This window comes from Leucopleurus acutus (genome assembly GCF_964270905.1).
Source record: "Leucopleurus acutus genome assembly, chromosome: 7".
Taxonomy (NCBI): Eukaryota; Metazoa; Chordata; class Mammalia; order Artiodactyla; family Delphinidae; genus Leucopleurus; species Leucopleurus acutus.
Genome location: NC_139150.1, coordinates 92,158,628 through 92,230,716, shown reverse-complemented (window position 1 = coordinate 92,230,716; position 72,089 = coordinate 92,158,628). Strand labels below are relative to the sequence as shown.

Below are 72,089 nucleotides of genomic sequence, written 5' to 3'. Positions count from 1 at the left end.
ATAGAACTGGGATACATGCTCTTTCAAATTCTTCATTGATTGCTTCTTCATTGTGAACACAGGAAGCAGAAGCAGAGGTGACAGATGAGAGCACTTACTTTCAAGTACACCTCTTTCCACATCTTCAACTAGCCCTAAAAAATTATTTTTTCAGATAAGCTAAGAATATAAAAATGCTATTGTTCATCTTATGTTGTATATCTCTCAAATGTTAATTTTACTGTTCCAATAAACTATGTAACTGATATGTTAGTTGTCATAATTGGCATGAGGTGGATTTTGAATCAAGTTAAGTAACAAACAAGAGCAACCAGAGAAAGCCTAATCAGCATATTTCTGATGAATGTTCCAAACTTATTGAGTCTCACACTTATCAGCATATTTCTTTTGAGAGTTCTTCTTTAAACTTTTTATTTTGAAGTAATTATAGATTCACATGAAGTTTCAAAAAATGTACATGGAGGTCCCTTGTCTCCTTAACAGGTTACCCTGTACAGGATTATTTTTGAGAGTACGACAAATTCGTATATTCAGACTTCATGGGGTTCTGCATGGATAAATGTCCTTAGGTCTCTGAGGCTCTCTCTTAGAAAGACATTAAGCATGCTTTAACACACAACATACTAGACACCACTGCAATTCTGGTGATTCAATTATTAAAGTTCATATGACTTCAAAAACATAATATATGACATATTAAAGTATAATATATGATATATACAAATACAGAAAAAGTCTCTTAAAGGTATAAAATCAATACAGGTTTCAAAAGTCAAGCCATTGAAAACAGTGCCCACAAGCAAAAAAAAAATTAAAAAGTGATACAAAAAACTCTATTGGTATCAGCACAACTAGGATAAGTAGCTTCTTAGATTAACTACCATAGCTTAGAGGAGAATGTGGTTACTTCTTTTAGAAAATATAGAATTAGGAGACTAGGAAGTTAAGAAATCAGGATGTAAATGCAGAATATAATAAAAATGGCCTATATTTTGTTCCAAATTAGATACAGAGAATTCAAGAGAAACAATCCCCATTTGGACAGTAGACATCCAGATTGTTGGCATGTTTTAAGGACATGTGAGGGAGTTTGGGGAATGGGGCTGCTTTCTCACTTGGAAAGAAACTAAGCTTACTCATACCAAGAATCATTAATTCTATGTTAGTTCATAGATCTCAATAATCCAATTACTTGTTCCAACAATTTCCTTTTTTTTACCAACAGGGGAACAATAATAATTTCTCATATGCATCAAACGTTCAGAAGATTTTCCTATGTAAGAACCATTCTAAACAATTCTTTGGTTACATTGAAGAGAAACTTGAGTACAGTCCAGTGGGGCCACTATTTTCCAGCCAGGTCCTATGGCCAAAGCCTTCTATTCTTGGCATCTTAAATGCAATTTGCAGAAGGCTGATATCTTCAACAATACAACCAAGTTGCTTAATTAGACTTTTGGGAAGTACTATGGATGGAATGTTTTTGTACTCATCTCCCCAAATTTATATGTTGAAATCCTAACCCACAAAGTGATGGTATTAGGTGGTCAGGGTATTTGGGAGATAATTAGGTCAAACATGTGGAGCCTCATGAATGAGATTAATATCCTTATAAGAAGAGACATGACAGAGCTTGTTTTATCTCTCTCTGCTCTTTGCCATGTGAGTGTACAACAAGAAGATTGACATCTACAAGCTAGGAGGTGGGTTGTCACCAGATGCCAGATCAGCTAGCACCTTGATCTTGGACTTCTAGCCTTCAGAACTGTGGGAAACAAATTTATGTTTTTTAAACCAACTAGTCTATGGTATTCTGTTTAGGCAGCCCAAACTAACTCAGAAGTCAGTATGAAGAAGTGGGATGGTACTATAACAAATACCTAAAAATGTAGAAGTGCCTTTGAAACAGTCTAATGGGCAGAGGCTGGAAGAGTTTTGAAGTCTGTGCTAGAAAATTTTGATATTGCCATGAAGGGACTTTTAAAGACAATTCTGCTGAGTGCTCAGAAAAAATAAAGAGGAGAGCTGTAGTGAAAACTTTCATATTTTTAGTGAATACATAAATAAATGTGTACAGAATGTTGGTAGAAATTGACAGTAAAAGATATTCTGATGAGGTCTTAGATGTAAATGAAAAACATGTTATTGGATGATTCAGAAAGGAATATCCTTGTTAACAAGTGGCAAGAAGCTTGGCTGAATTATGTTTATGTTCTAGGGTTTTGTGGAAGGTAGAACTTGCTCGTGGTGAAATTGAATATTTAGCTGAGGAGATTTCTAAGCAAAGTATTAAAGGAGTGGTTTGGTTTTCCCTGACTGCTTATAGTAAAATGTGAGAGGAAAGAGATGAGTGAAGACATACTTTAAGCAAAAAGGAACCAAAATTTTAAAATCTGGAAAATTCTCATCCTATCTAATTTACAAAAAATGAGAAAGCTGTTCTAAAGAGAAAATTAAGGTTTTGGCAGATAATTGATAAGGAGATTAGTGTGGGTGTGAACCATGGAGTTAATCAGCCAACTCAGCTGAATCCAGGAATAGAGATGGGATTATACTAGCAGAAACACTACAAACTGGGACTCAAGGAAACAGAGAAAAAACAGGATGGAAGGTTGTGAATATGTGCTACACTTAATAAAAAGGACCAAAAAAGTATTTCAGAGAAAACTGGGGCCATTGTTTAGGTTTCAACAGAGAAGATGGCCTCCAAGCAAAGGCATGAAGGTGGGGCCCCCTGAAGTGCTATTAGCAGTATCATCACTTGGCAGAGCCATGGCATGGACAAGGCCCCAGCAGAGAGCCATGGAATGGGTGGAGCCACTGCAGAGAGCTTTGATGTGGGCAGTGACCAGCCAGCTGTGAGGGTAATATTGCTACCTCAGTGGGTCTGGGAAGCAGAGCATTAAGCCAAAGAAGATTCTTCTAGAGCCTTAACACTCATGGAGTTTGCCTTCCTAGATTTCGGACTTGCTTGGGACACATCAACCCATCCTTCTTTCCTGTTTCTCCCTTTTGGAATGGGAATGCCCAACCTATGCCTGTTTCAATATTATATTTTTAAAGCACATAACTTGTTTGATTTCACAGGTTCGCAGCTGGAGAAAAATTTTGCCTCAGGAAGAATTGTAACTCACCCCTATGTGTCTTTCCAATATATGATTAAAATAAGGAGGTATCTGGAGATTTTTACAATTGGCCCATTAGTTATTTTCATAGTTCCATAGTTTATGGCCATCAGCAATAAAAAAAATAAATACCATTAGCAATAAAGAATAAATAAAGTGGCTCAAAGTAAATCTCTAGATTAGGAATAATAAAGAAGACTTGCTCTAGAAGAAACATTCACCAGACACAGGTAAACAATAATTCAATACCTGTCTTTGAGACTGTATGTCCATTTTAGTGAATCCTTCAGTACTTAAGACACAATTTCACCACCAAAATAATTGTTAGAACTAATAAATGAATTTAGTAAAGTTGCAAGACACAAGATCAATATACAAAAATATGTTGCTTTTCTGTACACTAAAAACAAACTATCAGAAAGAGAAATTAACAGAACAATTCCATTTACAATTGCATCAAAATAAATAAAGTACCTAAGAATAAATTTAACCAAGGAGGTGAAAGATCATATGCTGAAAATTATGACATTGATGAAAGAAATTTAAAAAGACATGAATAAATGGAAAGATAGTCCATTCTCATGGATTGGAAGAATTAATGTTGTTAAAAGGTCTATAATACCCAAAACAATCCACAGATTCAATGCAATTTTTATCAAAATTCCCCAGGACTTTTTTACAGATATAGACAAACAATCCTAAAACTTGTATTGGAACCACAAATGACCCAAGATAACCAAAACAATCTTGAGAAAGAAAAACAAAGTTGGAGGCATCAAACTTCCCAACTTCGAACTGTATTACCAAGCTATAGTAATCAAAACAAAATAGTATTGCCAGAAAAACAGGAACATATATCAGTGGAACAGAATAGAGAGCACAGAAATAAATCCACATATCTATGGTCAAATAACTTATAAGAAAGGAGACAAGAATATACACTAGAAAAAGAAAAGTCCCTTAAAGAAAGGTGTTGATCAGAAGTAAAGGGAGAAATTGACAGTAATACAACAATAGTAGGAGACTTTAACACCCCACTTACATCATTGGAAAGATCATCCAGACAGAAAATCAATAAAGCAACAAAGGTCCTAAAGGACACAATAGACGAGTTGAACTTAATAGATACCTACAGGACACTACAACCAGAAAAGGGAGAATGCACATTTTTTTCAAGTAAGAATAGAACGCTTTCCAGGATAGATCACATACTAAGTCACAAAACAAGCCTCAACAAATTTAAGAGAATAGAAATTATACCAAGCACTTTTTCTGACCACAATGGTATAAAACCAGAAATCGACTACAGAAAAAAAAAAAAAAAGGAAAAGAACAAACACACGAAGACTAAATGACATGCTACTAAAAAACCAATGGATCAATGAGGAAATCAAAGAGGAAATCAGAAAATACCTTGAAGAAAGTGAAAATGGAAGCACAACACTCCAAAATCTGTGGAATGCAGCAAAAGCAGTTCTAAGAGGAGAATTCATAGTAATACAGGCCTCCAACAAGAAACAAGAAAAATCTCAAATAAACAATCTTACTTACCACATAAAAGAATTAGAAAATGAGCAAACAAACCTCAAAGTCAGCAAGAGGAAGGAAATAATAAAGATCAGAAAGGAAATAAATAAAACAGAGATTTTAGAAAATTAGAAATGATCAATGAAACCAAGAGCTGTTTTTTTGAAAAGATAAATAAAATTGATAAAATCTTTGGCCAGGCTTACCAAGAAAAGACAAAGGACACAAATAAACAAAATAAGAAATGAAAGAGCAGAAATAACAACTGATACCACAGAGATACAGAAAATCATAAGAGAATACTATGAACAGTTATATGCCAACAAATTGGACAACCTAGAAGAAACAGACAAATTTCTAGAAACATACAGCCTGCCAACACTGAGTCAAGAAGAAACAGACAATTTAAACAGACCTATCACTATAAGTGAAATTAAATCTGTAATTAAAAAGAAAGACTCCCAGCAAACAAAAGTCCAGGACCAGATGGCTTCACAGGGGAATTCTACTGAATATATAAAGAAAAACTTATACTGATCCATCTCAAACTATTCCAGAAGATTGAGGAAGAAGGAACACTCTTAAATTCATCCTATGAAGCCACCATCACCCTGATACCAAAACCAGAAAAAGGTACTACAAGAAAAGAAAATTACAGGCCAATATCACTGATGAATATAGATGCAAAAATCCTCAACAAAATATTAGCAAATCAAATCCAACAATACGTAAAAAGGATCATATACCATGATCAATTTGTATTCATTCCAGAGTCACAAGGATGGTTCAACATATGTAAATCAATCAGTGTGATATACTACATTAACAGAAGAAAAGACAAACAACACATCATCATCTCAATAGACACAGAAAAAGCATTTGATAAAATTTAACATCCATTCATAATAAAACTCTCAGCAAAGTGGATATGGAGGGAACATATCTCAACATAATAAAGGCCATTTATGACAAACCCACAGTCAATGTAACACTCAACCATGAAAAGCTGAAAGCCTGCCTGCTAACTCAGGAACAAGACAAGGGTGCCCCCTCTCACCACTTCTACTTAACATAGTATTGGAACTTCTAGCCACAGCAATCAGGCAAGAAAAAGAAATAAAGTGGTATCTAAATTGAAAGGGAAAGGTAAACTGTCACTATTTGCAGATGACATGATACTCTATATAGAGAGTATCTGTCCACCTTGAAACTGTCAGAACTAATAAATGACTTCAGCAAGGTTGCAGGATGCAAGATTGATACACAGAAATCTATTGTGTTTCTATACACTAATAATGAAATACAGCAAATCCCCTACATAATAATGAGTTTCATTCTGAAAGCACATTCATAAGTCCTATTTGTTCATAAGTCCAACAATGTTAGTCTATGTACCCCACTAACACAATTGGCTATATAGTACTGTACTGTAATAAGTTTATAATAATTTTCACACAAATAATACATAAAAAACAAACACAAAAGTAAAGATAACTTTTTTCTTTTTAGTGTCAATTCTTTTAATTTATTTTTAACATACTTATTGGCGTGTAATTGCTTCACAATGTTGTGCTAGTTTCCAATGCACAACAAAGTGAATCAGCCATATGCATACATATATCTCCATATCTCCTCCCTCTTGTGTCTCCCTCCCACTTTCCTATCCCACCCCATAACATTTTGAATCTTACAGTACATTACACAAAGCACAAATACTTGTAGAGGATGCATACATGTGACAATGTACACCAGACACATGAACTAACTTACATGATTGGACATGTGAACACACGTTTACATCTTTGAAAGTTGCAACTTGAAGATTCATATCTAGGGAACTTACTGTATCAGAAAGAGAAAGTTAAAAAATCCTGTTTAAAATTGCATCAAAAAAAAAATCCAGGAATACACTTTACCAAGAAGGTGAAAGACCTAGACTTTGAAGAATATAAAACAGTGATGAATGAAATTAAAGATGATTCAAATAAATGGAAAGATATACTATGTTCTTGGACTGGAAGAATTAATGTTATGAAAATGGCCATACTACCCAAAGCAATTTAATGCAATCTCTATCAAAACACCCAGGACAGTTTTCACAGAACTAGGACAAATAAATCTCAAAATTTATATGGAAACACAAAAGATTCTGCATTGCCAAAGCAATCCTCAGAAAAAAGAACAAAGCTGGAGGTATAACCCTCCCAGACTTCAGACTATACTGCAGAGCTACAGTAATCAAAACAGAATGGTACTGGCACAAAGACAGACACATAGATCAATGTTCAACAGTTAGAAATACACACACACCTATGGTCAATTAATCTATGACAAAGGAGGCAAGAATATGCAATGGCGAAAAGAGAGTCTCTTCAAGAAGTAGTGTTGGGAAAACTGGACAACTACATGTAAAAGAATGAAATTAGAACAGTCTCTAACACCATATACAAAAATAAACTCATATTGGAATAAAGACCTGACACTGCAAAACTCCTAGAAGAGAACATAGGCAGAACACTCTTTGACATAAATTGTGACAATATTTTTTTGAATCTCCTAAAACAAAATAAAGAAAAGAAAAAATAAACAAATCAGACCTAATGAAACTTAAAAGCTTTGTACAGCAAAGGAAACCATTGATAAAATTAAAGGACAACCTATGGAATGGGAGGAAATATTTTCAAATAATGCAGCTGACAGGAGGTTAAAATGAAAAATAGATAAACAGGTCATACAACTCAATATCCAAAAAAACAAACAAATCAAAAAATAGGTAGAAGGCCTGAATTGACATCTCCAAAAAAGACATACAGATGGCAATAGACACATGAAAAGATGCTCAAATATCACTAATTATTAGAGAAATGCAAATCAAAACTATAATGAGATTCATCCCACATTTGTCAGAATGGCTATCATCAAAAAATCTACAAATAGGCAAGGACCTCCAAGACAGCAGAGGAGAAAGACGTGGAGATCATCTTCCTCCCCACAAATATATCAAAAATACATCTGCATGTGGAATAACTCCTACAGAACACCTGCTGAACACTGGCAGAAGACCTCAGACTTCCCAAAAGGCTAGAAACTCCCCACGTACCTGGCCGTGTGGCTTACAGAGTATTGGTGCTCCAGCCAGGTGTCGGGCCAGAGCCCCTGAGGTGGGAGAGATGAGTTCAGGACATTCGACACCAGATACTTCCCAGCCCCATGTAATATCAGTTGGTGAGAACTCTCCCAGAGATCTCCATCTCAACACTAAGACCCAGCTCAACTCAATGATGAGCAAGCTCCAAAGCTCAACACCCCATGCCAAAGAACTAGCAAGACAGGAACAGAAACCCACCCATTAGAAGAGAGGCTGCCTAAAATCATAATAACTTCACTGACACCACAAAACACACCACCATATGTGGTCCTGCCCACCAGAAAGAAAAGATGCAGCTTCATACACCAGAACACAGGCACCAGTCACCCCCCCCCCCCAATCAGGAAGCCTACACAAGCCACTGAACTAACCTTACCCACTGGGAGCAGACACCAGAAACAATGTGAACTATGAACCTGCAGCCTGCTAAAAGGAGACCACAAACACAGTAAGAAAAGCAAAATGAGAAGATAGAGAAATAGGCAGCAGATGAAGGAGAAAAGTAAAAAGCCATCAGACTAAACAAATGAAGAAGAAATAGGCAGTCTACCTGAAAAAGAATTCAGAGTAATGACAGTAAAGATGATCCAAAATCTTGGAAATAGAATGGAGAAAATATAAGAAATATTTAACAAGGACCTAGAAGAACTAAAGAGCAAACAAACAATGATGAACAACACAATAAATGACATTAAAAATTCTCTGGAAGGAATCAATAGCAGAATAAATGAGGCAGAGGAACAGAGAAGTGACCTGGAAGATAAAATAGTGGAAACAACAACTGAAGAGCAGAATAAAGAAAAAAGAATGAAAAAAATTGAGGACAGTCTCACAGACCTCTGGGACAACACTAAGTACATGAATATTTGAATTATAGGGGTCCCAGAAGAAGAAGAGAAAAAAGAAAGAGAGAGAGAAAATATTTGAAGAGATTATAGCTGAAAACTTACCTAATGTGGGAAAGGAAATATTCAAATCCAGGAAGAGCAGAGAGTTCCATATAGGATAAATCCAAGGAGAAACATGACAAGACACATATTAATCAAACAATCAAAAATTAAATACAAAGAATAAATATTAAAAGCAGCAAGGGAAAAACAACAAATAACATACAAGGGGATCCCCATAAGGTTAACAGCTGATATTTCACCAGTAACTCTGCAAGCCAGAAAGGAGTGGCAGGATATATTTAAAGTGATGAAAGGGAAAAAATTACAACCAAGATTATTCTACCCAGCAAAGATCTCAATCAGATTTGATGGAGAAATTAAAACCTTTACAGAGAAGAAAAAGCTAAGAGAATTCAGCACCACCAAACCAGTTTTACAACAAATGCTAAAGGAACTTCACTTGGCAGGAAACACAAGAGAAGGAAAAGACCTACAATAACAAACCCAAAACAATTAAGAAAATTCTAATAACAACATATGTATGGATAATTCCCTTAAATGTAAATGGATTAAATGCTCCAACCAAAAGACATAGACTGGCTGAATGGATAAAATACAAGACCTGTATATAGGCTGTCTACAAAAGACCCACTTCAGACCTAGGGACACATACAGACTGAGAGTGAGGGAATGGAAAAAGATATTCCATGCAAATGGAAATCAAAAGAAAGCTGGAGTAGCAAATCTCATATCAGACAAAGTAGACTTTAAAATAAAGACTATTACAAGAGACAAAGAAGGACACTATGTAATGATCAAGGGATCGATCCAAGAAGAAGGTATAACAATTGTAAATATTTATGCACCCAACATAGGAGCACCTCAGTAAATAAGGCAAATGCTAACAGCCATAAAAGGCGAAATTGACCGTAACACAATCGTAGTAGGGGACTTTAACACCCCACTTTCACCAATGGACAGATCATTCAAAATGAAAATAAATAAGGAAACACAAGCTTTAAATAACACATTAAACGAGATGGACTTAATTGATATTTATAGGACATTCCTTTCACAAATGACAGAATACACTTTTTTCTCAAGTGTTCATGGAACATTCTCTAGGATAGATCATATTTTGGGCCACAAATCAAACCTTGGTAGATTTAAGAAAATTGAAATCTTATCAAGTAGCTTTTCTGACCACAACAATATGAGACTAGATATCAATTACAGGGAAAAAAACTGGAAAAAACACAAACTCACGGAGGCTAAACAATACACTTCTAAATAACCAAGAGATCACTGAAGAAATCAAAGGGGAAATCAAAAAATACCTGGAAACAACGGACAATGAAGATACAATTGACCCAAAACTTATGGGATGCAGCAAAAGCAGTTCTAAGAGGGAAGTTTATAGTAGTACAATCCTACCTCAGAAACAAGAAAAATCTCAAATAAACAACCTAACATTACACCTAAAGCAATTGGAGAAAGAATAAAATAAACCCAAAGGAAGAATAAAAGAAATCATAATGATAAGATAAGAAATAAATGAGAAAGAAATGAAGGAAACAATAGCAACGATCAATAAACCTAAAAGCTGGTTCTTTGAGAAGATAAACAAAATTGATAAACCATTAGCCAGGCTCGTCAAGGGAAAGAAGGGAGAAGACTCAAATCAACAAAATTAGAAATGAAAAAGGAGAAGTAGCAACTGACACTGCAGAAATACAAAGGATCATGACAGATTACTACAAGCAACTATATGCCAATAAAATGGACAACCTGGAAGAAATGGACAAATTCTTAGAAAAGCACAACCTGCCAAGACTGAACCAGGAAGAAATAGAAAATATGAACAGACTAATCACAAGCACTGAAATTGAAACTGTGATTAAAAATCTTCCAAAAAACAAAACCCCAGGACAAGATGGTGTCACAGATCTATTCTATCAAACATTTAGAGAAGAGCTGAAACCTATCCTTCTCAAAATATCCCAAAACATTGCAGAGGGAGGAACACTCCCAAAATCATTCTACGAGGTCATCATCACCCTGATACCAACACCAGACAAAGATGTCACACAGAAAAAAGAAAATTACAGGCGAATATCACGGATGAACATAGATGCAAAAATCCTCAATAAAATACTAACAAACAGAATCCAACACCACATTAAAAGAATTATAAACAACAATCAAGTGGGGTTTATCCCAGAAATGCAAGGATTCTTCAATATAGGCAAATCAATCAATGTGATACACAATATTAACAAATGGAAGGATAAAAGTCATCTGGTAATCTAAATAGATGCAGAAAAAGCTTTCAACAAAATTCAACACCCATTTGTGATAAAAGCCCTACAGAAAGTAGGCAGAGAGGGAATTTACCTCAACATAATAAAGGCCATATATGACAAACTCACAGCCAACATCATTTCAATGGTGAAAAATTGAAACCATTTCCACTAAGATGAGGAAGAGGACAAGGTTGCCCACTCTCACCACTATTATTCAATATAGTTTTGGAAGTTTTAGCCACAGCAGTCAGAGAAGAAAAAGAAATAAAAGGAATCCAAACTGGAAAACAAGAAGTAAAACTGTCACTGTTTGCATATGACATGATACTATACATAGAGAATCCTAAAGATGCTACCAGAAAACTACTAGAACTAATCAATGAATTTGGTAAACAGGATAATAAATTAATACACAGAAATCTCTTGCATTCCTATACACTAATGATGAAAAATCTGAAACAGATATTAAGGAAACACTCCCATTTACCATTATAACAAAAAGAATAAAATACCTAGGAATAAACCTACCTAAGGAGACAAAAGACCTGTATGCAGAAAAGTATAAGACACTGATGAAAGTAATTAAAGATGATACAAACAGATGGAGAGATATATCATGTTCTTGGATTGGAAAAATCAACATTGAGAAAATGACTATAATACCCAAAGCAATCTACAGATTCAATGCAATCCCTATCAAAATACCAATGGCATTTGTCACAGAACTAGAACAAAAAATTTCACAATTTGTATGGATACACAAAAGACCCCGAATAGCCAAAGCAATCTTGAGAATGAAAAAAGGAGCTGGAGGAATCAGGCTCCCTGACTTCAGACTATACTACAAAGCTACAGTAATCAAGACAGTATGGTACCAGCAGAAAAACAGAAATATAGATCAATGGAACAGGATGGAAAGCCCAGAGATAAACCCACACACATATGGTCACATTATCTTTGATAAAGGAAGCAAGAATATACAATGAAAAAAGATAGACACTTCAATAAGTGGTGCTGGGAAAACTGGAGAGCTATATGCAAAAGAATGAAATTGGAACACTCCCTAACACCATACACAAAAATAAACTCAAAATGGACTAAAGACCTAAATGTAAGGCCAGACACTATCAATCTCTTAGAGGAAATCATAGGCAGAACACTCTGTGACATAAATCACAGCAAGATCCTTTTTGACCCACCTCCTAGAGAAATGGAAATAAAAACAAAAATAAACAAATGGGACCTAACGAAACTTCAAAGCTTTTGCATAGCAAAGGAAACCATAAACAAGACCAAAAGACAGGCCTCAGAATGGGAGAAAATATCTGCTAGTGAAGCAACTGACAAAGGATTAATCTCCAAAATATACAAGAAGCTCATGCAGCTCAATATCAAAAAAACAAACAACCTAATCCAAAAATGGGCATAAGCCCTAAACAGACATTTCTCCAAAGAAGATATATCGATTTGCCAACAAACACATGAAAGGATGCTCAACATCACTAATCATTAAAGAAATGCAAGTCAAAACAACAATGAGGTATCACCTCACACTGGTCAGAATGTCCATCATCAAAAAAATCTACAAACAATAAATGCTGGAGAGGGTGTGGAGAAAAGGGAACCCTCTTGCACTGTGAGTAGGAATGTAAATTGATAGAGCCACATGGAGAACAGTATGGAGGTTCCTTAAAAAACTAAAATTAGAACTACCATATGACCCAGAAATCCCACTATTGGACATATATCCTGAGAAAAGCATAACTCAAAAAGAGTCAGTACCCAATGTTCATTGCAGCACTATTTACAATAGCCAGGACATGGAAGCAACCTAAGTGTCCATCAACAGGTGAATGGATTAAGAAGATGTGGCAAATATGTACAATGGATTATTACTCAGCTATAAAATGAAATGAAATTGAGTTATTTGTAGTGAGATGAATGGACCTAGAGTCCGTCATACAGAGCGAAGAGAAAAACAAATACCATACACTAACAACGTATATATGGAATCTAAAAAAAATCTTAAAAAAAGAATGGTTCTAAATAACCTAGGGGCAGGACAGAAATAAAGACACAGATGTAGAGAATGGACTTGAGGAGACGGGGAGGGGAAGCGTAAGCTGGGATGAAATGAGAGAGTGGCATTGACATATATACACTACCAAATGTAAAATAGATAGCTAGTGGGAAGCAGCCGCATAGCACAGGGAGATCATCTAGGTGCTTTGTGACCACTTAGAGGGGTGGGATATGGAGGGTGAGAGGGAGACGCAAGAGTGAGAGGATATGCAGATACATGTATACATATAGCTGATTCACTTTGTTATACAGCAGAAACTAACACAACATTGGAAAGCAATTATACTGCAATAAAGATGTTTAAAACAAAAAAAAAAGTCTACAAAGAACAAATGTTGGAGAGGACGTGGAGAAAAGGGAGCCCTGTGCACTTTTTTGGGAATGTAAATCAGTTTAGCTCTATGGAAAACATTATGAAGTTTTCTCAAAAAATTAAAAATAGAACTACCATATTATCCAGCAGTTTCACTCCTGGTATATATCTGGAAAAAAATGAAAACACGAATTCAAAAAGATACTTGCACCCCAATGTTCATAGCAGCAATATTTACAATAGTGAAGACATGGAAGCAACCCAAGTGCCCATCAACAGACGAATAAAGAAGATGTGAAATATATATATAATGGAGTATTCCTCATCCATAAAAAGAATGAAATTCTGCCATTTGCAGCAACATGGGTCGACCTAGAGAATATTATGCTCAGTGAAATAAGTCAGAAAGAGAAAGACAAATACTGTATGATATCACTATATGTGGAATCTAAAAATTAGTATAAATAAATGTATATGCAAAACAGAAACAGAGTCACAGATGTATAAGACAAACTTATGGTTACCAAAAGGGAGAAGGAAACAGGGAGGGACAAATTAGGGATATGGGATTAACGGATACAAACTACTATGTATAAAATATATAAGCAACAAGGATACATTGTACAGTACATGGAATTATACCCATTATCTTGTCCTAACCTATAATGGAATATAATCTGCAAAAATACGGTATCACTGTGCTGTACACTTGAAACTAACATAATATTGTAAATCAACTATACTTCAATTAAAAATAAATAAATTTTAAAAAAATTTAAAGGAAAGATCAAACAAATAAATGGTGTTGGGAAAACTGGACAGCCCCATGCAAAAGAATGTAACTAGACCACTATCTTACACCATACACAAAAATAACTAAAAATGGATTAAAGAATTGAATGTAAATCTGAATCCATAAATCTAAAAGATGTAAACTTAGGTGTTAAGCTCCTTGAGCTCAGTTTTGGCAATGATTTTTTGGATCTGACTCCAAAAGAAAATACAACAAAAGCAAAAATAAGTAAATAGGACTACATAAAACTAAAAACTTCACAGCTAAGGAAATCATTAACAAAATGAAAAGGCAACATACTAAATGGGACAAAATAATTACAAATCATATATTTGATACAGGGTTAATATTCAAAATATATAAAGAACTCATACAACTATTTAGCCAAAGAACAATCTCAAGGAAAAATGCACAGAACTTAAATAGACATTTTCCCAAAGAAATCATACAGATGACCCACAGGTACATGAATAGATGCTCAACATAACTAATCATCAGGGAAATGCAAATCAAAATTATACTGAAATACCATCTCAAACCTGTTAAAATGGCTATTATCTAAAAGACAGAAGTATAATAATAAGTATGGATGAGGTTATGGAGAAAAGAGAACACTTGTGCACTCTTGGTGAGAATGTAAATTAGTGCAGCCACTATGGAAAACAGCATAGAGGTTCCTCAAAAAATAAAAGTTAAACTACCATATAATCAGGCAATTTCACTTCTGGGTATATATCTGAAGAAAACAAAAACACTAACTTGAAAAGATATATGCACCAACATGTTCACAGCAGCATTATTTTAGAAAGTCAAGATATGGAGGTGAATGGATAAAGAATATATAGATGAATGGATGAATGGATAAAGAATATATATACACACAATAGAATATTATCAGTCATAAAAAGAATGAAATCTTGCCATTTGCAACAACATGGATGGACCTTGAGAGCATTAGGCTAAGTGAAATAAATGAGACAGAGAAAGACAAACCCTATGATATCATTTATATGTAGAATTTAAAATAAAAAGAATCTTAAACAACAAAAACTAAGCATATAGATACAGACTACAGATTGGTAGTTGCCAGAGGCAGGGGGTGGAGGGTGGGAGAAATTAATAAAGATATAATTTATAGCATGTTGACTATAGTTGATGATACGTATTGTGTATTTGAAAGTTGCTAAACAAGTGGATCTTAGAAGTCTTCATCACAAGAAAAAAATTTACAACTATGAACAGTGATGGATGTTAACTAGACTTATTGTGGTGATCACTTCACAATATATATAAATATCGAATCACGCTGTACATCTGAAAATGTTATATGTCAATTATATCTCAATCTATAAAAAAGAGACAATTTCACTCATTCTTCAGTCCCTTGATAGCTTTAAGAGGAAGTATCAATTTCCTTATGTCTGCAATGACTCTGTGTGGTAGCACAGTGTCCAGGAGAAAGAAGCTGGGAAAGTTATTAGACCTAGGCGGTAAGTTCCACAGTTTGTTCAGACCTCACAGGACATTGTCCTGTCACTCTAATGAAGGTTAATATTCAGAGATTGCCTAATTTCTAAGATCAAAAGGCAAAAGAGAGGGAAAAGGCATATCCATAATTGTTTACATTAGAAGTTAAAAAGAGAAATTACTCTTAAGTAAAGTGATTATTCATATCTTCATTTTGACTGAATTCAAATAGATCTTTGCGCCAACTTAGCCATCACAGTTATGATTGCCACTGACCCTTACCCCACCCATCTTGTCTGAAACCCTTGAAAAGAAAATAACATAGGTTGAGTTCAATGAGTAATTTCAATGTCTTTCATTCCTAAAGAGAATTGAGGTATAAATATGTACACCAAACTGCATATGAAGTGTACAGTACAGATGATATTTGACATATGCATAAACACAAAAAACTATCACCAAAAATAGAGATCATAAAACTATACATCACCCCCAAAATCTTCCAGGCAATCCTTCCTTGGCAATGCTTCTCTTCTATTCCTCCCTACTAGGCAATCATTGACTAATTTTCTATCATTATAGATTTGTTTGCATTTTCTGGCATTCTATATAAGTAAAATCATGATTACATACTCTTGCTTATCTGGCTTCTTTCACTCACTGTGATTATTTTGAGATTCATCCTGTTGCAGGCTGTATCATCATCAGTCCATTCATATTTACTGGTCAGTAGTACATTGCATTATTACATATTATGGCCATATTACATATTATGGATATACCATAATTTTCACATTCACCAGTTGATGGACATTTGGGTTCATTCCAGTTTTTCCTAGTAAAAATAAAATGGCTATGAATATTCATGTACAAGTCTCTGTATAGATATATGCTTTTTTTTTCGCTTGGGTAAGTACTTAGGAATGGGATGTCTGGAACAAATTGTGGGCATATGTTAATCTTCTTAGGAAACTATCAAGATAACATTCAAAGTGGCCCTACTGTACCATTTTTAAATTTACCAATTTAAAACTATGCCAATTTAAAACTTAATATCAGCAATATATGAGAATTCCAGCTTCTGTGCAACTTTTTCAGCAGTCAATATAGTCATTCTTTTTTTCAAATAGGTAAGTGGTAATATGTCACTGAGCTTTTGGGTTACATTTCCCTAAAAATTAATGTTTACATACATCTTTTCACAGTCTTATTTCCTATCTGTATATCTGCTTTAATGAATTATCTTTTCGAATCTTTTGTCCATATTTTTAAAAATTGGGTTATTTTCTTAATATTATAAGAATACAAGTCCTTTATTAGATATAAATTTTGAAAATATTTTTATTAGGCTGTGGCTTTTCATTCATGTAATAGTGTCTTTTGAAGAGCAGAGGCTTTATAATTTTGACAAAGTCCAGTTTCTAAATTATTTTATGTATTATTCTTTAGGTATTATATCTAAGACATGTTTGCCTTACATTAGGAAAAAATTGTTTTCTGCTAGAAATTTTTTAGTTTTAGTTTTTACATTGAGATCTATGACCGATTTTGAATTCATTTTTAAATATAGTGCAAGGTAGGGACTAAAGTTTAAAAAGATAGTTGTCCACATATGTGCAGGCTTATTTCTGGACTCAATTCTATTTCATGTTCTACTTGTTTATCTTTACACAAATACCACACTGTCTTGATTACTATAGCTTTACAAGCAGCCTCAAAATCAGGTCATGTTAATTCTCTAACTTTACTTTTCATTTCATTTTTCATTTCAAAATAGTTTTGACCAATCTAGGTCTTTTGCATTTCTATACAAATTTTACTACGAACTTGTCAATTTTTATGAAAGGGTCACTTGGGCTTTTGATTGGATGAAAGTATATAACACAGTCATTGGATGGGACTGAATATATGTATTATATACATATAATAATATAAAATTTGGGAGATTTGAAATCTTAATATTGAGTCTTCTGACCAAAAAACATAGTATATCTCAATATTTATATCTTCTTTAATTACTCTTAGCAATTTTTTCTGTAGTTTTCAGTTGAAATATCTTACATATTTACATAATATACTTACATAAGTATCTGATAGTTTTCAGTGCTATTGTAAATTGTAATTTTTAAATTACAATTTTAGATTACAACTACTAGTGTATAGGGAGACATTTGCTATTACCCTTCAACCTTGATTAACTTGCTAATAGTAGAGACTTTATTCACTTATTAGTTAAGAATAACTTGTAGCTTATTAGTTTTTAGTTTCTTTTTTGTAGATTCCATCAGAATCTACAAAAGCCCAAGTGAGGTATAGTCCTATTGAAAAACAATCTACCTGCCCTGCAGCAAACAGAAGGCTTCATCATGGACTTACCAGAGTCTGTTGGAACTTCCCTCCCATCAAGTGGATGGATTAAGGACATTCCCCAAACCAAAAAGTGCTTGTGCCCAAGTAATTGCACTGCAAAAGTGGCACACATACCTGCAACAACGTAGTGTGTACAACTCAAGCCTGCTGTCTGAAGAATTACATGCCCTCCATGGGCCAGTGTCTTATGTAGATCCGGACGTGGCCCCTTAGACATCACCCATCACTCCCCCTCTCAGCCAAGTCAGAGAGGGAACCAGGACCCCATGCCTCCCTCTGGAGACATGGTTCACCAATGGCAGCAGTTGAGGCAATACCCTCACTAGACATGCTTCAACAGTTTTCCTGGATTCTGACATCACTTGGTTTGAAGAAGGTACTAAGCACAGCAATCATGGATGAACTGAGGGTGGTAAGGATTGTGATCACTCACAAGTCTATGCCCCTCTACATAGCCACAGACAGCTGGGCTGTACAGGAGGGTCTGACCATGGATGCCACAATGGCATCAGAAAAGCTTGACTATCTTGAGATGGCCCCTGTGGTGAACTGATACAGACAAACTGGGACGTGTGCACACAACCTGGTACCACCATCATGATATGGTATGTCTCAGCACATTCTCTAACTACACTGCCTGAGAATCACGAATCAGATGCCTTAGCCATGGTGACAGCTGTTCTGGAAGGGTCACAGACTCTCAGATGTGGCAGTGGCTTCATGGGAAGTCAGGACATCGAGGCCTCAGTACCACTTGGGAAGCCAAAAGGTTACACCTGCCTTTAAAATACAGTGACCTACAGGCAGTAGATAGGAACTTCCATCATTGTACCTGCAGTGACAACCCCTGAGACACACCTTTGGTCATATCGGATGAGCTACTAGGCCAGTGACCAGATGGCAAGTGGACAATATTGGCCCCTGCCCTTAACAGAAGGACACAAGAATGCATTGACCTGTGTGGACCCAGCAATTGGGCTGACACAGACTTTTGCCAGTAAAAGGGCAAATCAAGTAACCACTATTAGGGGTTTGACCAAGTTGGAAAGTATTACAGTGGAAAGTACTACCCACTTGCGTTGAAAGCAACCAAGGGACCCATTTCACTGGACATGACATACAAGAACGGGCTAAACCCTGCGAGATTTTATGAACCTTTCATCTGTCGTATAACCCCAGAGCTGCAGGGTTGGTATTAAGAATGAATGGGTTACTGAAAGAGACATTGAAGTTTTCTCCAGATGGGTCTTTAAGGGGATGATCTCCAAGACTATTAGAGGCCATCTGGCTGTTAAACACTGAGCCCACCACAGGCCACATATCTGCTTGTGAGAGACCGACTACACCTGCTCTGCAAGCTACTGTAAAAGTCTTAGGAGGACTGAGACTCATCCAACGGGATGCAGGTCTTAAAAGAGTGCCACAGGGGCTTCCCTGGTGGCACAGTGTTTAAGAGTACGCCTGCCGATGCAGGGGACACGTGTTCTTGCCCCGGTCCGGGAAGATCCCACATGCCGCGGAGCGGCTGGACCCGTGAGCCATGGCCACTGAGCCTGCGCGTCTGGAGCCTGTGCTCCGCAACGGGAGAGGCCACAACAGTGAGAGGCCCGCGTACCGCAAAAAAACAAAAAACAAAAAACAACAAAACAGTGCCACAGGACCTCCCACTTGGGGAGACTATCTAAGGTTGGAGACTTAAATGATATCCTCCTTCCAAGTGTCTTAGCATCCTTATACCTTGGAGGGAAGGGCTAGCCTGCAGCATACTATCAATATTTCCTCAACCTTTCTAAGTGAAGGCCCAGCCATAACCAAGGTGATCCAGATGGGGGACTAAAGTAGGGCTCCCCTTATGGGCTCCTACTTAAGTTCTCGCATGTATCTCCCAGCAAACTTCTGAAATAAAGGGACAAAATGTCTGGCATTTTCCTCCAGGAAAAGTGTCAAAACCTGGGGTGATCCTGGCACATGGAGACTGGACTGTTACCTAACCCTAATCACGTAGAGACATTTCTTTTGCATACACCTTCACCTGTTGGTTGACCTCCTTTCCTGGCAAATGGGGAACTGCCCTGTTAGGCATTATTCTTTATCTAGCAGGGATCCTTTGTACTTGGTGTTGTGTATATTGCTGTTGAGGTATAAGCATGCAGGCTACCTCCTGACATCTGGCCCTAGGGTATTTGCAGAAGAATAGTGGATAAGATTGTGCAGGTCATATAGATGTTAGGTATGAAATATGTGGCTGAGCCACACTGACTCCATTTTGTCAGCTCCATCTTAGGCCTGCAGTCCCACCCCCTTCCTTTTCCATGTGGCTGAGCTTTAGCCTAACTCACAAGGAACGTGCCTAAGTCAGATGAGTTCCCTATAAACTTTTACCCGTGCCTCATCTGATATGAAAACTAGAAGAATGCCTTTTACTGATGCAGATGGTTAATGGTCATGAGACCACCCCCCAGGGGGAGGAAAAACCCCAGGGGGAGGAAAAACCAGTTTGTGTGGACATGTTTCTCACTTGGTAGTCAGATTCTATTAAATTTCTCTGTATCCCTTTCGGTGGTACACAGTGCAGCTGCAAATGCCTCTGGATTTTCCGTCCACCACATCCTTTCTACCTGTAAGTTACCTACAGTAAACTTCATAATTGCACTGTATGGAACTGCCTACTGCGTTTTTTGGTCTCAAAGTTCCTTCTCAGTTCAGAGGATATTATTATATTATTATCTCCACCTCCCAACACAACACCCATTGCATGTGTGCAATAATGTATGGCCACATGTTCTTGCTTCATTAGTAACTCTTGCTTCTCTATAATCTTTCCATAGTTTACTATTAAGCAACTATCTGGGAGTCACCATCTGCTCCTACATCTATCTCATTATGTCATCCACCTATAGCCTACATGTCTAAACTTAACTTTCTAATTATAACATGGCCATTCCTTTTAAATCTTACTAGTACCACAAAATTTATCAGTGCTTTTCGTAAACTGTATACCAGCAGTTGGTTTTTGATATCCCATCTTGCTCTCAATCCTGACTTATTTCTTCTATCATCGTAGATTTCTTAGTTACCATGGCTGGTCATTCTTTGTATCTCCCGACATTATCTGGGTTAATATAAATAACCTCTGGGTTAACTGGTTCATGAAATGCAGACAAACTTTCTTTCAGTCCATTCGTTACTCAGTCTTAACTCCTGTAATTAAGAGGTAAGAAGAGTGTGGCATCACTCTCATGATGAGATATTAAGACATATAAAATCCCGAAATCCTGAGGAGCAAAGAAAAGGGCAATGATTCATTCATACTTCAATAAACACTAAAAACCAAAAATGTGGACTGTGAACTGAATCAGCTTGAGGCTCTTTTTCTGAGTGTTATTCTGGGTGTTATCACTTTTAACCAATCTGCATTTATATTGTTCCTAACATGAAAATCAAAAACATATAAAAAGGATTCTGATCTTATTTTATATACAATTGACAGACTAATAATTCATAAAAGACATTTTTACCAAGTAGCATGTATGATGCTTGCTACAGATGCTTTTAAGTTTAGGGACACCTCAACCAGGTGATCAGGATTAGCCTTTTCAGCGATCATTCATGTTGACAGCATATACTTTTAATATGATGAGAATGACATTTTATCTCTGTGGTCTTCCAACAAAAAACTTGTAACAGCAATGCAAATATAGAGCTATGAGAAAGCCAAAACTGAGGGATATCCTACAAAATACTTGACAAGTACTCCTCAAAACTGTCAAGGTAACAAAAACATGGAAGGTCTAAGAAACTGTCATAAACCGGTGGAAGCTAAAGAGACATGACAATTAAATGTAATGTGGCATCCTGAATGGGATCTTGGAATACAAACACATTAGGGGAAAAACCAGTGAAATCTGAAAAATTAGTGTTTAGTTAATAATGTATCAATGTTACTGGGTTATGACAAATGTACCAGAGTAATATAAAATGTTAATAATGGGAATTGGGTGAGCAGTATATAGGAACTATCCCTGTAACTTTTCTTTATATTTAGAACTATTTGAAGTTAATTTTAAATTTCTTAAAAAATGCTCCAGGTTAATTTTTTTGTCTATAATTTTCTGTAAAACTCAAGCATGTAGAAAGATATGCTTTTTGACTATTATTTCCCTTTTTGGCATTGTGAAATAAGCTAAAGTTGCATCAAGGTGTCAGAGACTGAGGAGGGGCAAACATATTCTCTTAGTGGCTAGATCGCTCCTGCCACCACGAGTGCTGATCCAATCTCTTGTGTGCTAGCCCTGGTGGTATGATACAGCACTCATCGAATGGTGGACTCTTGATCCTGGATCTTTTCTTTGACAATGATGCCACTAAGTTAAGTGATAGCAACACAGTGTCAAAGAAATGTCTATTATCCAATTAATGCTAAAGATATACCATCATTTTCCCTCACAAAGTATTAACATATATGGAATAGAAAATTCAGGGAATAAACTTATTGTCCTCATGCTCAATCTACCAGATAATATTTACAGAAAGCAACATGCCCATGGTAGAAATTCTTAGTGGTTCAGGTTTTAAAATGAGGATTTCATTTACTTTCTTTTCTGTGCTGACCAAACCATGCAGCTTGAAATGACAGCAGATTGATCAAATATTTTCTTGGCCAAGACTATAGTACATATATTGTTTCCCCAAAAGTAAGTCTGCTTTTCAATACCAGTGCAGTGCATATGACATGGAAGTAGTCCCTATTTTCATTCCAATTCCAAAAATATCAATGGTTTGCAATGCTGCAGTGTGAGCAAGCATCTTGAGATTGGAAAAAGACCCTAGACAGGATGCTCAGGCTACATGCATATAAGAGGACTTGCTTTATAATTACAAAATGAACCACAAGAGTGGCATAAAATGTAGGCCCCCAAACCTTTTAAGAATCAACACCCACCCCTCCCCCTAAACACACAAGAATGCTTGAGAAATCTGATGGATGTCCCAGAAAAACAAGGCCAGACTAATATTCAGACATAGCAGGCAGGCTATATTAGATACATATATATGGCATCAAGCTTTTAGAGCAAAGCCAACAGAAGGACATAGACTGTCACTCAAAAAAAGGAAAGGAACAGTCCAGAGCAGGTTTGGCTACTGCCTTCTACTAGAACTCACCAGCAATAATGAATCCTCTGTTACACAGACTCATACAGATGTACCACATAGCTCGGAGACTAGTCAAATATTTATTGGTGTTGTCCACAGAATTCAAGTTATCCCTCCATCTCAAAAACTTCACATTACATAATGAGTTTGTGTACAGGAAAATATATTCTTACATAGTTTCTATAAAACTTGATATTACATATAAAACACAAATTTTGGTACATCAGGTCTGAGAATTTTATTTTCAATTCTGAAACTCATACATTCCCTCAGAAAAAATTTATCTGAAGCAAACTCAGTAATTGTTTAAAAATGTCATTTACCAAAATATAAGATTTTAGTCTATTCTTAACTATTTGATGTTTAAAGAAGTTTACTCTGCAGAAAAGACTTTTGTGTTTTTCCCTGAGATTTCTGATTTTTATTGAAGCCTTCTGATCATTTAGGATATTGACAGAAGTTTTCTTCCCCATGAAAAATCTCTGATACAAACCTATAGGTTAAATTCTTAAAGGTCTTCTGACATTTATTATATTCATTGGTTTCATCCAACTCAACAGACAGTTGGCTAAGCTATATGCATTTAACCAACAGGCCAAAATCTTTAAGAGCTCAACAGAATAAAAACTTAATTCTGGCTTAAAAAAACAACAAAAAAACCCAAAAAAACAATTGGTGAAGATCTGTCAGTGGAGAATTGTTTCACTCAGTTATTGACTCTAGCTTCTTTCACCTTGTGCTCTGCCATATTTAATACACAGCACCCAAGTCTGTCATGGAAATCTCTCAATTCCAGTATAACACAGGATAGGAAGAATGTAAGGTGACTTATTAAGGCCATTTATTACTTAAATGTAATAGCATCATACTCCATGACCAGCCCCACCCAGACGAAGGAAAAATTGGGAAACTAAGACAAGCTATGTGCTCAGTGGAAAAGGAAACAGTTAAGGAAAATAATTTGCCAGTCTATGTGACGAGCTTTTCTACTGTGTTAACTAATAAGGTGTAACTTCCCTTAGCACATCCCAAATTCATTACATGCAAGGGTTTTCTCTCTGGAGTGCATTCTGGTGTGATGTACTCTAAGAGCTGCCTTACGGACAAAGGTTTTTCCACATTCATAACATTTGTAGGGTCTCTCACCTGTGTGAATTCTCAGGTGTACTCCAAGAGTTGAATTTTGGGCAAAAGCTTTCCCACATTCATTACACTCATAGGGTTTCTCTCCTGTGTGAATTCTCTGATGTGCACTAAGGTGTGACTTCTGAGAGAAAGTTTTCCCACATTCATTACATTTGTAGGATTTTACACCTGTGTGAATTCTCTGATGTACTCTGAGGGTTGAATTATGGGCAAAAGGTTTCCCACATATGTTACATTCGTAAGGTTTCTCCCCTGTGTGAATTCTCTGATGTGCACTAACATACGACTTCTGGGAGAAAGTTTTCCCACATTCATTACATTCATAGGGTTTCTCCCCTGTGCGAGTCCTCAGATGTGCTCTGAGGTGTGATGTCTTGGAGAAAGTTTTCCCACATTCACTACATTCATAGGGTTTCTCCCCTTTGTGAATTCTCTGATGTGCCCTGAGGGCTGAATTATCTGCAAAAGTTTTCCCACATTCCTTACATTCATAAGGTTTCTCCCCTGTGTGAGTTCTCTGATGTGCATAGAGGTGTGTCCTCTGGGAGAAAGTTTTCCCACATTCATTACATTCATAGGGTTTTTCTCCTGTGTGAATTCTTTGATGGACAATGAGGGCTGCCTTATAAACAAAAGTTTTCCCACATTCATTACATTCATAAGGTTTTTCCCCTTTGTGAATTCTCTCATGTCCACTGAGGTATGATTTCTGGGAGAAGGTTTTCCCACATTCACTACATCCATAGGGTTTCTCACCTGTGTGAATCCTCTGATGTGTACTAAGACGTGTCTTCTGGGAAAAAGTTTTCCCACATTCATTACATTTGTAGAGTTTCACCCCAGTGTGAATTTTCTGATGTGCTCTGAGGGTGGAATTATGGGCAAAAGTTTTCTCACAGTCATTACACTCATATGGTTTCTCACCTGTGTGAATTCTCTGATGTGCTCTGCGGGCTGAATTATGGGCAAAAGACCTCTCACAGTCATTACATTTGAAGGGTTTCTCCTCTGTGTGAATTCTCTGATGTGCTCTGAGGGTTGAATTATCAGCGAAAGTTTTCCCACATTCATTACATTCATACAGATTGACTCCCATATGAGTTCCAGGATAATGAATAGGATGTGAATATGAACAAAAGGATTTCCCACATTCCTCACATTCATAAGGTTTCTCCCCTGGGTGGGTCCTCTGATGCTGAATGAGGTGTGCTTTCTGGTAAAATGATTTCCTGCATTCAGTAAGTTCAAATGACTTCTCTCCTGTGTCACACTGCTGATGTACACTGAGGGCTGAGTTCTGATAGGAGGATTTCTCGTATTTATCACATTGATAGAATTTCTCTTCTTTGTGAATTCTCTGATGTACTGTAAAGTCTAACTTCTGGTAGATGGTGTTTGTAAATCCATTATAAACACAGAATGTATCTCTAGTTTGTGTCTTCTGATGTACTATACGGCCTGAGCTCTGGCTCAAGTTTTCTTCACACTTACTGCTTTCAAAGGCACCTTGTCCTGTAACAGTTCTCTGAGGCTGAGTGAGGGGTGAATTCCCACTGAAGTTATTCCCACTTTCATTACATTCATAGTGTGCCAAAGCCATGTGAACCTCATTGTATTCACAGGATTTACCACATTCATTAAGATCAAAGCATTTCTTCCTTGTGCCAGTTCTCATGTGGTTAAAAAGAGCTGCTTTATCACAATTTCCCCTAAATTCATTATCCTTACAGGATTCCTCTCCTTTTACTGAACTCTTAGCTGTAACACAGATGGTCTTATCATGTAAAACTTTTCCATATTCATTACATTCAAAAGATTGCTCCAGAGTTTGAAATTTATGATGATCTTTCACATAACTGAGAGCTTTCATATTTTCATTATATTTGTAACACTGCTCTCCAGTATGAGTTTTCTCACGCTGAATATCCAGCTGCAACTTCTCACATACATTTATGTAGTCAGTCTTGTTTCGTGAATAATTCCTATCACTAAGAATTAATTCAGAAACAACCGGCAAATTCATTCTACATGAGTCACGTTTAGAGGGCATTTTTCCTGAAAAATCTGGAGTTATACTGAAATAAAATGGTTTCTCTAAAGCTTTCTGCTCTTCTTTACTCAATATTTTGTTATCAGTGAATACTACTTGCCACAGAGGTTTCTCTTGTCTTTCCTGGTTCTCCTCAATATGGACATCAACTCTGTAACATCCTAAAATGAGAAAAATTGAAAACATCTTATGAACCCTACATTTCTTATGGAGAGAAGCTTAAGGTCATATGTTTTGTTATTTATTGTATCTATTGTTTCTAGTCATATTTCCAAAGATTAATAATTCACACACAGAGAAAGACAGACACATACACTCAATCTCTCCTCATCCATGTTATTAAAAAAAAGAAAAAAGATATTATTTCCAGTGCTGGCCGAGATGGAGAAGCCTCATTTTTCCAAGGTCCACCCTCTTACAATTAAAATTTCCTGGACAAAAAAAAAAACATACAAACAAATGAAGATGCTACAAAATGGAACAGAGGTGAACTTTAGAAATGACATGGCAAAGAATTCCAAGGCTTTTCTTTCTGCTTCCCATATATCTTATACGGGGTACTGTTGAGCTGGAGGAGCCTAAAAAACAAAGTCAACAATAGGGGGAGATAATAAGAGCTTCAAGAAAAATCTGTTCCTTCTTAATCAAACATTTGAGAAAAAGGTGGTCCCACAGAACAGAAAACTTTTTGACAATATTCACCCTACTCAAGCCAAAAAGAAAAAGGAACACTCTTCCCTATGGTTCTGCTACAGATATAAAGAATTCGCACACTCTTCCAAAATTTTCCTCTATGAGCCAAACCAATAGCTCACAAGAAAGATCATGAATTCTGAGAAAGTTCAATTCATGGGACACTCTATGAGATGGTAACAGCAACCACCACCAAAATTCTGCCTGGAACCATATTCCTACTGACTCTATGGACTCTGCAAAGTCAAGAGTAACAAATCTGTTGTTTTAGGGCACTGGTAGCAACTCATAGCAGGTACAGGAAGGAGAGAAGGAAAATAAAGAACAGAAACAAGAAACGAAGCAGGAATATATGGTAGGCCCAATATTACAGCTAGAAAAGATGAAGTAGGACTTGTAAAAATTACACCCTCAAACTCAAGAATACAGCATAGTTAAAAACAGGTGAATTCACATTATTCTCAAATGTGTATGAAGCATTCATGAAGATAGACCATATTCTGGACTGTAAGACAAATATTCACAAATATAAAAGAAGTCACATAAAGTATAATCTCAAGCCATAGAGAAATCATCATACTAGAAATCAGTAACACAAAATTATCTGGAGAAATACAAAATATTTGTAAATTAATAAGCTTCTAATTAACCCATAGGTCAAAGAGGAAGTCTCACAGAAAATTAAAGTATTTTACATATATGAAAACAAAACTGTCAAAAACATATAGAAATTTGTGGGATGCAGCTAAAGTAGTACTCAGAAATAAATTTATAGCTTAAAATTTTTATATGAGAAAAGAAAGCCCTCCAACAATTACCTAAGCTTCTACTTTAAGAAACTAGACAAAGAGAAGGTGAATCTAAAGAAAGCAAAATAAAAAATAATAAAGATTAGAGAAAACAATAAAATGGAAAACAACAGAGAAAAATCAATCAAACCAAAGCTTATTTATTTAAACATTTTTTTAATGATAAAAACCAAAAGAAGAAAAAAGACATGCATTATCAACATCAGAAAGAATGCAGAAGGGGATATAACTACTGACACAACAGACATTAAAGAGATAATAAAAGATTAAGAGAAACTCTATGCCTATAAATGACAACTTACATGAAATAGACAAACGTCTTGAAAAATAAAACAAAACAACTAAACTCACTCAAGAAAAATGAAATAACCCAAATAGATCAGTAATTAAGAAACTGAATATGTGGTCAAAAAAACATATACTTCCAAGAAACAGCTCTAGGATCAGACCGTTTTAACTAGTGAGTACCACCAAACATTTAAATAAAAAATAATACCAATTTTATATAGTCTCTTCTAGAAAATACAAGATGAGGGAATGTTTCCTAAATATTTTATGAGGCCTGTACTATCCTCACAGCAAAACCAAACAAAATAATTCAAGAAAAGAAACCTAGTGACCAATATATCCCTCATGACATCAGTGCAAAAGTCCTGGAAAAAAAAAAGTAGCCAAAAGAACAGAGCAATATATAAAAATAATAAATCAGGATCAAGTGGAATTCATCCCAAGAATGCAAACTGTTGGCATGTTTTAAAAAAAAAACCAATCAATATAATCCATTATATTAATCATCTATGGAATTAAAACTACAAAATCACAGAAATTCTGGCAAAAAAAATTCACAATATTCAAAATCCATTCATTAACCTAATAAAGGGAATCTATAAAAAGCCTGCAGCTAACATCATACTTAAGAGTGAGAGAGTGAACACTTTAACCCTAAGATTGGAAAAAGACAAGTGTGTTTACTCTTAGCACTTCTACTCAAACAACGTAAAAAGGCAAGAATAAAAATGAAGATACTGAGTAAGTCTACACAGAAAAATCACATGAAGATCTTTAAAAAACCTCCTTGAACTAATAAGTTTTGCAAGAGCAAAATATAAAGCCAATATACAAAATCCAATCACATACAAACAATGGTCAATTAAAATGTGAAACCAGGTAAATAACACGATTTACCATAGCACTAAAAAAACAAAACCCCAAAAAACTTGGTATCTGTATGCTGCAAAAACAGTGATAAAAGAATTCAAAGAAATCCTAAATAAATCCTAAATAAATATGTTGTCTATCAATTGGAAGACTCTATATTGTTAAGATGCTATCTTCATTCTTCCTTAAAACTTTAAGCATCTTATATCTGTTATATATATATGTACTATATATATGCATACATATGTATGCATATGCACACATATGTATATGTAAATATACATTTTTAACTGTACTTAGTGGATGGAGTAGGAAAGAATACATTTACTCCATCTTTTCCCTGGTTAATGCTTTTCATATCTTATTAATGCCTTCCTTAAACAGAGTCATAAACATGTTTTCCGTATCATATAGAATATTTTTAGTTTTGCTTTGATAATCAGGTTTTTAAGCCACCTTAATGCAGTTTTTTGATTTGATCCATAAGGTTACCTTGGGATTCTTTCTCCACTTTTCTGTGGGGTAGTGCCACCTGTCAAAGACCAGCTGTCTATAAAGTACATTTTTTTTCTTGAGCTTTCTCTTCTGTTTCACTAATTTATTAAACTATCCCACTCTCGGCTCCATAATACTTAACTACCCTGAGATTTACATAAAGCCTTGATATCTGGAAGAGCAAGTCCTTCCCACATCACTCTTCATTATGAATGGGATTTAGTTTGATATTGTATTAAATCTTTACTAATACACCCCCACTTGAACTTATTCAGTTCTTCCTTTCCTTTGTCCTTGTTAGGGTTAGCTAAAGTTTAATCTATTTGATTTTTATTCTAAGAACCATTCTATAATTTGTTTTCCAGTTTATTCATTTTTTTGGCTGCGTCATTTTTTTGGGATTTTTGCTTAGTTGTGGTATGCGGGATCTTCGTTGTGGCATGTGGGATCTTTTGTTGCAGCATGCGGGATATTTCGTTGCAGCATGCGGGATCTTTGGTTGCAGCATGTGGGATCTTTCATTGTGGCATGCGGGTTCTCTCTCTAGTTGTGGCATGTGGGCTCCAGAGCACATGGGCTCTGTAGTTAGTGGCATTCAGGCTCTCTAGTTGAGGTGCATGGCCTCAGTAGTTGTAGCGCATGGGCTTAGTTGCCCCATGGCATGTGGGATCTTAGTTCCCCAACCAGGGATTGAACCTGTGTCCCCTGCATTGTAAAGCAGATTCTTTACCACTGGACCACCAGGGAAGTCCCCAGTTTATTAACTTTTAACTTCACTTCTAAGTTCTGTTTTCATTAGTATATTTTTGTTATTGTTTTTGCTTAATTTATTAACATAAATATGAAACTAAAAATTTACCTGTTAACTATTTAGCTATCTCATAAGGTTTCTAACATGTAACATTTATTATTATTTTATAAATGTCATGCAGTTTGGATTTGGTTTTCTTTTATGTACTATTATTTAAACAGATAATTTTTTAAATTTTCACGTCCAAAGAATTTTTTTTTACTCATTTTATCAATTTCTAGATTTATCAAACTATGTAGAGAAAATATTACCTGTGGTGCTTTTAACTTGTTGGATTTATTGGTATTTTCTTTTTAGACTAACTATATTTTCACTATCTTACGATTATATTCTATGGGAAGCTGAAAGGCTTGTTATTTGATTTCAGCATACACATACACAAATGTTTCATTTTAATAAAATTATCATTTATATCTTCTATAGGCATACATTTTAATGTCCACAGTATCTATTATTTAATGAGATATAATATCCTACTCCTAGTGAATTTTAAGTTCTTAGAACTCCATTATTTTGTGTTGGTTTTTTTTTTTTTTTTTTTTGCGGTACGCAGGCCTCTCACTGCTGTGGCCTCTCCTGCTGTGGAGCACAGGCTCCGGACATGCAGACTCAGTGGCCATGGCTCACGGGCCTAGCTGCTCCATGGCATGTGGGATCCTCCTGGACCAGGGCACGAACCCGCATCCCCCTCATCAGCAGGCGGACTCTCAACCACTGCGCCACCAGGGAAGCCCCCTATTTTGTGTTTTATGATCACTGATATAGTATTCTTTGGTGCAGTCACTCCAATGCTTAAAGGTTTATTTTAACCTGTGCTCCTGAGCTAGAGGACTTTCTTTTAAGTTAATGTATTTATTGCCTAAATTCAAACTTGAATAACAGAATATGAAACTCTGAATTATTTTTATTGACTGAATAACTTTATCATTTTTTTATTACAATCTTTCTAAGATACTTATTTAGGGACAACTTTTTTAGCCAATCAGTATGATCCAATCATTTACATTTAGTGACTGGGAGATATTCTTCATCTAAATAATGTCAATCTTTATGTTATGGCTATTTAAATGGCTTCACAATGGATAAAGAAGATGTGGTACATATATACATTGAATATTACTCAGCCATAAAAAGAAATGAAATTGAGTTACCTATAGTGAGGTGGATGGACCTAAAGTCTGTCATACAGAGTGAAGTAAGTCAGAAAGAGAAAAACAAATACTGTATGCTAACACATATGTATGGAATCTTAAAAAAAAAAAAAAAGGTTCTCATGAACCTAGGGGCAGGACAGGAATAAAAACGCAGACATAGAGATTGGACTTGAGGACACGGGGAGGGGGAAGGGTAAGCTGGGATGAAGTGAGAGAGTAGCCTTGACATATATGCACTACCAAATGTAAAACAGATAGCTAGTGGGAAGCAGCTGCATCGCACAGGGATATCAACTCAGTGCTTTGTGACCACCTAGAGGGGTGGGATAGGGAGGGTGGGAGGGAGATGCAAGAGGGAGGGGATATGAGGATATATGTATACATATAACTGATTCACTTTGTTGTACAGCAGAAACTAACACAACATTGTAAAGAAAATATACTCCAATAAAGGTGTTAAAAAAAATGGCTTCACAAACTTTCAATAAATAAACTTTCAATAAATACACTTAAGGTGATGTTATTTTTTTACTCCAGGAATTATTTTGAAATTATAACTTTTGAAATTCCTGGAATTGTTTATTAGTTTAGACAAAGGTCATTAAGCACATGAAAAGATGCTTGACAGCATTAGTGATCACGGAAATTGTAATGGACAATTTGTTCAATATGTTGAAGCCCTAACCCCAATGTAACTGTTTTTGGAGATAAGGCCTTTAGGGAGGTAATTAAGGTTAAATGAGTTCATAAGGGTGGGGTCCTAATTCTATAGGACTGGTGTTCTTATAAGAAAAGGAAGAGACATGAGAGCTCTCTCTCTCTCCATGCATGCACAGAGGAAAGGCCATGTGAGGACACAGTGAGAAGGTCATCTGCAAGCCAGGAAGAGAGACCTCACAAAAAAAATCAACCCTATTGCCACTTTGAGCTTGTACTTCCAGTCTCCAGAACAGTGAGAAATAAATTTCTTTTGTTTAAGCTATGGTATTTTGTCATGCCAGCCCAGCTAATACAGAATTGCAAATCAAAACCTTAATAACATACCACTTCACATCCATTGGGATGGCTAGAACAAAAATAAGTGTTGGTGGAGATGTGGAGAAATTAGAACCCTCACATGCTATCATCAGGAATGTAAAATGGTGCAGCCACTTTAGAAAAGTCTGGTAGTTCTTCAGAGTTACCATATAACCCAGCAATTCTACTCCTAGGTATAAACTCAAGAGAAATAAAAACATATGCCCATGAAAACACTTGTTAATAAATGTTTGTATCAGCATTACTCAATAATAGCAAAAAGGCAGGATCCCAAATGTCCACTGACTGATGAATGGACAAACAGATGTGGTATATCCTGACAATGTTATATTATTTTGCCATAAAAAGGATGAAGTACTGATACAAGCTACAACATGAACCTTATAATGCTAAGTGAAAGAAACCAATCACAAAAGACCATATAATGTGTGATTCCATTTATATGAAATGTCCAGAATAAACAAATCTACAGACAGAAAGTAGATTAGTGGTTGCTAGGGCTGAAGGGGACAGGGAGAGAGGGAGGTCATAGCTGGAGGGCATAGGGTTTCCTTTTGAGGTGAAGAAAACTGACTGTGGTGATGGGGTTTTTTTTCTTTTCTTCTTTTTTTTTTTTTTGCCGTACACAGGCCTCTCACTGTTGTGGCCTCTCCCGTTGTAGAGCACAGGCTCCGGACGCGCAGGCTCAGCGGCCATGGCTCAAGGGCCTAGCCACTCCGCAGCATGTGGGATTTTCCCGGACCGGCACACAAACCTGTGTCCCCTGCATCGGCAGGCAGACTCTCAAACACTGAGCCACCAGGGAAGCCCTGTGGTGATGTTTATACATATCTGTGAGTCTATTAAGAGCCAGTGAATTGTACACTTTAAATGGGTGGATTGTGTGATATATACAATTGTATACTGAACTGTATCTTAGTAAAGCTGTTTAAAAGAAAAGAAAATAAACTTTCAAAAGTGGTCCCTTCTAAAGTCTAACTACCCCAGGTACTTCCTTGTGTCAACGCTCACTCACCTGGGTACTTCTGGTTTAGGAATTCTTCCTCTGAGGGCCAGGGCTCTTCACCGTGCTCCAACTTGAAGATCACCTGGGGTTTGATAATGCAGTACCCTGCAAATGTAACAACTAAAGCTATATATAGACCAGAACCATGAGCATTTCTGAAGGTGAAGCAAAATGAATGTGCTCATTTGAAGTTTTCAAAGGGAAAGTAATGACACACTGTTTCTGTTTCTGTAAAGGTCTCAGTTACCTTAAACTTCTTAATCAAAGCCTGAACAACAATCTCTATAAATGGTTCATGTGTTTTGATAATTAAAAAAAAAAGAAAATACTCCAGAGGGAGTCACATGGTAAGGTCTGCTCACCCAATGAGACGAGGTGGCTGTAGTTCTCCAGCATCACATCTTTGTACAGGGTCCTCAGAGCAGGGCCTACATACTGCCATTCATCCTGGGTGAACTCCACAGTCACATCTTCGAATGACACTGATCCCTGTAACAACAAATTTTATTCAAAAGTTCAAAATTAGTTGAAAATTATTATTTCTCCTGTTTACTTTTAAGGCTTTAAACCAAATCATTATAAAGAATGCTTATTTTTGACCTAGTATGTCTCTAAGTTTGGAGTTACCCAATTAGTTAAAAAGATTTTAGCAATTCATTTTTAACTTAATTCATTTATATATATTTAGGAATTACAGATTTTTTTAAGATTAAAAAAATTCAATATAAAGAGACTTCTTACAACTCTTCTTCTATATCCCAAGGGATTATACTGGGTATTCTAGATAATTCTAGAATGTCCATCTCTCTTTGGACATCATCACCGTAAATAATGGGAGACATGTTAGAGATATACATAAGTTGTAGAGATATTAGACATGATGGAATTTATGTATAAATAAATGTATAGAACTCATGAAGAGTGAAGAACAACGTACCAAGGATGGGTGTGAAAGAACACTATCAACACTGAAGTAACAGATATAGGAATAGGGATATAATCAGACAGCAGAAACAGCAACCAATCTGATAACTACTTTCTTGTGTAGTTACCCATCTAGCAGTATGAGCAGCTTCCTTAATGCTGGTTCCAAACACTGATATTTGGGAAATAAAGGGAAAGAAATGTGTTAGAAGTTTTAGTGAGATAGATCTGTTCATGTTGCTACTAAAGGGTCTGTGAAACATAAAGCTGGAACAGTCCCTTAAGCGAGTATACACATAGTTTTAGAACACAGAAGGGAGGTCAAGGATGAAGACAAGCTTTAAGGAACTACTAGCAATTTAGGTGGTAACTGAAGTTATCCGAGGCAATCAGACAACAACTTGAGCACATACAGACTGAGGAAAGAAAAGTATCAAAAAACAGCGTTTGAGAAACCATGAATATTAAAGAGGCTGGCAGAAAAAGCAGAGGTCACAAAGCCAGAGGAGAAGTTTTCTGGAAAGTAATTATGAGAGAACAGTCTTAGAAACTGAGAAAAAGGAAAGTTTCCACAGCAAAAGACTTCAAAGAGGCTGGCAGGAGGGAGAAATAGTAAGTAGCTAATTCGATGGGTATGAAGTTTCAGTTATACAAAATCATTAAGTTCTAGAGATCTGCTGTACAACGTTGTGCCTATAGTTAACAATACTGTATTGTACACGTAAAGTGTATTAAAAGGGTTGATCTCGGGCTTCCCTGGAGGTGCAGTGGTTGAGAGTCCGCCTGCTGATGCAGGGGACGCGGGTTTGTGCCCCGGTCCGGGAGGATCCCACATACTGCAGGGCGGCTGGGCCTGTGGGCCATGGCCGCTGAGCCTGCGTGTCCGGAGCCTGTGCTCCACAACAGGAGAGGCCGTGGCAGTGAGAGGCCCACATATCGCAAAAAAAAGTGTCGATCTCATGTTAAGTGTTCTTATCACAATTAAAAATAGGAAGAGGGCTTCCCTGGTGGCGCAGTGGCTGAGAGTCTGCCTGCCGATGCAGGGGACACGGGTTTGTGCCCTGGTCCGGGAGGATCCCACATGCCGCAGAGCGGCTAGGCCCGTAAGCCATAGCCGCTGAGCCTGCACGTCCCGAGCCTGTGCTCCACAGCGGGAGAGGCCACAGCAGTGAGGGGCCCGCGTACCGCAAAAAAAAAAAAAAAAAAAAAAAGGAAGAAACAGAACTAGATTAAGAGGTAAAAGGACAGAAATAGCCTTTCCCCAGTGTTATTTATGCAATTATTTGTTCATTCATGTCTTCAGTGATACTGAGTAGATACCTCCTGTGTGAAGCTCAATGTTAGCAGTTGGTAACTATCAATAAAATAAATGAATAAAAGAACAGAAACACTTCTCATAAATTTTTTTTAATCTAAAAGAAAAATAAAGACAAGTTAACTGTATTTCCCAAAATGAAAAAAATTAATGAGAAAAGTGTCACTGTCTTCATTTTTGCCAATCTCTTTAATATCTGGCTTAATAAAACTCAGCTGAATTTAAAAAAATAAGCTAACAAGTGACAAAAGTGAAAATGATGAAGTGGGATCCAAGAAAATTTTCTCCTCCATAACAGCAATGAAAAAAATGGCAAAAATTGTAGAAGTTAATAAAGGCAATCTACGGATCATTTATACAAGGGGAAAAAAAGGCTGAAGCACACTAAGAAAGTGATATTGTGTCGTTCTAACTTACCCTGTTTCCATTCCTCTCTCGCCATCTCTGAAGTAGTTTAAGAACCAACAGTCTGCAATCACAGTTAAAATTAGCAGCCTGGCAACCACAGGAGCAGCAGAACTGGGTTGGAGTTCTGTCAAAGCCTCACTCCAAGAAAACTCATTACTTGCTTCTGTTTGGAGGTTCCCTGAAAGACCTCACTTGCAAGTATGTCTTTATTTGAGCTAACTCAGAGCTCACATAGTATGAAAAGTCTTATCTCAGAGGCATTTGTCAAAAACATTTAAAGGCATTTGTTTAACTTAGTGGCTACCTGAGGCAGTGTTTAACAGTTGGGGCAACCAATGGCCTAATCAAAAAGCTTAAAAGGAAAAGCTGAGGAATGAGATGTCTATAAAGGTTCTGAAAAACTCCCATATATTCCTGAGAATCTAAAAGGGCACATACATGCACAGAACTGTGCATATGCCCAGGGCTATGAGCATGCTCCAGAAAGATGTGAGAAGGCCCTAAGCTCTCACCTCTAGGTAATCTTGAGGTTTGGTGTAAGAAGGAAGTGAAGGCTGATACAGAGTTGTAAACTGCCTGTCTGACTGTTGAAAGAATGCCCCAACATGCACAGAGCCCCTTAGCAAAAACTGGGAGACCTCCTGGTTCCAGGCATTTAAGGAATTTCTATAGAGACTTCAACAGCCACAGATGACAAGAAATACAGGCTGTACATAATTAGCTCACAAAAGTCACTAAGCAAATACATTTCAACAATGACCACAATGGAGGGGAGAAACTCAGATTCCTGAGGTTGCTATTTTATTTAAAATGTCCAATTATCAATACAATAAGAAAGTAAGACACATATGCAGGAAAAAGTGTAATCAATAGAAACTGCTCCTGAGGAAGATGTTAGACTTACTAGGCAATGACTTTAAATTAGCTATTTTAAATATGGCCAAAGACCTAGTAGATGAAATAATGTCTAAGGACCAAAGGGAAAGTATGTGAACTATATTTCACTACTTAAAGAATATCAGTAAAGAAACAGAAATGATAAATAAAAAAGACTAAACAGAAGCTGAAGAGTTGAAAAGTATAAAAACTGAAACAAAACTTTCACTAGAAGGGTTCAACAGAAGATCTGAGCAGGTGAAAGTAAGTATGAACAAACTGGACAATATGCCTATTGAAATTCTACAATATGAGAAACAAAGATAAAATAATGACAAAAAATAAACTATGGGGTAGCATCAAGTTTACAAACATATGCATAATGAGAGTCCCAGACAGAGAGGAGAGAAAAAGTCTGAAAGAACACTTGAAAAAAATATTGACCAAGAAGTCTCCAAATCTGATGAAAAACAATAATCTACATATCCAAGACACTCAACAAACTCCAAGTAGTATAAACCTCGAGTAAGAGATCAACACCTGGACACAGGATAACCAAACTGTCAAAAAGACAAGAACTCAATATTGAAAAGCATTAAGAAAGAAGTGACTCATCATGTACAAGAGTAGTAAAAGCTGATTACTAATCAGAATCCATGGATGACAGAAGGCAGTGGTATGACATATTCAAAGTGCTGAAAGAAAAAGGCTGTCAACCAAGAATTCTACACCCAGCAAAAATGGAAAAATTAAAACTTTCCTAGATAAGAAATACCAGAATTTGTCACAGGCAAAACTGCCCTATAAGAAATAATACAGGAAGTCATTGAGCAAATCTGTAGAGACAGAAAGTAAGTTAGTGGTTGCTTGTGGCCTGGGGGTAAGGGGTGTAATGGGATTACAGGAGGGGGATAGTTGTATGTAGTGCATATACACTACAGTGTATACAGTTGCTTTTTAAGGTAATGGAAATGTCCTAAAACTGATTGTGATGATGTGTGCACACATCTGTGAGCATACTAAAAAAATGAGTTTTTTTATACTTTAAATAAGGGTGAATTGTATGGTATATGATTTGAATCTCAATTAAGCTGTTTTTTTAAAAAAATGAGAGAGGATGAAATCATTCTGAGACAAAAGAGAAGATTAAAGGGCCAAGCATGGAAATGGGATAAGCCATGTAAAAGGATATGGAAAACAAGATGACTCCATGAAGACATTAGCAGGGGAAGGAAAGAGCCAGTGGAGGGTGTCAGACACTAACAGAGAAACTTTCCAGAATGATAATGTGAGAAGTAGAGGCAAGCACTACAGAGAAGTCCAAGGGAAATGATTAGACAAAACTCAATGGATTTGATTATAATCAAGTCTCTGGTCACTGGAGATCACAGGCAAGTGGTGAGAGGAACCAAGGCATCATGCAGAGAATTGAAGTGTGAATGGGAAGCGCTGAAACATTTGAAAGAGAACAGAATTTTAAACTGTCTGCTGAAAAATCTGAATATCATGGGTACTTGAGATATTTATGGAGAGTAAATTTAAGAATATTCAGTTGATTCATCAGAAAAATGTCTAATTCAACCCATGTCGGAGTTTCTGAAAAACAGTACTAACCAAGTTCTCATTTAGCTTTATGCCTTCTACTTTTATTGAAGAACATGTGGAGGCAACATTCTAGCAATCCTAGGGTTATCACCAGGAAGCTGTTAACTAAATCACCTATTTGAAGAATAACAAAGATATGTTTTTATCTTCGACTGTCTTTACTTTCTATGAGGAATCAGTTGGCTTTATCTTCCCACCAATGTGAACCTTTAAAGAAGTGTTGTCTGTCTGACACTCTGACATGGCTACCAAAAACCTCAGAAATAAATTTGGAGCTCCAATTTGATAAATTTGTAATATCAGAGGATCTGCTTATATCCACATACCACCTTTCCTCTTTGCTTTGTTATGCATCTGTACAGTTGACCCTTGAACAACTCGGTGGTTAGGGGCACCTGCACTCTGCAGAGTTGAAAATCTGCATATAACTTATAGTCAGTCCTCTGTATACACGGTTTCTCCTTATCTGCGGTTCCACCTCCCTGGATTCAACCAACTACAGATCATGTAGTACTATAGTTTATCGTTAAAAACAAAAAGAAACAATCCACATATAACTGGATCTGGGCAGTTCAAATCTGTGTTGTTCAAGGGTCAACTGTATTTCTACATGTTCCCTGAATACATCTGATTCATTTCTATTTCTACTTTTCCATGTTAATGTATAGACACTTAAACCCTTATAAAATCCATTGCAAAACAAACAGGTTATTAAAACTGAACTCACCTGAGCTGTGTTCATTTTCTACTGCTTCTGGAAAAATGTAAAGAACTGTGAAGGTTCAGCTGGGGAAGAGGAAAAAGAAACGGGGTCATGAAAAACCTACTCTGCCTTACAACTCCTATATTCATCTGCCTAACAATCTCATAACACCAGCTGGAGAAAAGGCTTCCCCATGGGAGAATGTTCCTTTCAACATTCTTCAGAAGGGACATGAAAGACCATACAAAGGTAGCACCACCTGAACATGTGCATCTCTGATACGATTATGTTGGTCTTAACCTTGCAGTTTCACTGAGTAAGGTAAACTGCTTTTTATCAATGAATTAACAATTTATATTCCCTTCTAATAATAAACAACAATAAAAACAACAACAACAAAAGTAAAACAACAGAGGATTGGTTAAACAAATTCAGGTACACCAGGGGTGACATCCTCTACCTTCATTAAAAATAATGTTGCCAGGCTTCCCTGGTGGCACAGTGGTTGAGAGTCCGCCTGCCGATGCAGGGGACACAGGTTCGTGCCCCGGTCCGGGAGGGTCCCACATGCTGCGGAGCGGCTGGGCCCATGAGCCATGGCCGCTGAGCCTGCACGTCCGGAGCCTGTGCTCCACAACGGGAGAGGTCACAGCAGTAAGAGGCCCACGTACCGCAAAAAAAAAAAAATAATAATAATAATAATAATGTTGTCAAAAAACTACTCAGGCTGGATTGTTAATCAAGTTCTTGTTGAGTTTACAACTTGAGTTAGAGCTGAAATAAAGATGGAATGCTCTATGCAAGAAATATGTTTTTTAATCCTTTGTTCTAAAATAGTTGCTATTTCTAAAAAAAAAGATATTTTGATAAGATGCTTATAGTACTTACCTGTGTAAGTAAATATCATTGTGCTTGGTTCTGCCCTGGTGACTCTACAAAAAACATTCATTTCAGTATTTTGGGGCTTCCAAAAGTGTCCAATATAGAAAACCCTTCTTCTACTACCATTTTATTATTCTCTATGTTCAAATACATAGAAAAAATTCTCTATGTTAACGTCCATCACCAAATGTGGCATCTAATGCTCATGGTGTGAGAGCAGCTCAGAATCTGAAAAGAGGGGAAAATGAAGGAAATGGGGTGCTGTTTAGGATTTCATCAACTCTGGCTGCTTATACCTTCCCAGGACATCATGTCCTTACCAGCCATCCAGTAAAGTACCTTTTCCTGTGTAGCTTGACAGTCACCCATACCTCTCAATCCCAGGTTACCACCTTCTGCAAGTTGGTCCACAAGTGTCCACTGTCACAGTCTGTGATGGCTTCTAGATGCAACAACATCATCAAGTCTGACTGACCAAATCTGACTCATGCTATACAGGGATCAAGAACTGCTTCTGGTGGAGCAACTCAGAACCCTCTCCTTTCTAGAACTTTTTGCCTCTGCTCTGAAGCTCTGTCAGAAGAGCTGTTCTTCCAAGTGGCATTTGTTCTTTCCTGCTTTAAAAGAGCTACTTTGCCCCAGAGGGGCCAGAGAAACAAATTCACTTTATTTGAAACCTTCACCTAACACTCAAAATCTCTTTGGGCATTCACTAGAAATGTACTATCTAGTATGGAGCCATTAGCTGCGTTCAACTACTACACCCGAAGTGTGGCTAGTGACACAAGTCTAAATAATATTTTGGATGTACTTAATTAAATACACCAGTAAAATTAACTTCACCTTTTTAATTTTTACTGCTCATACTGAAAAAAATTTAATTACATTTGGTTTGCATTATCTTTCTACTGGCCAGCACTGCGTTACATTATCAGACTATTCTTTTGAGAATGGAAACAGCCTGGACAGTTCAGTAAGGTTCAAGGGCCTCACTCTGAGAATCCACAAATCCCAGTATATATTTCCCACATGGTGACATTCTGTCTGCATTCACTTCACAATCATGTCCCTGGGAATTTGAGGACAGGCTGCCAGGAGCTGCTCCGCAGGTTGCAATTCTGGGTCTGAGGCAGGGAGGATATCAGAAGGAGCAAGAGATAGGGAGTAAAATCTATTTGTATTTGCATCCTAACTCTCACCTACCAGCTTGTATCCTGGGCTATATCACTCCGCACACACTAAATTCCTTTCATTTTTAAAAAATGGCGTGTTTATAAAACCAAGTAGACTTGTTGTGAGGGTTAAACGAAATACCAAACAAAGGGAACAAAGTGTCTCATGATAGCAGCTTACACAGTGATTATTACAATCACTTGACAAAATGTTTTGTAGATGACACCTTATTTAATTCTCAGAATAACTGCACAAGCTACTATTAGTAGCCTCCTGTTCATCGTGAATGTTATAAAGTTGCATTCTCCGCCCGCACCTGGCCGGCACCAAACACCTCCTCTAGACAAGGACTCAGCCTCACCTGCACTCCTGGAGCAGGCAGGGCCGGACCTGCCCGGGCTAGCGGGCTGGGGGAGGGGCGGGCCCGCCTAGAGGTTCCCGGGACTTCCCGCTCCCGTCCCCCGCACACAAGCCTACCGGACCCAGCAGGACCCCAAGCCGCGCGGAACCGGACCCCGTGCTCTCACCTCCAGTGGGCAGCCTTGGCTTCAGCACCGACCCAAAGACGGGAAGATGTTGCTCCTTTTAGGCCGGAGAGGTCGTTCGGCAGCAGGCGTGTCGGGACGTGCACATGCGCAGAGTAAGCTCTGAAAACCCATTCCCCGAGGCCTGAGATGTGGGCCCATAACATTCAAGACTACATTTCCCATAAGTCTTTGAGAGCGTAGGAAGTAATTTTTGAAGCATTTCCGCTTGGTTAGTAAACTGAAAGTCTTAACGTCTGGAGCTGATTCGTGGCGACTTTGCCTGAATTCACAGTGGTATGGGTTAGACTTTAACTTTATGACATAACAACATATTGCAGTGTGGTGTTCCATCGGATCTTGGTTGGAAAAAAATAACGGTGCAATAGACAACAATTTGGGAAATATAAATATGGACTAGGTATAAGAAATATTAAGGAAAATTAACATTACTTTGGTTAGTGTGATAATATTTGGACGATGTAGGAAATTGCTCTCATTTTTTAAAGATACATACTGAAATATTTACAATTATGAAATCATGTATTTGTAATTTACTTTTGAAAAATTCATCAAAACAGTTTGAGGAAACAAATATGGCAAAAGGTTAAGAATCGTTAAATCTGTGTACATGATGCTCATTTTACTATTTCTATTATTCTGAATGTTTGAATTTCTTTTTAACATACCGTAAAAGACATGTGGCTAGGGCTGGGAACCTTGGGGAGGAGGGTTAGGGAGAATTTACTGCCCCTCCAGAAGTGTACCTTTTAAAATCAAGCTGCCAGGAGCACTGAAGTTACACACAACTATCTGTTATGAATACGACTGTGAAATAGAACAAATATTAGAAAATGGAGCCAGTATTAACATAAAAGAGTAAATTCTGTGATCAGCAGCAGGGAGGAGGAGGGAGTAAGCTAGTTGTTCAAAATTATACAAGTAATACTTGAAAGTATGTACAACCCAAAATGAGGAAATCATTATCAATTAATAATTGTGATCAATTACTAATCTGGCTTGTATAGTGGAAATTATGTTCAGCTTTATAAAACTGCCACTCTGTCTTCCAAAAGTGGGTGTATCATTTTGCATTCTCACCAGCAATGAATGAAACTTCTCTTGCTCCATATCCTCACCAGCAGTAGGTGTTGTCAGTGTTTTGGCTGTTGTACATTCTAATAGGAGTGTAGTGGTACATCATAATTTGCAATTCTGTAATAACATCTGATGCTAGGATTCTTTTTATATGCCTATTTGCCATATAAAAGTGGATCTTCCTTTGTGAAGATATTACATTTGAATAGTTATTTGTATATTTTACATAAAATTTCTTTAGTAGATCTGTCTTTTGCAAATATTTTCTCTCAGTCTGTGACTTGTCTTTCCATTCTCTCACAGAGCAGAAGTTTTTAACTTTGATGAATTCTAACGATTCATTCATGGTTTGTGCTTTTGATGTTATCCAAAATTTCATTGCCAAGCTCAGGGTTACCTAAACATTTTATTCTATGTTATCTTCTAAAAGTTTTATAGTTTTGCATTTTAGTTTTAAATTTATCATCCATTTTGAGTTAATATTTGTGAAAAGTATAAGGTCTGTGTCTACATTTATTTATTTTTGCACATGAATGTCTAATTGTTCTAGCACATTTGTTGAAAAGACTGTCTTTTCTTCATTGAATTGTCTTTGCTTCTTTGTCAAAGATTGGTTGATAATATTTGTGTGAATATATTTCTGGGCTCTCTATTCAGCTTTAATAATCTTTCTGTTGATTCTTTCTCCTGTATCACACTGGTTTGACCCTGTAGCTTTATAATAATTTTTGAAGTCAGGTATTGTCAGTTCTATGACTTTGTTCTTAAATATTCAGTTGGCTATTCTGGATCTTTTCCATTTCGATGTAAACTTTAGAATCAATTTTTTGGTGTCTACAACATAAGTTGCTGTGATTCTGACTGAAATTGAGTTGAAATTATTGATCAAGTTAGTTGGAACTGACTTCTTAACAATATTGAAACTTACAAGGGGACCTTCAAGGTGTCAGAGGAGTAAGATGTTTAGATCACCTTCCTCCCCATGAATACATCAAAAATACATCTAGATTTGGAACAACTTCTACAGAACACCTACTGCATGCTGGCAGACGACCTCAGACTTCCCAAAAGGCAGGAAAAGCCCCACGTACCTAGGTAGGGCAAAAGAAAAAAGAAAAAACAGAGACAAAAGAATAGAGACAGGACCTGCCCCTCTGGGAGGGAACTGTGAAGGAGGAAAAGTTTCCACACACTAGGAAGCCCCTTCACTGGCAGGGACGGGGATGGGGGGCAGGGGGAAAGCTTCAGAGCCATGGAGGAGAGCGCAGCAATAGGGGTGCAGAGGGCAAAGCAGAGATATTCCTGCACAGAGGATCAGTGCCAACCAGCATTCACCAGCCTGAGAGGCTTGTCTGCTCACCCACCGGGGGCGAGGGGGTGGCTGAGAGCTGAGGCTTGGGCTTTGGAGGTCAAACCCGAGGGAGAGGACTGGGGTTGGCTGCATGAACAGAACCTGAAGCGGGCTAGTGCACCACAGCTAGCCAGGAGGGAGTACGGGAAAAAGTCTAGACCTGCCTAAGGGGCAAGAGACCATTGTTTCAGGGTGCATGAGGAAAAGGGATTCCTTCCCTGTGTGCCCACAGAAGACAGAGCACTGCCTAAACAAGCTCCAGGGATGGGCACAAGCTGTGGCTATCAGCTTGGACCCCAGACACTGGCATGAAATGCTAACACTGCTGCTGCAGCCACCAAGAATCCTGTGTGCAAGCACAGGTCACTATCCACACCACCCTGGGTGGCTGTGCAGCACACCACTGCCAGGGCCCCATGATCCAGGGACAAGTACCCCAGGAGAACACACGGTGTGCCTCAGACTGTTGCAATGTCATGTTGGCCTCTGCCGCTGCAGGCTCACCCCACATTCTAATTATAACTACCGTACCCCTCCCCCCCAGCATGAGTGACCCAGAGCCCCCTAATCAGCCTCTGCTTTAACCCCATCCTGTCTGGGCGGGAACAAATGCCTGAGGGCAACCTACATGCAGAGGTGGGACCAAAACCAAAGCTAAGCCCCAGGAGCTCTGCAAACAAGAGAAAAGGAAATTCCTCCATGCAGCCTCAGGAACAGCAGATTAAATCACCACAATCAACTTGATGTACCCTGCATCTATGGAATACCTGAATAGACAATGAATCATCCCAAAACTTAGGCAGCGGACTTTGGGAGCAACTGTAGACTTGGGGTTTGCTTTCTGTGACTGATTTGCTTCTGATTTTTAGGTTTCTCTTAGTATAGATTTTAGCACTTGTTATCTTTGGTGGATTTGTTTATTAGTTTGGTTGCTCTCTTCCTTCTCTTTTTCTTTCCTTTTTAAATTATTTTTTTATTTTAATAATTAAAAAAATATATTATTATTATTACTTTTTTTCTCCCTTTTTTTCTGAGCTGTGTGGCTGACAGGGTCTTGGTGCTCTGGCCTGATACTCTGAAGTGAGAGAGCTGAGTTCAGGACATTAGACTACCAGAGACCTCCCAGCCCCACGTAATATCAATCAGCAAGAGCTCTCCCAGAGATCTCCATCTCAGTACTAAGACCCAGCTCCACCCAACGACCAGCAAGCCCCAGTGCTGGACGCCCCATGCCAAACAACTAGAAAGACAGGAACACAATTCCATCCATTAGCAGAGAGGCTTCCTAAAATCGTACTAAGTTCACAGACACCCCAAAACACACCATCAGACGCGGCCCTGTGCATAAGAAAGAAAACATCCAGCCCCACTCACCAGAACACAGGCACCACCCCCCTCCACCAGGAAGCCTACGCAAGCAACTGAACTAACCTTATCCACTGGGGGCAGACACGAAAAACAATGGGAAATGTGAACTTGCAGCCTGCAAAAAAGAAATCCCAAACACGGTAAGTTAAACAAAATGAGATGACAGAGAAATATGCAGCAGTTGAAGGAGCAAGTTAAAAACCCACCAGACCAAACAAATGAAGAGGAAATAGGCAGTTTACCTGAGAAAGAATTCAGAATGATTAGAGTAAATATGATCCAAAATCTTGGAAATAGAATGGAGAAAATACAAGAAACATTTAACAAGGACCCAGGAAAACTAAAGAGCAAACAATGATGAAAACACAAGAGCAAACAATGATGAAAACACATGGATGAAAACAATGATGAAAACACAATAAATGAACTTAAAAAGTCTCTAGAGAGAATCAATAGCAGAATAACTGAAGCAGAAGAACAGATAAGTGACCTGGAAGATAAAATAGTGGAAATAAGTGCCGCAGAGCAGAATAAAGAAAAAAGAATGAAAAGAATTGAGGACAGTCTCAGAGACCTCTGGGACAACATTAAACACACCAACATTCACATTATAGGGGTCCCAGAAGAAGAAGAGGAAAAGAAAGAAACTGAGAAAATATTTGAAGAGATTATAGTTGAAAACTTCCTTAATATAGGAAAGGAAATAGTCAATCAAGTCCAGGAAGTGCAGAGAGTCCCATACAGGATAAATTCAAGGAGAAACATGCCAAGACACATATTAATCAAACTATCAAAAATTAAATACAAAGAAAGCATATTAAAAGCAGCAAGGGAAAAACAGCAAATAACATACAAGGGAATCCCCATAAGGTTAAGAGCTGATCTTTCAGCAGAAACTCTGCAAGTCAGAGGGAGTGGCAGGACATATTTAAAGCGATGAAAGGGAAAAACCTACAACCAAGATTACCCAGTAAGGATCACATTCAGATTCGATGGAGAAATTAAAACCTTTACAGACAAGCAAAAGCTAAGAGAAATCAGCACCACTGAACCAGCTTTACAACAAATGCTAAAGGAACTTTTCTAGGCAGGAAACACAAGAGAAGGAAATGACCTATAAAACAAACCCAAAACAATTAAGAAAATGGTAATAGGAACATACATATCGATAATTACCTTAAATGTAAAAGGATTAAGTGCTCCAACCAAAAGACACAGGCTAACTGAAAAGATACAAAAACAACACCTGTATATATGCTGTCTACAAGAGACCCACTTCAGACCTATGGACACATACAGACTGAAACAGAGGGGATGGAAAAAGATATTCCATGCATATGGAAATCAAAATAAAGCTGGAGTAGCAATTCTCATATCAAACAAAATAGATTGTAAAATAAAGACTATTACAAGAGACAAAGAAGGACAGTACATAATGTTCAAGGGCTCTATCCAAGAAGAAGATATAACAATTGTAAATATTTATGCACCCAACATAAGAGCACCTGAATACATAAGGCAAATGCTAACAGCCATAAATGGGGAAATCGACAGTAACACAATCATAGTAGGCGACTTTAACACCACACATTCACCAATGGACAGATCATCCAAAATGAAAATAAATAAGGAAACACAAGCTTTAAATGACTCATTAATCAAGATGGCCTTAACTGATATTTATAGGACATTCCATCCTAAAACAAAAGAATACACTTTCTTCTCAAGTGGTCATGGAACTTTCTCGTGGATAGGTCATTTCTTGGGCCACAAATCAAGCCTTGGCAAATTTAAGAAAATGGAAATCATATCAACTATCTTTTCTGACCACAAATCTATGAGACTAGATATCAATTATGGGAAAAAAACTGTAAGAAATACAAACACATGGAGACTAAACAATACACTGCTAAATAACCAAGAGATAACGGAAGAAACCAAAGAGGAAATCAAAATATACCTAGAAACAAATGACAATGAAAACACGATGATCCAAAACCTATGGAATACAGCAAAAGCAGTTCTAAGAGGAAAGTTTATAGCAATACAATCCTACCTCAAGAAACAAGAAAGATCTCAAATAAACAACCTAAACTTACACCTAAAGCAATTAGAGAAAGAAGAACAAAAAACCCCAAAGGTAGCAGAAGGAAAGAAATCATAAAGATCAGAACAGAAATAAATGAAAAAGAAATGAAGGAAACCATAGCAAAGATAAATAAAACTACAAGTTTGTACTTTGAGAAGATAAACAAAATTAATAAACCACTAGCCAGACTCATCAAGAAAAAAAGGGAGAAGACTCAGATCAACAGAATTAGAAATGAAAAAGGAGACGTAACAACTGACACTGCAGAAATACAAAGGATCATGAGAGATTACTACAAGTAATTATATACCAATGAAATGGACAACCTGGAAGAAATGGACAAATTCTTTGAAAAACACAACCTTCTGAGACAGAACCAGGAAGAAATAGAAAATATAAACCGACAAATCACAATGACTGAAATTGAGACTGTGATTTAAAATCTTCCAACGAACAAAAGCCAAGGACCAGATGGCTTCACAGGCAAATTCTATCAAACATTTAGAGAAGAGCTAACACCTATCCTTCTCAAACGCTTCCAAAATATAGCAGAGGGAGGACCACTCCCAAACTCATTCTACATGGCCACCATCACCCTGAAACCAAAACCAGACAAAGATGTCACAAAAAAGAGAACTACAGGCCAGTATCACTGATGAACATAGATGCAAAAATCCTCAACAAAATACTAGCAAACAGAATCCAACAGCACATTAAAAGGATCATACACCATGATCAAGTGGGGTTTATCCCAGGAATGGAAGGATTCTTCCATATATGCAAATCAATCAATGTGATACACCATATCAATAAATTGAAGGATAAAACCATATGGTAATCTCAACAAATGGAGAAAAAGCTTTTGACAAAATTCAACAGTGATTCATGATAAAAACTCTCCAGAAAGTGGTCATAGAGGGACCCTACTTCAACATAATAAAGACCATATATGACAGACCCACAGCCAACATCATCCTCAATGGTGAAAAACTGAAAGCATTTCCACTAAGATCAGGAACAAGACAAGGTTGCCCACTCTCATCACTGTTATTCAATATAGTTTTGGAAGTTTTTAGCCACAATAATCAGAGAAGAAAAAGAAGTAAAAGGAATCCATATCAAAAAAGAAGACATAACACTGTCACTGTTTGCAGATGACATGATACTACTATACATAGAGAATCCTAAAGATGCTACCAAAAACTACCAGAGGTACGTAATGAATTTGGTAAAGTAGCAGGATACAAAATTAATGCACAGAAATCTCTTGCATTCCTATACACTGACGATGGAAAATCTGAAAGTGAAATAAAGGAAACATTCATATTTACCATTGCAACAAAAAGAATAAAATACCTAGGAATAAACCTACCTAAGGAGACAAAAGTCCTGTATGCAGAAAACTATAATATATTGATGAAAGAAATTAGATGATACCAACAGATGGAGAGATATACCATGTTTTTCAATTGGAAGAATCAGCATAGTGAAAATGACTATACTACCCAAAGCAATTTACAGATTCAATGCAATGCTTGTGAAACTACCAATGGCATTTTTCACAGAACTAGAACAAAAAATTTTCACAATTTGTATGGATACACCACAGACCCCAAATAGTCAAAGCAATCTTGAGAAAGAAAAATGGAGCTGAAGGAATCAGTCTCCCTGACTTCAGGCTCTACTGCAAAGCTGCAGTAATCAAGACAGTATGGTACTGGCACAAAAACAGAAATATAGATCAATGGAACAGGATTGAAAGCCCAGAGATAAACCCATGTACATATGGTCAACTTATTATTGATAAAGGAGGTAAGAATATACAATGGAGAAAAGACAGCCTCTTCAATAAGTGGGGCTGGGAAAACTGGACAGCTACATGTAAAATAATGAAATTAGAACACTCCCTAACACCATACACAAAAATAAACTCAAAATGGATTAAATACCTAAATGTAAGGCCAGACACTATCAAACTCATAGAGGAAATCATAGGCAGAACACTCTGACGTCAATCACAGCAAGATCCTTTTTGACCCACCTCCTAGAGAAATGGAAATAAAAACAAAAATAAACAAATGGGACCTAATGAAACTTAAAAACTTTTGCACAGCAAAGGAAACCATAAACAAGACGAAGAGACAACCTTCAGAATGGGAGAAAATATTTGAAAGTGAAGGAACTGATAAAGGATTAATCTCCAAAATATACAAGCTGCTCATGCAGCTCAATATCAAAAAAACAAGCAAATCCAAAAATGGGCAGAAGCCCTAAACAGACACTTTTCCAAAGAAGATATACAGATTGCCAACAAACACATGAAAGGATGCTCAACATCACTAATCATCAGAGAAATGCGAATCAAAACTACAGTGAGGTATCATCTCACACCAGTCAGAATGGCCATCATCAAAAAATCTACAAACAATAAATGCTGGAGAGGGTATGGAGAAAAGGGAACCCTCTTGCACTGTTGGTGGGAATCTAAATTGTTACAGTCACTCTGGAGAACAGTATGGAAGTTCCTTATAAAGCTAAAAATATAACTACCATACAACCCAGCAATCCCACTACTGGGCATATACCCTTAGAAAACCATAATTCAAAAAGAGTCATGTACCCCAATATTCATTGCAGCACTATTTACAATAGCCAGAACATGGAAGCAACCTAAGTGTCCATCAACAGATGAATGGATAAAGAAGGTGTGTCACATATATGCAATGGAATATTACTCAGCCATAAAAAGAAACAAAATTGATTTATTTCTAGTGAGGTGATGGACCTAGAGTCTGTCATACAGAGTGAAGTAAGTCAGAAAGAGAAAAACAATACCGTATGCTAACACATATATATGGAATCAAAAGAAAAAGGTTCTGACAAAACGAGGGACAGGACAGAAATAAAGATGCAGGCATAAAGAATGGACTTGAGGACAAGGGAAGGGGGAAAGGTAAGCTGGGACGAAATGAGAGAGTAGCAATTACATATATACACTACCAAATGTAAAATAGATAGCCAGTGGGAAGCAGCTGCATCGCACAGGGAGATCAGCTCGGTGCTTTGTGACCACTTATAGTGATGGGATAGGAAAAGTGGGAGGGAGATGTAAGAGGGATGGGATATGGGGATATATGTATACATATAGCTGATTCACTTATTTTTACAGCAGAAACTGACACACCATTGTAAAGCAATTATACTCCAATAAAGATGTTTAAAAATAAAATGAACAAGGTAAAAACTGGCATAAGGACTGGCTATTTGAAGAAATGGTGAAAGACCAAAGTGAATCTTTTGCTACCTTCCTAAACAGTGTTCTGTTTCCTCCTAAGCCTAGAGATTATCTGACAGTCACCATCATTTTGAGAAAATTTCTGTCTAGATTATTGTAAACAAGATTAACAGACAATGAAGGAATGGCTGGTCTGAAGAAAGAAACTTACTTACTATCCATTAGTATCCATGGAACATCTCTCCATTTATTTAGTTCTTCTTAAACTACTTTTATCTGAGTTTTGTAGTTTATATAGAACTTGTACATGTTTTGTTAGATTTATGCTTAAATATTTTATTATTTTGGTGAATGCAAATGGTATTGTGTTTTTTATTACAAATTCCAGTTACTTATTGCTGGTTTGTAGAAAGACAAAGTTTCTAAGTTTGTAGAAAGACAAAGTTTTCTATATCTTTTCTATAATAACCTTAAATCCTGCACCCTTGCTGCAATCACTTTTTAGTTCAGGACATTTTTTGCTCAATTGTTTGACACAGACAATAATGTCATCTATGAACAAAAGTAGTTTGTTTCTTTTTTCCCAATCTCTGTGTCTTTTATTTCATTTTCTTCTGCTGCTCCATTAGTTAGGATTTCCAGTATCATTGTTGAATAGGAGTGATGACAGAGGACATTTCCTCCTTTTTTCTATCTTGGGGGAGCTCATTTATGTTCTCAACATTAAGTATGATGTTAGCTGTCAGTTTTCTGTAGATGTTCTTTATCAAGTTGAATAAGTCCTCTCCATAATTTATTTCCTTTGAGTTTTTATTATGAATGAGTGTTGGATTTTGTCAGGTGTATTTTATGCAAGTGTATTTTATGTATTGATATGATCATATGCTTTTCTTCTTTAGCCTGTTGATATCATTGATTACTTTAATTGATTTTAAATGTTGAGGCAGCCTTGCACACCTTGGATAAATACCTCTTGATTATGGTACATAATTGCTTATGTAATTCAATTTGCTAATAATTTGTTGAGGGGTTATGCATCTATATTCCTGTGTCCTGCACTTTTCCTGTCTTCTAATGTCTTTGACTGATTTTAGTATTAGGGTAATGCTGGCCTCATAGAATGAGTTAGGAGTGTGTCTTCTGCTATTTTATGGAAAATATTTTAGAGAATTGGTATCATTTCATGTAAGTGTTTGGTAACATTTACCAGTAAAGCCATCTGGGCCTGGAGCATTTTTTAGAAAGGTTATTATTTATTGATTCAATTTCTTTAATAGATATAGAGCTATTCAAATCATATCTTTCTCTTTGTGTGTATTTTGGTAGATTGTGTCTTTTAAGAAATTGGTCCATTTCATCTAGGTTATTAAATTTGTAGGCATATGATCTATAATCTCCTGCTGTTGTGCAGGGGCCCTAGTGATATGATGGTGGGAGGAGGGCAAGCCTTCTCTAGTTTTATGATTAGGTCTCAGACTCTTAGCAAGCCAGAGTTATGTATTTCCCGTCCTCTTTGTCGAAGTCTAAAGAGGATTGGAGTTGGGTGTTTCCCTTTCCCAGGTTCGTTAGGCTTTGGTGAAACCCCATTACGTTAGACTCTAGTAAATAGTTTCCTTCGAGGGCAGGTCTTGTTTAAGGAGAAGAGATATATTTCAAAAATGGTTACTTTTCCTCTCTCTCTGTGGGAAACATTAGAGGATCTTTCTCTGATCTTCATAGTGAGAAACTGGTAGGGTTCTTTCAAGAGAAACTATGGAAAGTCTGGGAGCCTCCCTAACACTAGGGTCCTTCAGAGTTTTAAACTCTAAATCTTGTTCACACTGAGCCTCCAGCAATTCATCAATTACAGTGTAAATATACCAACTTCAGCTCTGGTCTTCTGCTCTTGGTAAGCTATAATTTTCTATAACTGCCTGTTTCTTCAGTTTCCAGGACAATAGTTTGTCTTATGATCTCAATTTTCTGGTAGATCTAAGAAGAGTTGTTGGGTTTCAGTTTGTTCAGCTTTATTCTTGTTGTGAGGATGGGAGTGATGACTTTCAGGCTTTTTACATATCAGATGGAAACCAGAAGTTTATTTTTGTTTATTGTATTTTGAATTTCATTGTTTTTAAGCTGTATGAACATATCTTTTGAAATTTAGTCAAACTCCATACATGATGCTCTATGCTTACCTTGGGGTGCTGATGTAATTCTCAGGATCTCTTTTTTTGTTTGTTTGTTTGTTTGCAGTACATGGGCCTCTCACTGTTGTGGTCTCTCCCGTTGTGGAGCACAGGCTCTGGACGCGCAGGCTTAGCGGCCATGGCTCACGGGCTTAGCCGCTCTGTGGCATGTGGGATCTTCCCGGACCGGGGCATGAACCCATGTCCCCTGCATCGGCAGGCGGACTCTCAACAACTGTGACACCAGGGAAGCTCTCTCAGGATCTCTTTTGTTAGTTTTCAGTATTTTTTAGAAGGTAGTATGAAGTGTTTTGTCATTTATGTAGTTTACAATTAAAATTCAATCTCTTGATGCTGTAGCCATTTAATTATTTCAAATTAATGATGTAGAATTATTTGACCAAATGAATTAGCTTATGATGACTTTTAAATAGTAGCATAGGCTTTCCAAATGTGATCAATAAAAATGCTGAGAAGCTGGACTTTGAAAATAGGCATTTGTGATATTAACAATTTTTTTAGCATAATGTGTAAAGTAGTGAAATGCAAGAAGAAAATAATGGTTTGTCTGAAACACATTCTCTGACCATGGAAATTTTAATAAGGGAAATTATTTTAAATATGTACACTAATAGTTACCTCAGGTAGGTTGTTTGCTTTAGGATGTGTACGTTATGATCCCTTGTGATGTGTTTTTATCCTTTTTACAGAAAAAGCCTACCTGGATGTTCTATTTTCAGTGTAGATAGCATACCAGTTTTCAGGAGGGAAAAAAATGATTGAATATTTTGTCATTGTTTTATGCTAATGTTAGTGCTTTAGAATTAGAATGATACCCTAGAACTAGCAAATAGAAAAATACTCTTGCAGCAAAATGGCAAAAATTATTTTCAGACATAAGCTAAAATGTGAATTGAAGCAGAATGATTGGCTACTAGTTCTCCTTTAAGTAAAGTTTTAAAAGTTTTAAAAAAGGTAACTGCAACAGAGTAAAGTGCCAAGAAATGGCCCCAACTTGTCTCAGAATCACATTTTATATATTCTTTGTATAGGATCAACTTGCAGTTGGATTCCTTTTTCATACCTTTTCATTTACACTTTATTTTAACAATTTTTGGACACACACACACATACACACACACCCCAAAGATCTGAATCCACATTGTCACAATTTATATCATCAATATACATGTTAAATGTAAAGGAAAGTCAATGAAAAATTCCTGACTCATAAATACAGATATTTCTAATTTAGTGTATACTAGATAACTTTTATTGAAATTATTATTTACTTATTTCAACTTTTATTGAAATTTTAAGTTAAAATACATATTTTTAAAACTTTAGTAAATTAAGTTGAATTCTAAAACTTGTACTTGCCTAGTCAATGGTGGATGATTAGTTATCTACCTCAAATATTATTTCTTTTTGTTCTGGGGTGGATTACTAGTTGTCCCTGTTTTCATAGACTGGGACCTCCTATTCAGGAGGTAAAACTGGACAGTTATTTATTTATTCACAGTATTTTTAGATCTGAATTTTTTTGCAAGTCCTTGCGCATTTGAATTGTGTAGTTTCTGATTAAAATTATATGACCATGGGGAAATGTTATCTTTTCTTTTTTTCCCTTTTTAAAATTGTGATGTTATTGTTTCTATGCATCCCAAATAGTTGTTTTGTTCAAGTACAGACTTAACATTATGCCTTCCCTATACAGTTATAAAAACATAAATACAACATATACATTCATATTTTCTTAGTACATTCGTCAATCTTGGTCTCTCACTTATGGATATTTTTCTAGAAATCTGATAGCTCTTTATAAGATGTGGAATTCTGCCACTAGAACTATCTGAGTTAGATGCCTTCCTTGTCTAGGTAAGATTTGGAAATAAACCCTGAATTTAGAGTCAGTTAAACATGTGTTTCAATGCCTATATACAGTGTGAAGGACTTTTAGACAGATTGATAAAATAATCATAAAACCATCTGTCAAAAGTTAAGTTTTTGTTTTATTAACACCACACTTTTGTGTCTATATACATAAATATTTCTCAATAGACCCATGTGACCATTCCACAGCTTGGGAATGAATAGCAGCATATTTATTCTCCATCACTTAAGCTACAATTCTCTGAGGAAAGAGAGCCCAGGATATCTCTTCCCCCAAAAATCTCCTTCTGCCTTAATTGTCCAAGAATGCTCACAGCTTACTCAATCCAAAGGGGCCAATCTAATTTTGAACCTGGAACTACCTGGGAATGACTGTTCCACTGGAGGAAGCTATTGCTTCATTTTGCACAAGGTTTGGGGATCAAGACCTGGCCTAAGGCTTTAATAGTCATTGGTCTAAAGCCAATCATGTTGACCTCCTTTCCTTTAAGAGATATTTTCTTACATGTAAAAATGTGACTTGATTCGGGCAATCAACTATGAGCAACAGGCTCTAGAGAGTTCTCAGAAATCTTTTCCTCACAGACAGTGGTATGGTCTGCAGAGACAGATGGTCCCCCATCCAAATACTGATTTGGATGTAAAGATCAATGATGTCACAGACACACCAAGATTGTATGAAATGTTTATTACTTACATAAATGAGGTCCTTGGGGAGAAAAGAACATGCCTCTCAATATCTAAAATGGCTTGAGAGAGCAAGGAAAGGAGACCAGCCTGGGTTATTATTGGCGGTTAGAGAGTGGGTTGGGGTGAAAATTTCCAAGCCTCAGTAGGGTACATTTTGCTGCCAGTACTAAAAAGGATCACTCAGGCTTTCTTATCAGCTTACCTAGATGTGGGCACAAAGGGTAGAGGGAGAGGTGAAGCTTAAAAGCTGTCATCAAACATTAAAAAATGGTGTCAGACTCTTTATTACAGAAAAATACTCAAAAGGAATAAACTGTCCTTTGCTTCCTTTAGTCATTATTATAGACTGTAGTGTAGTCTCTCATAACCATAAGAAGAGCTCTAAGGTTAAACCAACATGATGAGTAGATATAAGAGTCTTGTTGTCATTAGTTCATTCAATGACCAAATCCTGAGTGACTTACCTCCAGGTTTCTAGTTATTTCAGGAAATATATTTTCATAGAAGTAAAGCTAATTGAGTTGGTGAGTGTTCATAGTAGCATTACACTCCTTAGTTACTCTTATCTTTCTTTTTCCCTTAGTTCTTTCACTTCATAACTTTTCCTAAGTGTGTCTATTGCAACAGAAGGTCAGCTTCCTGAGGACAGGGATCTTGTCTCTGTTTCACTGATGATGTGTATTTAAAAATATTTCCTCAGTAAAGAAAAACTATCTACATCTGCCAGATACTACTAAAAAGCTGGTTCCTGGTGATACACAGGACATAGCTTGCCTTCCTGGAGCTTAGAGTCTATAGGTGGAGATAAGGACCATGTTGGGAGCAGAAGGCAAGGACGGGAATTCTCAAGGTAGTTGGAGAAGGTTTCTCTGAAGAGGTGGCGCTTAAACTGAGATTTGAAGGATGACATGGAGGAAACCATGTGAAGAAGAAAACCATGTGATGAATGGAGGAGTAAGCCCTTAGGCAGGAAAAGCAAGAGCCCTGTATGGGAGATTTTTTTTTAAGATTTATTTATTATTTATCTATTTATTTAATTTATTTTTGACTCCGTTGGGTCTTAGTTGTAGCACACGGGATATTCGTTGTGGTGTACGAGCTTCCCTCTATCTGTGGCACGCGGGTTCCAGAGCATGTGGGCTCTGTAGTTTGTGGCACGCTGGCTCTAGTCGAGGTGTGCGGGCTCAGTAGCCCTGCAGCATGTGGGATCCTAGTTCCCTGACCAGGGATCGAACCCACGTCCCCTGCACTGTAAGGCAGACTCTCTACCACTGGACCACCAGGGAAGTCCCTGTATAGGAGATTTTGTTACAGTTATAGAAAATAACTGTATATAACTTGAGGCCTTTAACAATTTTCCTTTGATTTGCTCAAAGAGAACAAGTCAGACTATTGAACTAGTTCCTCTTTTGTATCAGCTAGATTGTTAAGGAAATTTCAGTAATAAAGAATGCAAAGCAATGTGCACTTCTTTCCTTTATAAAGTCACTACTTCTTATTTTTTTAAAAGTTCAATATATGAAAATGTTCATCTCTCCCGGTTTAACTAGACCAAGACAATGATAATCAAAGAAATGGAGAGCAAGAACAAGAACTAGTGAGAAAAAATACCAAAATCCTATTATGTACCACCAGAAAGGGGGCTATTTAGAAGTCTGGTGGGATATAAGTTGGCCTTAGCTCTTTGGAGAATCATTCTGAGTTATTTAGCATTTATATAATGGAAGAGATATGTACCCTACACCCTGTCTTTCCCAGGACGTAGGAAAAAAATACTGCAGGGATCAGATCTCCAGGATAACTGGGGCATGTGAAGGGGTTTGTCAGGCAGAGACGTGAAAAGGTGCATCACTCAGTTGTTGGCACTTTCTCTAAATTGCCTGACATGGGTGAAAAGAGGAGAGTCTACTCCCTGCCCTTATCCCAGAGCTCTTCATGCATTTCACTCCTCCCAACACATCCCTTTCTCTGCCTCCCCCTCTAAGTGAGCCTTCTTTTAAAACCCCACCATCATGGAAGGGAACTGTGGGGGGAAGAATGAGAGACCTCTAGACTCCCTCTACCTCCAACCCCTCCTGCAACTGCCCAGAGCCCTGAGATCCCACTGGGAAAGTGGGGAAGACGAGGGTGTTTATATGCATGCGTACGTGCATACGTGTGTGTTGGAGGAATCAGTGTGGATAGAGGGAAATTGGTGAGAATGGGACTATAGAGGGTGAAGGAGAAAAGTGGTACTGGAAAAGGGCAAGGACTACAAACCCAGCAGATCATACCTGGTTCTCTGGGCTCTCCCCACTTATCCCCAGTCCCCAGAACTTGTCCTTAGAAGCAGAAACCAGGTGGAGAGCCCCAGACCTGGCCCTGTGCCTCTGCGTTTGGATGTTGCTCTCTTGCTTCCGGTCAAGGGACTGTGGCTTCCATGGAAGGTGAGTGTAAAAATGGAGAGTTATTATTTAATGAGTATAGAGCTTCAGGTGGAGAAGAGCAACCCAGGCCCAGGACATCACCATTCTACTTTCTGATTCTATGAATTTGACGACTCTAGGTACCTTGTATAAGTAAAATCATACAATATTGGTCCTTTTATGATTGGTTATTTCACCTAGCATAGTGTCTTTAAGATTCATCCATGTGGTAGCAGGTCTGAGAATTTCATTCTGAATATACTCGATTGTATGTGTATATCATATTTTGTTTAGCCATTTATCAGTTAATGGACACTTGGTTTGCTTCCACATTTTGGCTGTTATGAATAATGCTGCTGTGAACATGAGTATATAAATATTCGAGTTCTTGCTTTCAATTCTTTTAGGTATATGCCCAGAAGTGGAATTTCTGGATCATGTGGTAATGCTGTTTAATTTTTTGAGGACCGACTATATTTTTTCCTACAGTAGCTACACCTTTGCAGCAATGTACAAACATTCCAATTTCTCCACATCCTCATCAACACTTGTTATTTTCCAGTGGTTTTTTGTTTTGTTTTGTTTTTGAATAATTACCATACTAATGAGTATGAAGTGTTATCTCATTGTGGTTTTAATTTATATTCCTTAAGACTAATGATATGGAAAATCTTTTCACTTGCTTATTGACCATTTGTATATCATCATTGGAGAAATGGCTATTCAAGTCTTTTGCCCATTTTGAATAAGATTGTTTTCTGTTAATGAGTTTTGAGAATTCCTTATACGTCTGGCTATCAATCCGTTATCAATTACATGATTTGCAACTATATTCTCTGATTCCATGGGTTGCCTTTTTACTGTTGATAATGCTTTATGTACAAAACTTGTTGATTTTTATGAATTCCAATTATTTTTTCTTTTGCTGCCTGTGCATTTGGTATCATATTCAAAAAATCGTTGCCAATGCCAATGTCATGATTTCCCCCTGTTTTGTTCTAAGAGTTGTATAGCTTTTGAGCTTACATTTAAGTCTCTGATTCATTTTGAGTTAATGTTTGTATATAAGATAAGGGACCAATTTCATTTTTATTTTTGTATGTGAATATCCAGTTTTCACAACACCATCCGTTGAAAAGACTGTTCTTGTCCCATTAAATGCTCTTGGCTTCCTTGTCAAAAATATTTGACCATGTGTGCAAGGGTTTATTTCTGGGATATCCATTTCATTCCATTGGTCTACTTGTCTGACTTAATGACAGAACCACACTATTTTGGTTACAATAGCTTTGTAGTAAGTTTAGAAATCAACAAGTATGAGATCTCCAACTTGTTGTTTTTCAAGATTATTTTGGCTATTCAGGGTTCATATGAATTCTAGGAGATGAACCTAGGAGATTTCATATGAATTTTAGGATTAATTTTTCTATTTCTGCAAAAAAACAGTCATTGTGATCTTGAGGAGACAGCAGTGAGTGGCGGCTTAAAGTGAAATCTTAGTTCCCTGCCCAGGAATTGAACCTGGGTAGCCTGGGTGAAAACCAGGAATCCTAGCCACCAGTCCACCAGGGGCTAGAGGCTAGAAGCAAAGTTGCCCTGATTCTTGCCCCCATTGAAAAATGAATTTCTTAAGGAGGCAAAAACTGTAGAAACAGAAAAAAAAGTTTATTGTTAGAGACACAATACAACATGTGGGAGAACACACAGAGAAACAGTTTGTTTATTTAAAACAGAAGCAAGGCAGAGATACATACCTGGAGAGAAATGGTGTGGGCGTCCTCCCTAATGAGGAGGAGCACACCAGAAAAGTGATTCAAATCACTTATATGGGGCAGTTCTTCTGGGTCTTTGTTTACCTTTGGCCATTTATCTCATTTCTTTTCCTAGGGCCCTGTCCAACATGCATGCGCATCTTTTTGCCAAGATGGATTCCAGCACAGAGGCCTATGGGGAGGTTGACACCACCTATTATGGGGTGGCACTCCCTCCCTTCTTGACCCCCCAAGGGGGTATTTCTGAACATATGTAGTCGGGGAAGTTTCCTTGACCTCAAGGATGAGAAATATGAGAAATATGTGGTTTCTTTATCTTTTATCCAAGCGGGATTCAGCTCTTCCTTGCTCCTGCCATTATCTTTATCTTGGAGTATCTGTCCACAGGGGACAGATTCCAGCTGCTCAGCCTGGTGGCCCATCTATCTCCTGCCTTAATTGGGAATTTGATAAGGATTGTATTGACTCTGTAGATAGCTTTGAGTAGTATTGTCACCTTAACAATACAGCCATGTCTTGTTTTATTGCACTTTGGCAATCCTGCATTGAGCAAGTCTATTAGCAAGTCTATTAGCACCATGTTTAAAAAGCATTTGCTCACTTCACGTCTCTGTCACATTTTGGTTATTCTCACAATATTTCAAACTTTTTCATTATTATTGTATTTGTTGTGGTCATCTGTGATCAGTGATCTTTGACGTTACTTCTACCACTTGCTGAAGGCTCAGATGATGGTTAGCATTTTTTAGCAATAAAATTTTTTAAATTAAAGTATGTATATTTTTTAGACATAATGCTATTGCACACTTACTATACAGTGTAAACATAGTTTTTATGCACTGGGAAACCAAAAAATCCATATGACTCACTTTATTGCAATGTTCACTTTATTATGGTGGTCAGGAACTGAACCTGCAATGTTTCTGAGGTATGCCTGTAATAAGTCTTCAAATCTATGAACATGGGATATCTTTCTATTTATTTGTGTTTTTTTTAACATCTTTCAGTCACCTTGTAGTTTTCAGTCTACAAGTTTTCACCACCTTGGTTGTTTATTCCTACATATTTTAATTTTATTTTTTTGATGCTACTATAAGTGGAATTACTTTTAAATTTTAATTTTTTTTTGAGGTACGTGGGCCTCTCACTGTTGCGACCTCTCCCATTGTGGAGCACAGGCTCCAGAAGAACAGGCTCAGTGGCAGGCCCAGCCACTCTGCAGCATGTGGGATCTTCCTATACCAGGGCATGAACCCATGTCCCCTGCATCGGCAGGCAGACTTCCAACCACTGCGCCACCAGGGAAGCCCCTAAATTTAATTTTTTAAATTTCCACTTCAATTGTTCATTGCCAGTGTATTGAAACACAACTGATTTCTGCATGTTAATTTTGTATTCTTCATACTGAATTTGCTGACTTTTTATTAGTTCTAATTAGTTTAATGTGGAATTTTTAGGATTTTCCGCTTATAAGTTCATGTTGCCTGTGAAGAGTGATAACTACTTCCTTTCCAATTTTCATGCTTTTTATTTCTTTTTGTTGCCTAATTACTCTGGCTAGGACTCACAGTACTGGTTAATAGAAGTATTGTCAATTTAATGGAAGTGGCAAGGGTATCCTTGTCATGTTTCTTATCTTAGAGGAAAAGCTTTCAGTCTTTCACCATTGAGTATGATACTGGCTGTGGGTTTTCATATATGGCTTTTGTTTTCTTGATATAGTTCCCTCCTAGTTCTAGTTTGTTGAGTTTTTATATTATTAAAGGATGTCAAATATTATCAAATCCTTTTTCTATAGCAATTTAGATGATCATGTGATATTTTTTCTTTGTCCTGTTAATGTGGGGTATTACATTGATTTTTATATCTTGAACCATCCTTGCATTATAAAATTAAATCCCATTTGGTCATGGTGCATAATACTTTTAATAAGTTGCTCAATTTGGTTTGATAGTATTTTCTTAAGAATTTGTGCATCAACATGCATATGAAATGTTGGTCTGTACTTTCCTTATACTGTATTTGTCTGGCTTTGATATGAGGGCAATGCTGACCTCTCAGAATGAGTTAGGAAATGTTCCGTCCTCTTTAATTTTTTAGGAAGAGTTTGAGAAGGGTTAGTGTAACTTTTTCTTTAAATGTTTAGTGAAATTCACTAGTGTAGACATCTGGTCCTGGGCTTTTCTTTGTTTGGAAGTTTTTGACTTGATTATTAATTCAACTTGATTTAATTTGATTTAGTCTGATTACTGATTCAATATTTTTATAGTACTTATAGGTCTCTTCAGATTTTCTGTTTCTTCATGATTCCATCTTGGTAGATGTCTGTTTCTAGGAATTTGTCCATTTCATCTAGGTTTTTCAATTTGTTAGCATACAATTGTTCATAGTACTCTCAGAATTCTTTTAATTTCTGTAAATTTAGTATCTTCTGATTTTAGTTATCTGAGTCTTTTTCTCTTAATATAGTTAAAAGTTTGTTGATTTTGTTGAACTTTAAGAAAAACCAACACTAATTTTTACTCATTTTTTTCTATTGTTTTCTATTCTCCATTGTGTTTATCACTGCTCTAATCTTTATTATTTCCTTCCTTCTGCTAGCATTTGCTTTGACTTTTGCTTCTTTTTCTGGTTACTTCAGGTGTGAAGTTTGGTTGTTAATTTGAGACTTTTTTTTATGTAAGGCTTTTCAGCTATAAATTTCTCTCAGTACTGCTTTTGCAGTATTTCATAAGTTTTAGTATGTTGTTTCCATTTTCATGTGTCTCAAGATATTTTACAATTTCTCTTGTGATTTCTTTTTTGACCAATTGGTTGTTAAAGAGTGTGTTTAATTCCTACATATTTGAGAATATTCCAATTTTCCTTTTGATGTTGATTTCTTGTTTCTTTCCTTTGTGATCAGAAAAGATACTTTGTATGATTTGTCTTTCAAATTTTATTAAGACTTGTTTTGTGTCCTAACATGGTATATCATGGAAAATGTTCCATGTACACTTGCAAAAATGTGTATTCTGCTGTTGTTGGGTGGTATATTCTGTATATGTTTGTTGTATCCAATTGGTCTATAATATTGTTCAAATCCTCTGTTTCCTTGTTGATCTTTTGTCTGGTTGTTTAATACAGTGTTTAAGTCTCCTAATATTAGTGTAGAGCTGTCATTTTCCCATCAATTCTGTCAGTGTTTGCTTCATAATATTTGGTGCATATGTATTTATAATTGTGACATATTCTTGGTGAATTGACTCTTTTACCATTATATAATGTTCTTCTTTGTCTCCTGTAACACTTTTTGACCTAAAGTCTATCTTTTCTGTTGGTATAGCCACATTTGATCCCTTTTGATTAATATTTGCATGGAGATTTTTTCTATTCTTTCATTTTCAAGTTATATATGTCCTTAGATCTAAAATGAGTAACTAGAAGAGTATATCTTGTTTTCTTTGGATCTTGTTTTCTTTATCTTTTCTACCAGATAAAGAACTAGAGATTATGATTCATTTACATTTAATGTAATTACTGATAAGCAAATCAGTCTGCCGTTTTATTTGTTTTCTGTATCTTTTTTGTTCCTCACTTCCTCCATTAGGTCTTCTTTTGAGCTTAATCAGTCTTATTTAGTGTACTGTTTTGATTCTGTTCTCATTGTCTTTTTCTGTGTATTTTACACTTATATTCTTAGTGGTTATTCTGGCAATTACAGTTACTATCTTAAATTTTAACAATATATTTTGAATTAATACCAACTTAGTTCAATAGTATACAAATTAGTCTCAGTAGTATACAATTGAACTCCTTTACAGCTCAGTCCCTTCCACTTTATGTTTTTATTGTCACAACATACATCTTTATACATTCTGCCCATTGACAGATTTTGTAATTACTGTTTTATGCATTTGTCTTTTAAATCATATACAAAAAAGTTACAAACCAAAATACAACAGTGGCTTTTATATTTACTTATTTAATTATCTTTACCAGTATTCTTTATTTCATCATTTGGCTTTGAGTTAATGTCTAGTGTCCTTTTATTTCAGCCTGAAGGACTCCTTTTAACATTTTTTAGGACTGTTGTAGAAAAAACAAACTCCCTATTCTTCTGTTTATCCTGGAATATCTTATTTATCCCTCATTTCTGAAGAACAATTTTGTTGGATATAGAATTATTGATTGATGATTTACTTCTTTGAGCACTTTACATATGTCTTCGCACTGCTCTCTGGCTTCCATGGTTTCTGATGGGAAATTTGTTGTTAATTTTATTGAGGATCCCCTGTACTTGACAAGTTACTTCTCTCTTACTGCTTTCTAGATTCTCTCTTTGGCTATGGCTTTGGCTTTTGACAATTTGAGTATAATGTGTCTTGGTGTGTATCTCTTTGTGTTCATCTTACTTGGGACTTGATTGAGCATCTTGGATGTGTAGTTTCATGTCTTTTACCAAATTTGGAATGTCTCAGCCATTATTCAAATATTCTTTATGCCTCTTTCTTTTCGTCCTCTCTTTCTGGCACTCCCATTATGTATACGTTTATATGTGTGTTCCACAGGTTTCTTAGGTACTACTCACTTTTGATCATTCTTTTTTCTTTCTGGTCCTCAGACTGAAGAATTTAAAATGTCCTGTCTTCAAGTGTGTTTATTCTTGTTTCCGCCTCCTCACATTTGTTGTTTGAAAGCCTCTAGTGGCTTGTTCATTTTTTTATTGTACTTTTCATGTCCAGAATTTCTATTTGGTTCCTTTTATAGTTTCTATTTCCGTGTTGGTTTTTTTTTAACATCTTTATTGGGGTATAATTGCTTTACAATGGTGTGTTAGTTTCTGCTTTATAACAAAGTGAATCAGTCATACATAAACATATGTTCCCATATGTCTTCCGTCTTGCGTCTCCCTCCCTCCCACCCTCCCTACCCCACCCCTCCAGGTGGTCACAAAGCACCGAGCCAATATCCCTGTGCCATGCGGCTGCTTCCCACTAGGTATCTACCTTACTACGTTTGTTAGTGTGTATATGTCCATGACTCTCTCTCGCCCTGTCACAGCTCACCCTTCCCCCTCCCCATAACCTCAAGTCCGTTCTCTAGAAGGTCTGCGTCTTTACTCCTGCCTTACCCCTAGGTTCTTCATGACATTTTTTTTCTTAAATTCCATATATGTGCATACGGTATTTGTCTTTTTCTTTCTGACTTACTTCACTCTGTATAACAGACTCTAGGTCTATCCACCTCATTACAAATAGCTCAATTTCGTTTCTTTTTATGGCTGAGTAATATTCCATTGTATATATGTGCCACATCTTCTTTATCCATTCATCCGATGATGGGCACTTAGGTTGTTTCCATCTCCGGGCTATTGTAAATAGAGCTGCAAAGAACATTTTGGTACATGACTCTTTTTGAATTTTGGTTTTCTCAGGGTATATGCCCAGTAGTGGGATTGCTGGGTCATATGGTAGTTCTATTTGTAGTTTTTGAAGGAACCTCCATACTGTTCTCCATAGTGGCTGAACCAATTCACATTCCCACCAGCAGTGCAAGAGTGTTCCCTTTTCTCCACACCCTCTTCAGCATTTATTGTTTCTAGATTTTTTCATGATGGCCATTCTGACTGGTGTGAGATGATATCTCATTGTAGTTTTGATTTGCATTTCTCTAGTGATTAATGATGTTGAACATTCTTTCATGATTTTGTTGGCAGTCTGTATATCTTCTTTGGAGAAATGTCTATTTAGGTCTTCTGCCCATTTTTGGATTGGGTTGTTTGGTTTTTTGTTATTGAGCTGCATGAGCTGCTTGTAAATTTTGGAGATTAATCCTTTGTCGGTTGCTTCATTTGCAAATATTTTCTCCCATTCTGAGGGTTGTCTTTTGGTCTTGTTTATGGTTTCCTTTGCTGTGCAAAAGCTTTGAAGTTTCATTAGGTCCCATTTGTTTATTTTTGTTTTCATTTCCATTACTCTAGGAGGTGGGTCAGAAAGGATCTTGCTGTGATTTATGTCATAGAGGGTTCTGCCTATGTTTTCCTCTAAGAGTTTGATAGTTTCTGGCCTTACATTTAGGTCTTTAATCCATTTTGAGCTTATTTTTGTGTATGGCGTTAGGGAGTGATCTAATCTCATACTTTTACATGTACCTGTCCAGTTTTCCCAGCACCACATATTGAAGAGGCTGTCCTTTCTCCACTGTACATTCCTGCCACCTTTATCAAAGATAAGGTGTCCATATGTGCGTGGGTTTATCTCTGGGCTTTCTATCCTGTTCCGTTGATCTATCTTTCTGTTTTTGTGCCAGTACCATACTGTCTTGATAACTGTAGCTTTGTAGTATAGTCTGAAGTCAGGGAGCCTGATTCCTCCAGTTCCTTTTTTCGTTCTCAAGATTGCTTTTGCTATTCGGGGTCTTTTGTGTATCCATACAAATTGCAAAATTTTTTGTTCTACTTCTGTGAAAACTGCCAGTGGTAGTTTGATAGGGATTGCATTGAATCTATAGATTGCTTTGGGTAGTAGAGTCATTTTCACAATGTTGATTCTTCCAATCCAAGAACATGGTATATCTCTCCATCTATTTGTATCATCTTTAATTTCTTTCATCAGTGTCTTATAATTTTGTGCATACAGGTCTTTTGTCTCCTTAGGTAGGTTTATTCCTAGATATTTTATTCTTTTTGTTGCAATGGTAAATCGGAGTGTTTTCTTGATTTCACTTTCAGATTTTTCATCATTAGTATATAGGAATGCCAGAGATTTCTGTACATTAATTTTGTATACTGCCACTTTACCAACTTCATTGATTAGCTCTAGTAGTTTTCTGGTAGCATCTTTAGGATTGTCTATGTATAGGATAATGTCATCTGCAAACAGTGACAGCTTTACTTCTTTTCAGATTTGGATTCATTTTATTTCCTTTTCTTCTCTAATTACTTTGGCTAAAACTTCCAAAACTATCTTGAATAAGAGTGGTAAGAATGGGCAACCTTGTCTTGTTCCTGATCTTAGTGGAACTGCTTTCAGTTTTTCACCATTGAGGATGATGTTTGCTGTGGGCTTGTCATATATGGCCTTTATTATGTTGAGGAAAGTTCCCTCTATGCCTACTTTCTGCAGGGCTTTTATCATAAATGGGTGTTGAATTTTGTCAAAAGCTTTCTCTGCATCTATTGAGATGATCATATGGTTTTTCTCCTTCAATTTGTCAATATGGTTTATCACATTGATAGATTTGCGTATATTGAAGAATCCTTGCATTCCTGGAATAAACCCCACTTGATCATGTTGTATGATCCTTTTAATGTGCTGTTGGATTCTGTTTGCTAGTATTTTGTTGAGGATTTTTGCATCTATGTTCATCAGTGATATTGGTCTGTAGTTTCCTTTCTTTGTGGTATCCTTGTCTGGTTTTGGTATCAAGATGATGGTGGCCTCGTAGAAGGAGTTTAGGAGTGTTCCTCCCTCTGCTATATTTTGGAAGAATTTGAGAAGGATAGGTGTTAGCTCTTCTCTAAATGTTTGATAGAATTCGCCTGTGAAGCCATCTGCTCCTGGGCTTTTGTTTGTTGGAAGATTTTTTTTTTTTGGTTGGAAGATTTTTAATCACAGTTTCAATTTCAGTGCTTGTGATTGGTCTGTTCATATTTTCTATTCTTCCTGATTCAGTCTTGGCAGGTTGTGCATTTCTAAGAATTTGTCCATTTCTTCCAGATTGTCCAATTTATTGGCATAGAGTTGCTTGTAGTAATCTCTCATGATCTTTTTTATTTCTGCAGTGTCAGTTGTTACCTCTCCTTTTTCATTTCTAATTCTATTGATTTGAGTCTTCTCCCTTTTTTTCTTGATGAGTCTGGCTAGTGGTTTATCTATTTTGTTTATCTTCTCAAAGAACCAGCTTTTAGTTTTATTGATCTTTGCTATTGTTTCCTTCATTTCTTTTTCACTTATTTCTGATCTGATTTTTATGATTTCTTTCCATCTGCTAGCTTTGGGATTTTTTTTTCTTCTTTCTCTAATTGCTTGAGGTGCAAGGTTAGGTTGTTTATTCGAGATGTTTCCTGCTTCTTAAGGTAGGCTTGTATTGCTATAACCTTCCCCCTTAGAACTGCTTTTGCTGCATCCCATAGGTTTTGGGTCGTTGTGTCTCCATTGTCATTTGTTTCTCGGTATTTTTTGATTTCCTCTTTGATTTCTTCAGTGATCACTTCATTATTTAGTAGTGTATTGTTTAGCCTCCATGTGTTTGTATTTTTTACAGATCTTTTCCTGTAATTGATATCTAGTCTCATGGCGTTGTGGTCAGAAAAGATACTTGATACAATTTCAATTTTCTTAAATTTACCAAGGCTTGATTTGTGACCCAAGATATGATATATCCTGGAGAATGTTCCATGAACACTTGAGAAAAATGTGTATTCTGTTGTTTTTGGATGAAGTGTCCTATAAATATCAAGTCCATCTTGTTTAATGTATCATTTAAAGCTTGTGTTTCCTTATTTATTTTCATTTTGGATGATCTGTCCATGGGTGAAAGTGGGGTGTTTAAGTCCCCTACTATGAATGTGTTACTGTCGATTTCCCCTTTTATGGCTGTTAGTATTTGCCTTATGTATTGAGGTGCTCCTATGTTGGGTGCCTAAATATTTACAATTGTTATATCTTCTTCTTGGATCGATCCCTTGATCATTATGTAGTGTCCTTCTTTGTCTCTTTTAATAGTACTTATTTTAAAGTCTATTTTGTCTGATATGAGAATTGCTACTCCAGCTTTCTTTTGGTTTCCATTTGCATGGAATATCTTTTTCTATCTGCTTACTTTCAGTCTGTATGTGTCTCTAGGTCTGAAGTGGGTCTCTTGTAGACAGCATATATAAGGGTCTTGTGTTTGTATCCATTCACCTAATCTGTGTCTTTTGGTGGGAGCATTTAGTCCATTTACATTTAAGGTAATTATCGATATGTATGTTCCTATTCCCATTTTCTAAATTGTTTTGGGTTCGTTATTATAGGTCTTTTCCTTCTCTGTGTTTCTTGCCTAGAGCAGATCCTTTAGCATTTGTTGTAAAGCTGGTTTGGTGGTGCTGAACTCTCTCAACTTTTCCTTGTCTGTAAAGGTTTTAATTTCTCCATCAAATCTGAATGAGATCCTTGCTGGGTAGAGTAGTCTTGGCTGCAGGTTTTTCTCCTTCATCACTTTCAGTATGTCCTGCCACTCCCTTCTGGCTTGTAGGGTTTCTGCTGAGAGATCAGCTGTTAACCTTATGGGGATTCCCTTATGTGTTATTTGTTGTTTTTCCCTTGCTGCTTTTAATATGCTTTCTTTGTATTTAATTTTTGACAGTTTGATTAATATGTGTCTTGGCGTATTTCTCCTTGTATTTATCCTGTATGGGACTCTCTGTGCTTCCTGGACTTGATTAACTATTTCCTTTCCCATATTAGGGAAGTTTTCAACTATAATCTCTTCAAATATTTTCTCAGTCCCTTTCTTTTTCTCTTCCTCTTCTGGAACCCCTATAATTCGAATATTGGTGCGTTTAATGTTGTCCCAGAGGTCTCTGAGACTGTCCTCAGTTCTTTTCATTCTTTTTTCTTTATTCTGCTCTGCAGTAGTTATTTCCACTATTTTATCTTCCAGGTAAGTTATCCGTTCTTCTGCCTCAGTTATTCTTCTATTGATCCCATCTAGAGTACTTTTAATTTCATTTATTGTGTTGTTCATCGTTGCTTGTTTCATCTTTATTTCTTCTAGGTCCTTGTTAACTGTTTCTTGCATTTTGTCCATTCTATTTCCAAGATTTCAGATCATCCTTACTATCATTATTCTGAATTCTTTTTCAGGTAGACTGCCTATTTCCTCTTCATTTGTTAGGTCTGGTGCATTTTTATCTTGCTCCTTTATCTGCTGTGTGTTTTTCTGTCTTCTCATTTTGCTTATCTTACTGTGTTTGGGGTCTCCTTTTTGCAGACTGCCGGTTTGTAGTTCCCGCTGTTTTTGATGTCTGTCTCCAGTGGCTAAGGTTGGTTCAGTGGGTTGTGTAGGCTTCCTGGTGGAGGGGACTAGTGCCTGTGTTGTAGTGGATGAGGCTGGATCTTATCTCTCTAGTGGGCAGGTTCACGTCTGGTGGTGTGTTTTGGCATGTCTGTGGCCTTATTATGATTTTAGGCAGCCTCTCTGCTAATGGGTGTGGTTGTGTTCCTGTTTTGCTAGTTGTTTGGCATAGGTTGTCCAGCACTGTGGCTTGCTGGTCGTTGAGTGAAGCTGGGTGCTGGTGTTAAGATGGAGGTCTCTGGGAGATTTTCGCCATTTGATATTATGTGGAGCTGGGAGGTCTCTTGTTGACCAGTGTCCTGAAGTTGGCTCTCCTACCTCAGAGGCAGAGCCCTGACTCCTGGCTGGAGCACCAAGAGCCTTTCATCCACACGGCTCAGAATAAAAGGGAGAAAAAGTAGAGGGAATTAGTAGAAGTATGAGGAAAGAAAGAAGGAAAGGAGGGAAGGAAGGAAGGAAGGAAGAAAGAAAGTAAGAAGCAACGAAGGAAAGAAGGCAAGAAGGAAAGAAAGGAGGGAGGGAGGGAGGAAGGAAGGAGGGAAAGAAGGAAAAAAGACAGAAAGAAAGAAGATACAGTAAAAATAAAATAAAGTATAATAGAGTTATTGAATTAAAAAGTTCTTATTTAGAAAAAAAAAAGGGACGGATAGACCCTTAGGACAAATGTTGGAAGCAAAGCTATACAGACAAAATCTTACACAGAAGCATACACATACACCCTCACTAAAAGAGGTAAAGGGGGAAAAATCATAAATCTTGCTGTCAGAGACCACCTCCTCAATTTCGGATGATTCGTTGTCTAAAGGAGGGAAGGAAGGAAGGAAAGAAAGAAAGAACGAAGATAAAGTATAATAACGTTATTAAAATTAAAATTGATTATTAAGAAAAAAAATTTTTAAAAAAACCATGGATGGATAGAACCCTAGGACAAATGGTGGAAGCAAGACTATACAGACAAGATCTCACACAGAAGCATACACATACACATTCACAAAAAGAGGAATAGGGGAAAAAATCATAGATTTGGCTCCTAAAGTCCACTTCCTTAATTTGAGATGATTGGTTGTCTATTCAGGTATTCCACAGATGCAGGGTATATCAAGTTGATTGTGGAGCTTTAATCCGCTGCTTCTGAGGCTGCTGGGAGAGATTTCCCTTTCTCTTCTTTGTTCTCACAGCTCACAGGGGCTCAGCTTTGGATTTGGCCCTGCCTCTGCGTGTAGGTCGCGGGAGGGCGTCTGTTTTTTGCTCAGACAGGATGGGGTTAAAGGAGCCGCTGATTCGGGGGCTCTGGCGCACTCAGGCCGGCGGGGAGAGAGGGGCACGGAGTGCGGGGCGGGCCTGCGGCGGCAAAGTCCGGCGTGACGTTGCACCAGCCTGAGGCCCGCCGTGCGTTCTCCCGGGGAAGTTGTCCCTGGATCCCGGGAACCTGGCAATGGCGGGCTGCACAGGCTCCGCGGAAGAGGGGTGTGGAGAGTGACCTGTGCTCTCACACAGGCCCCTTGTTGGCGGCAGCAGCAGCCTTAGTGTCTCCCGCCCGTCTCTGGGGTTCGCGCTTTTAGCCGCGGCTCGCCCCCGTCTCTGGAGTTCCTTTAAGCAGCGTTCTTAAACCCCTCTCCTCACGCACCAGGAAACGAAGAGGGAAGAAAAAGTCTCTTGCCTCTTCGGCAGGTGCAGACGTTTCCCCCGCACTCCCTCCCGGCTAGCCGTGGTGCACTAACCCCTTCAGGCTATGTTCAAGCCGCCAACCCCAGTCTGAAACCGAAACCCGAGCCACAGAGCCTCAGCTTGCAGCCCCGCCCACACCGGCGGGTGAGCAGACAAGCCTCTCGGGCTGGTGACTGTCGGTCGGCACCGATCCTCTGTGCGGGAATCTCCCCACTTTGCCCTCCGCACCCATTGCTGTGCACTCCTCCGCGGCTTCAAAGCTCCCCCCTCCGCCTCCCGCAGTCTCCGCCCGCGAAGGGGCTTCCTAGTGTGTGGAAACTTTTCCTCCTTCACAGCTCCCTCCCACTGGTGCAGGTGCCGTCCCTATTCTTT

At 37.2% G+C, this 72,089-nt stretch overlaps 1 protein-coding gene across 4 annotated transcripts; it reads right to left on the bottom strand.

The window, feature by feature from the left end:
* Positions 1-23,076: 23,076 nt before the first annotated feature.
* Positions 23,077-42,020, bottom strand: ZNF658 (zinc finger protein 658). 4 transcript variants are annotated; one of them, XM_082842464.1, is made up of 6 exons: positions 41,946-42,020; positions 40,252-40,295; positions 39,388-39,446; positions 33,895-34,021; positions 33,542-33,652; positions 23,077-26,529 (listed from the first exon to the last, which is right to left on the bottom strand). In XM_082842464.1, exons 3-6 carry the CDS (start codon positions 39,400-39,402, stop codon positions 24,191-24,193), a joined length of 2,592 nt encoding a protein of 863 aa, XP_082698590.1. In that variant the 5' UTR covers positions 39,403-39,446; positions 40,252-40,295; positions 41,946-42,020; the 3' UTR covers positions 23,077-24,190. The 4 variants fall into 4 exon arrangements, with proteins under 4 accessions (XP_082698590.1, XP_082698593.1, XP_082698592.1 ...); XM_082842467.1 differs by having other exon boundaries at positions 33,542-33,637; XM_082842466.1 differs by lacking the exon at positions 40,252-40,295 and having other exon boundaries at positions 41,946-41,991.
* Between the last annotated feature and the right edge of the window lie 30,069 nt (positions 42,021-72,089).

Coding starts and splice junctions, on each gene's coding strand:
- ZNF658 (XM_082842464.1), bottom strand. Junction 33,653..33,894: donor CAGCCACCTCGTCTCATTGG/GTGAGCAGACCT, acceptor ATATAGCTTTAG/TTGTTACATTTGCAGGGTAC. Junction 26,530..33,541: donor CCTAAACCAGAAGTACCCAG/GTGAGTGAGCGT, acceptor TTCTCATTTTAG/GATGTTACAGAGTTGATGTC.